This window comes from Panulirus ornatus, chromosome 30 (genome assembly GCF_036320965.1).
Source record: "Panulirus ornatus isolate Po-2019 chromosome 30, ASM3632096v1, whole genome shotgun sequence".
Classification (NCBI taxonomy): domain Eukaryota; kingdom Metazoa; phylum Arthropoda; class Malacostraca; order Decapoda; family Palinuridae; genus Panulirus; species Panulirus ornatus.
The window spans coordinates 23,248,933-23,303,181 of NC_092253.1; the positions used below are offsets into that span (position 1 = coordinate 23,248,933).

Here is a 54,249-nt window from a genome sequence, read left to right on the forward strand (position 1 = left end):
CATCTGAAACCTGAAGGTGTGGCATGCGACTGGCTGCTACTGCCCATAACTTCTGCTCGGGGATCAACTTCAAGAGGAGTAATCGCTATGACAACTCTTCATCTTTCTTCGTATAACCATTATGCTTTCGAGAGTTGGATTAACAAACACCAGAGGAGCTGAACTTCATCCCCTTGTGTTTTTCGCTTTTTTTTTTATGTCAACTCGTTATTTTTACCCTCTGAAGCCCACATATGGCTCTGATTAGGGGTTACTTTCGTCCGGATTCCGTTAGCCAAAGTGAGAAAATAAAGTATACAAAGAGAGAGAGAGAGAGAGAGAGAGAGAGAGAGAGAGAGAGAGAGAGAGAGAGAGAGAGAGAGAGAGAGAGAGAGAGAGAGAGAGAGAGAGAGAGAGAGAGAGAGAGAGCCAACTCCATAGTCGTCCGCCAATCCCGAGTCATCTACAAAAGCCATAAGCTTACTCAAACTCTCAGGCTCTACAGTGGAGTCTCCCAAGGAGCTGTTCTTTAGCCAACCCTGTTCAAACATGACCTCCATCCGCTATCCAGCCCCGGGCAGGTCACGCTGTGAACGTCCTTTAATATGCAGAGGATCTTCAAATGATACAAGCAATACCTACCATGCATAACGCGATTATAATCCACCCTCACCGTCTTAGCCCATGACGGATGTGGATCCAGCCTTCTCCCGCACATTACCATGAATGATCCACCAACCCCACTCAAAAGGACGCCAGTCATACAGGGATTTCATAGGCGACACACAAACGTGCACTCCTCACACTACAAACATCAACATTGAGGCCATACATATCCCGGACGCCCTCAGAACACTCACTGGCACCAATTTAAGACAAGAAAAAGGATGCCTCAGTATCTCATGTAAACACTTTCTCCATTTCACTCACTAGCACTCAGTCTTTCAAAGACAAAACGAAACAAAGCTAAAGTCTAAACAAACCTTCAGCAATCACAAACACTCAACGTCCACACAACAAAGCAAAAAAAATACTTCCCATACAATCACATATCAACAATCCTGGCACACAAGGATATACAATTATGTGATATATACATATTAGCTCGGGTACCCGGACCTATAGGAGAAAAAATGGATTTTATCAGAGGTTTTATATTAATTTCAAAGGTGACCTCTGTTGGCCTCTAAGGCCAGGATCTGGTACCTCTGGATCCTGCCATTGGTCCCGAACTACATCCATTATGACCTTGACGTTGTTAGGTCGCCCATTTCGCAGGGCTGCAATGAACCAAGTGTACCGTAAAAGGATTATGAAAAGCTGCCGTGTGTGGCCTCAGAGCGGCCCTTCAAGATTCTGCAGTACGTACATCCAACACCCGGTGGGGCCTCTAAGTGCTACGGTTCATCCGTGAAAGAGTAACACACAGACGACGCAGACGCTTCAAGGAAACACAAAGACGACGCAGACGCTTCGAGGAAACACACAGACGACGCAGACGCTTCAAGGCCAGTGCGTTGTGACAAAGTTTTTGCCCAGATTCTGAAGTACCTAAATACGTCCAACATTTCGAGCCTGCGCTCGGTCCGGCCATGAAAGAGTAACACACAAACACTAGATACTATGTGCCGGTCACTGGTAGTAAGGTAGGTACAATTCGTGGCTAATTCCTCTCTCCTACAAGTTGGGCAGATGTGAACGTTTTTTTAGTATAAGACTTCGGACCTGCCACACTGGACTGTCTCGGACGCCAGTCCAGTTTTTACGGCGAGTCTCTGACATGGATTTAGATATGAGCATTAAAGACTTAAACTCTGACTTGAACTTAAGAATAATAGCCTTAAGGACTCGAGTCGAGTCCTTGTTAAAGTCTCAGTAAGATTCACGACCTCAGGAGGCGATTGGTTCTCAAGACTACACTTACGAACATTCACCGCATCATCACTGTGTATACACTATGTGCACGACACATCACTACCCATATACACTGTATATACAAGGCCATCACTACAGTGTAGGTATATACCGTATGGACAACACATCACATCGAGAAATGTATCTGATGATCGAGTGATATAAATAAATTGACAAGCCCCCAAAATTTATTCCTTTTGTTTCCATATGCTTTTTTTCTTCACTTAAATACTAACACATTGTACAGCTATTAATACAATCCATATTAGTACTATTACAATGTATAGCAATACTAATACAAGATACAACAGTATCCATAACTTAGATCATTAAGTTAGATATATTAAGGATGAATATGCTTAACTTAGATATATTAAGGATGAATATGCTTAACTTAGATATATTAAGGATGAATATGCTTAACTTAGATATATTAAGGATGAATATGCTTAACTTAGATATATTAAGGATGAATATGCTTAACTTAGATATATTAAGGATGAATATGCTTAACTTAGATATATTAAGGATGAATATGCTTAAATATACTTAACTATTATTTCAATGATAATTATCAAAGGATTATAGGGTTAAGATAATCAGACAAGCCTTAACTATTGTTCTTACATCTTGACCGTGAGCCAACTCCACACATGCGGCGATTACCACAGTGGCTTTATCCTGACTATACGCTGATCCTCCCAGTAAGGACGGATTTATTTATGTATTTCATATTCGGAAATCCTTATTTCCTGTCGAATCCTTCTATGCTCGAATTCTGACTCTGGGTAATGTTTTTTTTTATCTTTTTTTTATTTTTTTTACCTTGGACAAGACTTGTAGCAGTACTAAAGCCTAACTCCTAGTAAGACCTATATATAGAACTCACATCCTGATCATGATCCACCGCAAGGGTTCCACTGAGTCTGGAAGAGCTGACAATAAGAGCCCGGGTTCCGCTGACTCTTGCAGTGCTTACAGTCAGAACCTGACCATTAACTAATGTTGACCTTTTTCAATTCCAATGCGTTCACGTCGTCTTCATTAGCTGATTGAATGCTCTTGCATGGGTTGATACTCTCCTTTAAGCGTTCACTGAAGTAAAGAAATAGACACATCAACTCACTCTGTTGGGCGTTCAACACGCACAGGAAGTAAAGTAAAGGAGCTTCGAAGTGCTCCGTGATGAAGCTATAAGCAGTACTGCAGCCAGCCAGCATTAGCAAACTATAACAGGCCAACGAAAGATAATAACAGGATAAGAAAGGAAGGACAAAGAAACCTTTGAGGAGAATATTGTGGACGTCAGGAGAAAATCCATATATTCATCAGGAATGGATTGTCACTTGCACAGCAGCCGATCAAGCTTAGGGACTCAGAAGGAACAATTGTCAACCATGATGTAAGCACGTTTGAAGAGCTAACTGCGGAGTTCAAAGGGGCTTCCACGCTGGAAAATACTATGGGCCCGACACCAATGAGATGGAAGGGAGAGCAGGTCTCAGATAACACCGAGGTATCTAAAAAAGTATCAACACAAGAGTATTGTGCGGGATGAACGTTGTGGTCATCTGAAGCCACACAGGATGTGTTGTGTGAGGTCAGTGTGTAGAGTGGTGAGGGAGTGGTTAGGTTGGAAGCCATGTTGTGTACGTGAGAATGGGATAATTTGCTCGATTCTCTTGTGGATCAATTTTTCCACAAGTTTTGAACACTGAAGACTGATGTAACATAGAGCAGCAGTAAGAGGAGGAGGAGGAGGAGCTGAGTGGTTTGAAGGGTTTTGGAACTGGTATTACGCTGGCATATTTCCAGGTGTTGGAGATTTTGTTGTGTACCAACTTGGATGAAGATGTCTGCAAGTTCTTGGATTACAACTGGGCCGAAGTGTTTCATGTTTCGAGTTCTTGAAGGTTTCAATTGCATTACTTGTATCAGTGGGAGTAATAGGGTAGACGGGCAGTGGTTCCTGAATGGAACTGATGTAGGTTTTTTGATGATCTTCCTCCTTAGGGACGAGATCGGGTCGTGGCTGGTCTTTGAGTAGTGTCTCACGAGTGGATGCTGTCGGAGTAAGGGCGTCATAGGTTTGGGTGAGGAGTTCGTTGTGTGTGGAGGTGGCTGGACGAGCACGGCGATGCTGGGTCTTCCGGAGCGATGGCTGTGTGTGTGTGTGTATGTGTGTGTGTGTGTGTGTGTGTGTGTGTGTGTGTGTGTGTGTGTGTGTGTGTGTGTGGGTCACAGGTCACACCCTGCTGAACGGACAGGTCACACCACAATGGACAGACAGATCACACCCTGCTGAACGGACAGGTCACACAGTAATGAACGGACAGGTTACATCTTACTAGACGGGCAGGTGGCACGCAACGGGACGGACAGGTCACACCCACCTTTACCAGCACAAGATCAACATCCATAGACCAGTGCATGCTTCTACTGTACACAAGATGGCCACTACCAGTGAGAAGACGGACATATAACTTACCTGGCTCTGTTGGAGGGTTTTACATACACCTCAGGAATGGGGAAACCATTGAATGTCGTCGCAAGGCTGACGGAATAGGCTCCTAAGTCGAACCAGACCAGCCAGTCGCCAATGTTTAAGATGGGTAGCTGTATCTCTGCAATGATTCGGTCTACGTTGCTACAAGACTGACCCCACACTGTGCTAGCTACCTTTCTTGATGTAACACCAGTCGCCTGCAGATGACAATGTTTCTGTATTTCACTGTAATGTCAGACTTGGAGCAAATCATGTATAGTTTTGTATAAAATATATTGTTACGGATCCTTCTACTACGAAGGATCGTTAATTATTATGTTACGCACACTGGATAACGCTATCTTAGCGTTATGTGATGAAAACAAACTTTAGGGCTAAATCTACATATAATACAAGAAATAAAGAGTACAAAATAACAGAAGCACATTAACTGGGCACAATTAATTTACGTTAACACTTAACATTCAATATTCCAGGGAAGATTTCAAACCAAGAGATCTCTTTCCTTTACGACAATTTGACTCTAGAAACATGATTCAAAATACACTTATTCATTGGACACTTCTGTGACAAGCTACAATACTCTATGACACTCGGACCTAAATGACACAGGCAGTGCAACACCGTAGAGTTTGATATGGCGCCACTTTACACAGTGATCATAGGTTACGGGTTTGAGACAGAGGTGAAACCCACTTACCTTCTGGGCCTGCGGGGTAGCTAGGAATCGTGGCCCAGCTGGCATCAGAGGTTTTTGTTATTGAAGACAGACAACGAGCGCATCATAAACTTATTATGTGGACAAGAAAGTGAATTGTTTACAAATTTTATCAACCATATTAAGGTTAAAATTCTTTCTGTATTCAATGATAGAAGATTCAATTATATTTCTCGTGGTACTTGAGTTAGAGTTAACTGTCTTGTACAATCGCATGCTCACCAAATGGCGTCCTCGCTACGTCTTTTCGTTGTATATCAACTGACCGTTATATTTCTCTCGTGTCTCCCCTGATGATTTGATTATTACACGAGTGAACTTGGAAACTTATCGTGTTTCATTTGCCTAGTGGACTCATAGGAATATATATATATATATATATATATATATATATATATATATATATATATATATATATATATATATATATATATATATATATATATATATATATATATATATATCCATTGAGAGCACGTCGACCCCGGTATACCACATCGATCCAATTCACTCTATTCCTTGCCCTCCTTTCACCCTCCTGCATGTTCAGGCCCCGATCACTCAAAATCTTTATCACTCCATCTTTCCACTTCCCCCACTTCTCCTCGTTCCCTCCACCTCCGACACATATATCCTCTTGGTCAATCTTTCCTCACTCATTCTCTCCATGTGCCCAAACCATTTCAAAACACCCTCTTCTGCTCTCTCAACCACGCTCTTTTTATTTCCACACATCTCTCTTACCCTTACATTACTTACTCGATCAAACCACCTCACACCACATATTGTCCTCAAACATCTCATTTCCAGCACATCCACCCTCCTGCGCACAACTCTATCCATAGCTCACGCCTCGCAACCATACAACATTGTTGGAACCACTATTCCTTCAAACATAGCCATTTTTGCTTTCCGAGATAATGTTCTCGACTTCCAAACATTCTTCAAGGCTCCCAGGATTTTCGCCCCCTCCCCCACCCTATGATTCACTTCTGCTTCCATGGTTCCATCTGCTGCCAGATCCACTCCCAGATATCTAAAACACTTAACCTCCTCCAGTTTTTCTCCATTCAAACCTACCTCCCATTTGACTTGACCCTCAATCCTACTGTACCTAATAACCTTGCTCTTATTCACATTTACTCTTAACTTTCTTCTTTCACACACTTTACCAAACTCAGTCACCAGCTTCTGCAGTTTCTCACATGAATCAGCCACAAGCGCTATATATATATATATATATATATATATATATATATATATATATATATATATATATATATATATATATATATATATATATATATATACATATATATATATGTATATATGTATATATATATACATATATATATATACATATATATATATATATATATATATATATATATTTTTTTTTTTTTTTTCTTTTTTCGCTGTCTCCCGCGTTTGCGAGGTAGCGCAAGGAAACAGACGAAAGAAATGGCCCAACCCACCCCCATACGCATGTATATACACACGTCCACACACGCAAATATACATACCTACACAGCTTTCCATGGTTTACCCCAGACGCTTCACATGCCTTGATTCAATCCACTGACAGCACGTCAACCCCGGTATACCACATCGCTCCAATTCACTCTATTCCTTGCCCTCCTTTCACCCTCCTGCATGTTCAGGCCCCGATCACACAAAATCTTTTTCACTCTATCTTTCCACCTCCAATTTGGTCTCCCTCTTCTCCTCGTTCCCTCCACCTCCGACACATATATTCTCTTGGTCAATTTTTCCTCACTCATTCTCTCCATGTGCCCGAACCATTTCAAAACACCCTCTTCTGCTCTCTCAACCACGCTCTTTTTTTTCCACACATCTCTCTTACTCTTACGTTACTTACTCGATCAAACCACCTCACACCACACATTGTCCTCAAACATCTCATTTCCAGCACATCCATCCTCCTGCGCACAACTCTATCCATAGCCCACACCTCGCAACCATACAACATTGTTGGAACCACTATTCCTTCAAACATACCCATTTTTGCTTTCCGAGATAATGTTCTCGACTTCCACACATTCTTCAAGGCTCCCAGAATTTTCGCCCCCTCCCCCACCCTATGATCCACTTCCGCTTCCATGGTTCCATCCGCTGCCAGATCCACTCCCAGATATCTAAAACACTTCACTTCCTCCAGTTTTTCTCCATTCAAACTCACCTCCCAATTGACTTGACCCTCAACCCTACTGTACCTAATAACCTTGCTCTTATTCACATTTACTCTTAACTTTCTTCTTTCACACACTTTACCAAACTCAGTCACCAGCTTCTGCAGTTTCTCACATGAATCAGCCACCAGCGCTGTATCATCAGCGAACAACAACTGATTCACTTCCCATATATATATATATATATATATATATATATATATATATATATATATATATATATATATATATATATATATCCCTCTTAGAAGCAGTGAAAAGTTTTTATCGATGATGTAAGGCATGTGTACGTGTAGGAAGAGAGGAAAGTGATTGGTTCTCAGTGAATGTAGGTTTGCGGCTGGGGTGTGTGATGTCTCCATGGTTGTTTAATTTGTTTATGGATGGGGATGTTAGGGAGGTGAATGCAAGGGGCAAGTATGAAGTCTGTTGTGGATGAGAGAGCTTGGGAAGTGAGTCAGTTGTTGTTCGCTGATGATACAGCGCTGGTGGCTGATTCATGTGAGAAACTGCAGAAGCTGGTGACTGAGTTTGGTAAAGTGTGTGAAAGAAGAAAGTTAAGAGTAAATGTGAATAAGAGCAAGGTTAATAGGTACAGTAGGGTTGAGGGTCAAGTCAATTGAGAGGTAAGTTTGAATGGAGAAAAACTGGAGGAAGTAAAGTGTTTTAGATATCTGGGAGTGGATCTGGCAGCGGATGGAACCATGGAAGCGGAAGTGAATCATAGGGTGGGGGAGGGGGCGAAAATGCTGGGAGCCTTGAAAAGAATGTGTGGAAGTCGAGAACATTATCTCGGAAAGCAAAAATGGCTATGTTTGAAGGAATAGTGCTTCCAACAGTGTTGTATGGTTGCGAGGCGTGGGCTATGGATAGAGTTGTGCGCAGGAGGGTGGATGTGCTGGAAATGAGATGTTTGAGGACAATGTGTGGTGTGAGGTGGTTTGATCGAGTAAGTAATGTAAGGGTAAGAGAGATGTGTGGAAATAAAAAGAGCGTGGTTGAGAGAGCAGAAGAGGGTTTTTTGAAATGGTTTGGGCACATGGAGAGAATGAGTGAGGAAAGATTGACCAAGGTGATATATGTGTCGGAGGTGGAGGGAACGAGGAGAAGTGGGAGACCAAATTGGAGGTGGAAAGATGGAGTGAAAAAGGTTTTGAGTGATCGGGGCCTGAACATGCAGCAGCGTGGAAGGCGGGCAAGGAATAGAGTGAACTGGATCGATGTGGTATACCGGGGTTGACGTGCTGTCAGTGGATTGAATCAGGGCATGTGAAGCGTCTGGGGTAAACCATGGAAAGTTGTGTGGGGCCTGGATGTGGAAAGGGAGCTGTGGTTTCGGGCATTATTGCATGACAGCTAGAGACTGAGTGTGAACGAATGGGGCCTTTGTTGTCTTTTCCTAGCGCTACCTCGCACACATGAGGGGGGAGGGGGATGGTATTCCATGTGTGGCGAGGTGGCGATGGGAATGAATAAAGGCAGACAGTGTAAATTGTGTGCATGGGTATATATGTATGTGTCTGTGTGTGTGTATATATATGTGTACATTGAGATGTATAGGTATGTATATTTGCGCGTGTGGACGTGTATGTATATACATGTGTATGGGGGTGGGTTGGGCCATTTCTTTCGTCTGTTTCCTTGCGCTACCTCGCAAACGCGGGAGACAGCGACAAAGCAAAATAAAAATAAAAAATAATAAAAAAATATCCCTCTTACAAGAAGGATCGTGAACAATCACGAATGCTTGCCGAGGAATGTAGTTAGGAAACTAAAACATAGATGGCGTTGTAGTTTCTCACGTAGGTTCGAAACAGTTTTGAGCAAGAGTGTAAAGGATTTTCGCACGTAACTGGATTTACATATTTCAATTTCTTTAGCATGATTTTTCTTCCAAACGTAATACCGTCCGTTTATTCATAATGACTTAGGTGTTTTATGAATGACCTTGTTCTATAAATCATCGTAATAACATCAAGGAACAGTTCATATGTGTTAGAATAATACTCAGTGGCAGAAACCTTACAACTCTACACAATCAAACAAACATGTTGACAAACGACAAGCACAAAAAATGATCGAACCCCTTACCTTGATTATTACAGGGGGTGTAGGCTCGTCCTCTATGTAAATGAACCCAAATGATGAATACAATCCGTCGTTGGTGTAGTACATGATGGAGCTAAGTTGTCCACAGCTGTCCAAGACTTCCCTCTTGCTTGTGATCTTGGAGGCCAGGGTGAAGGCTGACGCTACCACATACCGACCCGGCTCAGCAATAACCTGTCATAATCACACGTCATTATTATCTAGTGTATATATATATATATATATATATATATATATATATATATATATATATATATATATATATATATATATATATATATATATATATATATGAACAATCAACTGCACACTTTCTGCATCGCCAATTTAGGCAACCTGTCAAACATTAGTTTTCACACATCAGCGCTGCGCACAAGGGTCGTCTTGAGCTTGCTAAACAAAGTTCACCTCTGCTCACATACCCGTTCTGATAACTCTACACCAGGCCGACATACAGCCACCAAAAATACATACACAGACCGTTGAGTAGCAGAGTTGGCCAGCCTTCACACTGTTTGTGGTGTCTTAATGTGTGTGGATGTAACCAAGATGAGAAAAACGGAGAGATAGGTAGTACGTTTAAGGAAAGGAACCTGGTTGTTTTGGCTCTGAGTGAAACGAAGCTCAAGGGACAAGGGGAAGAGTGGTTTGGGAATGTCGGGAGTAAAGTCAGGGGTTAGTGAAAGGACAAGAGCAAGGGAAGGAGTAGCACTACTCCTGAAACAGGAGTGGTGGGAGTATGTGATAGAGTGCAAGAAAGTAAACTGTAGATTGATATGGGTAAAACTGAAAGTTGACGGAGAGAGATGGGTGATTATTGGTGCATATGCACCTGGGCATGAGAAGAAAGATCATGAGAGGCAAGTGTTTTGGGAGCAGCTGAATGGGTGTGTCAGTAGTTTTCATGCACGAGACCGGGTTATAGTGATGGGTGATTTGAATGCAAAGGTGAGTAATATGGCAGTTGAGGGAATAATTGGTGTACATGGGGTGTTCAGTGTTGTAAATGGAAATGGTGAAGAGCTTGTAGATTTATGTACTGAAAAAGGACTGGTGATTGGGAATACCTGTTTTAAAAGGAGAAATATGCGTAAGTATACGTATGTAAGTAGGAGAGATGGCCAGAAAGCGTTATTGGATTACGTGTTAATTGATAGGCGCGCGAAAGAGAGACTTTTACATGATAGTGTGCTGAGAGGTGCAACTGGAGGGATGTCTGATTATTATCTTGTGGAGGCTAAGGTGAAGATTTGTAGAGGTTTTCAGAAAAGAAGAGATAATGTTGGGGTGAAGGGGGTGATGAGAGTAAGTGTGCTTTTGAAGGGGACTTGTGTGAGGAAGTATCAGGAGAGACTGAGTACAGAATGGAAAAAGGTGAGAACAAAGGAGGTAAGGGGAGTGGGGGAGGAATGGGATGTATTTAGGGAAGCAGTGATGGCTTGCGCAAAAGATACTTGTGGTATGAGAAGCGTGGGAGGTGGGCAGATTAGAAAGGGTAGTGAGTGGTGAGAGGAAGAAGTAAGATTATTAGTGAAAGAGAAGAGAGAGGCATTTAGACGATTTATGCAGGGAAAAAATGCAAATGACTGGGAGATGTATAAAAGAAAGAGGCAGGAGGTCAAGAGAAAGGTGCAAGAGGTGAAAAAGAGGGCAAATTAGAGTTGGGGTGAGAGAGTATCATTAAATTGTACGGAGAATAAAAAGATATTTTGGAAGGAGGTAAATAAAGTGCGTAAGACAAGGGAACAAATGGGAACTTCAGTGAAGGGGTCTAATGAGGAGGTGATAACAAGTAGTGGTGATGTGAGAAGGAGATGAAATTAGTATTTTGAAGGTTTGTTGAATGTGTTTGATGATAGAGTGGTAGATATAGGGTGTTTTGGTCGAGGTGGTGTGCAAAGTGAGAGAGTTAGGGAAAATGATTTGGTAAACAGAGAAGAGGTTGTAAAACCTTTGCGGAAGATGAAAGCCGTCAAGGCAGCAGGTTTGGATGGTATTGCAGTGGAATTTATGAAAAAAGGGGGTGACTGTATTGTTGACTGGTTGGTAAGATTATTCAATGCATGTATGACCCATGGTGAGGTGCCTGAGGATTGGCGGAATGCTTGTACAAAGGCAAAAGGGATAAAAGTGAGTGCTCAAATTTCAGAGGTATAAGTTTGTTGAGTATTCCTGGGAAATTATATGGGAGGGTATTGATTGAGATGATGAAGGAATGTACAGAGCATCAAATTGGAGAGGAGCAGTGTGGTTTCAGAAGTGGTAGAGGATGTGTGGATCAGGTGTTTGCTTTGAAGAATGTATGTGAGAAATACTTAGAAAAGCAAATGGATTTGTATGTAGCATTTATGGATCTGGAGAGGGCATAAGATAGAGTTGATAGAGATGCTCTGTGGAAGGTATTAAGAATATATGGTGTGGGGAGTAAGTTGTTAGAAGCAGTGAAAAGTTTTTTTATCGAGGATGTAAGGCATGTGTACGTGTAGGAAGAGAGGAAAGTGATTGGTTCTCAGTGAATGTAGGTTTGCGGCAGGGGTGTGTGATGTCTCCATGGTTGTTTAATTTGTTTACGGATGGGGTTGTTAGGGAGGTAAATGCAAGAGTTTTGGAAAGAGGGGCAAGTATGAAGTCTGTTGTGGATGAGAGAGCTTTGGGAAGTGAGTCAGTTGTTGTTCGCTGATGATACAGCGCTGGTGGCTGATTCGTGTGAGAAACTGCAGAAGCTGGTGACTGAGTTTGGTAAAGTGTGTGAAAGAAGAAAGCTGAGAGTAAATGTGAATAAGAGCATAGTTATTAGTTACAGTAGGGTTGAGGGACAAGTCAATTGGGAGGTAAGTTTGAATGGAGAAAAACCAGAGGAAGTGAAGTGTTTTAGATATCTGGGAGTAGATTTGGCAGCGAATGGAACCATGGAAGCGGAAGTGAATCATAGGGTGGGGGAGGGGGAGAAAGTTCTGGGAGCGTTGAAGAATGAGTGGAAGTCGAGAACATTATCTCGGAAAGCAAAAATGGGTATGTTTGAAGGAATAGTGGTTCCAACAATGTTATATGGTTGCGAGGCGTGGGCTATGGTTAGAGTTGTGCGCAGGAGGATGGATGTGCTGGAAATGAGATGTTTGAGAACAATATGTGGTGTGAGGTGGTTTGATCGAGTAAGTGATAATAGTGTAAGAGAGATGTGTGGAAATAAAAAGAGCGTGGTTGAGAGAGCAGAAAAGGGTGTTTTGAAATAGTTTGGGCACATGGAGAGAATGAGTGAGGAAAGATTGACCAAAAGGATATATGTGTCGGAGGTGGAGGGAACGAGGAGAAGTGGGAGACCAAATTGGAGGTGGAAAGATTGAGTGAAGATTTTGAGTGATCGGGGCTTGAACATGCAGGAGGGTGAAAGGCGTTCAAGGAATAGAGTGAATTGGAAGGATGTGGTATACCGGGGCCGACGTGCTGTCAGTGGATTGAACCGTGTGAAGCGTCTGGGGTAAACCATGGAAAGTTCTGTGGGGCCTGGATGTGGAAAGGGAGCTGTGGTTTCGGTGCATTATTACATGACAGCTAGAGACTGAGCGTGAACGAATGTGGCCTTTGTTGTCTTTTGCTAGCGCTACCTCGCGCACATGAGGGGGAGGGGGTTGTTATTTCATGTGTGGCGGGGTGGCGATGGGAATGAATAAAGGCAGACAGTATGAATTATGTACATGTGTATATATGTATATGTCTGTGTGTGTATATATATATATATATATATATATATATATATATATATATATATATATATATATATATATATACGTTGAGATGTATAGGTATGTATATTTGCGTGTGTGGACTTGTATGGATATACATGTGTATGTGGGTGGGTTGGGCCATTCTTTCGTCTGTTTCCTTGCGCTACCTCGCTAAAGCGGGAGACAGCGACAAAGAAAAATAGATATAAATAAATAAATACTAAGCTCTAAAACGCCACATCCCTAAATCCTACCATCTCTCACCACATCAGGATCACCCACCAAATACTACATATCACAAGGTATACAACCCGAACTGCTACTCACAACAGGTTGAAGGCCTCATAAAACAAAAGACACCAGCTCAGACAAATCCACTCACCGTCAGACGAAATCAGAGATCAAACCCATCACTAACCGAAACACTCAAGGGCAAGCGGCATACTAGCCCTTTCCTCCTCAGCGCAACAAAGCTCTGGCGCACACTGAATGAAATGAGCCAGAAAACCCACAGCAACCAACTCTGGCGCACACTGAACGAGATCCACACCTCCCGTACCAACACACCCTGCACTCATGAAGGACTTCTGATCCTTGTACTGCTTTTTGTATTCTTGTTTCGTGTAGGTGTTTTGTGTGTGTGAATTTACTTCTGGAGGCATTTTCTTCTAGCAGATGTTATGAATTCATCTTGGGTAACGTGGGCGTTTCAATGTATGGGTGGGCTGTGGCGACCCCTGTTGTGCTTGTGGCAAGTCTCAAGCCAATATGATTTGGCCTCTCTATAGGATCTTTGGCTCAAAGCTGCCATTGCCGTATGGCTGCCATACGTATGGTTAAGACAGCTACTCATAGAGTATGACAGTACGATACACATGGGGATTTCAAGAAACAAACCTAAGTTGTGTTCAAGGGTCTGGGTCTCCTGTGAGCAACGATCACATTACTGGCAATGTTTTTCCTTCAGTTGGAAAACATGTAATAAGTATCCTGTCGGTCTGCAATCATCTTATTATCTAAGATCCAGTTGTCGCCGTATGATCGGCTACTGACTCGTCGTATTTAATGGGAGAGTGAAGGTTTGAATGATTGCCACAGAAGTTACGATCACTGTCAAATGTGCTACTTTAAATATCTGCTCGAATTAAGAATACTCTTGACACACAAGAAATGAGATATAGGACTGGCTAAAATATATTGCCGTGGAGGACGACACTGACGATGAATGGAAACATAGGTCGAATGCTATATAAAGGATACATACTTCTTAAGAGAAATATATCCATATTCCATTCCTCGTATGACTGCAACTCACACGACTACCAACACCTACCATCTGGACTAGTGGGACGTGTACCATCTTAAGTTCACTAAGATATGAAGATTGGATTATAACACTCCAATACGAGACTAAATGGTGGTCTCTTTAGCAACCACATCCTCAAGAAACATCAACACCTTGACCCGGTGCTCTATTGACCCAATAGTTCCAAAGGAAATCCTCACCTTGACCAAACCATCATCGGGGAAGTACATTTCGAGGGCAGTGTTGATGACCTGAGCGCACTTCTCCATGAGGACATCGTCATTCCCAGGAAATCCTCCTCCAATGTCCAGCAGCTGCATTTTATAGCCTTCACTTTTAGCTTCGTCAAACACCTGCAATAAATGATACTGTAAGTGGCATGGCATAGCTCGCAATATTCAGACTTTTAAAAAAAAGTCTCTCTCTCTCTCTCTCTCTCTCTCTCTCTCTCTCTCTCTCTCTCTCTCTCTCTCTCTCTCTCTCTCTCTCTCTCTCTCTCTCTCTCCTCTCACGAGGAAAACAAAACACGATAATTTCCCAAGTGCACTTTCGTGTTATGATCACATCGACAGGTAAGATCTTGCACAAGAATGAAGGAGAAGATGTAGAACAGTCATTTGATATACAAGAAAGAGACGAAGCTAAGATGCCAGTGGTCAAGTGTTCTCGGTTGGTGGTGTTCGCGTCTGGCACCATGCCTGTCATAAATTTTCTTACGTGGACAAAAAAGGGAACTCTATAAAAATTTTGCCTACGACGAAGCTATCCAGTTAGCATAAACCTTAACTTATATTCATTTTGCAATTCTTTGTTTATTTGATAATAGAAGATTCAATCATATTTCTCGTGGAAATGAGGTACAGTTAATAACCGATTTAGTGTTACTCCAGTCGATACAAAGGTCATAATCTTTAACATGATTAAACAAAGCATTTGATTCTTCTCCTGTTCTTATATCTATGTTGATTAAGTCTAACAGAGAGCCTTACCAGTCTGCCCAATATATACCATATCACAGCCTTCACAAGGGATTCTGTAAACACAGCCCACAGAATTTTCTGGTGAGTTTTTGATGAAAATATTCTTTATAGTATTGTTTTTGATGAAGGCTACATCTACATAAAATGATTAAGCAATCTGGGAAGTAACGTAAAATCATCACTATAAGGGAGAACTAAACGACTCTTGGTATCAATGGGAGGTTTTGAGTTAACTCTAGAAAATGATTTCTATGGCAACTTATGAGATTTATCAATGAAAGATCTAGGATACTTAAACTTGGATCCAATAGCATATATCTTCTCAAACTCATCATCAATAGATTCCGAAATGCATAAAAGTAAGGCCCTAAGGAACATAGACTGGACTGATGATAGTTTGACTTATGTTGAGCTGAGTCATAATGAATATAAGAACAACCATTGGTGGGTCTCCTGTATATGCTCAACTAAAACATGTTTCCATCCCTATGGATCATGCAGTCTAGAAATGGTAATACACAATCATTTTCCACTTCCACAGCAAGTTTGACAGAAGGTACTTAATTTCTAAATAAAGGGAGAAATGTCTGCAAATTTTCTTTTGTTGGCTAAACACAAAGAACATCATCTACATACCTAAACAAGATTGCCTTAGAGAGTAAGACATCCCTTAGTAATTTTGTTTCCAAGGATTCTATGTAAAGATTACTTAATCGTCAGGCATGGGAAGCGACTCACTCTCACCTGTCGAGCAGAAGCAATGGCCCTGTGAAAAGCCATGGGTTCCCCGCAACCTGACCCAACGTGGAAAGAAACGCCCACCATATTGAGGCCCAGAATACTAGCTGTCTTTAGCATAAGTCTCGTATCCTTCATCTCCACGCCGAACTTGCTACCAAATGATGCCTTCGAGATGAGAGCGTCGGATCGTATCCGAATCACCAATCTGAAAAAGATTTTATGACGACTTACATGTACGGTACAGGGAGGATCGGGGCCCTTGGCAAGCAGCTTGACTACATACAACTCTTGAAACTTTTGTATGACGTCCGCATCTACAGTCTCATCACTCAGTTTATCCCAGTCATTCACTTATACGATCAAAATACTTATGTACGACTTTTCAAACAAGTATCTCGACTAATTTCATGCTATGGCCTTTGGTTGTGTTTTATCTTTGCATCTTTTGAAGAACTACTTACTGCTGATGTCATCAAATGGGTTTAAAAACTTGCCATTTGCGATAGAACTCACTCCTTACTCTTTTCTTTTCCATAGTGGACAACTGTATGACTCCTAAACTCTCACTGTAATTCAACTCTCTTCATCCCTGTACTCCCTATGCTGCTCTCCTCTGAACCTTCTCTATTAGTTTTCTTTGCGCTTCTTTTAGCGTAGTGAACAAACTTGACGCATGTTCTGGTTCTGGCCTAATATAGGATGTGAATAATTGGCCGACTATTTCCTTGCCCATCCCACAACGTTCTCTTTCTCGTATACATTGATAATATTGATACTTGGGTGCATTATACGAGATCAAATTTCGCTGGGATATTAATCTACAACTGAAATTGATCGTCGGAGGCTTCAAATTAAGCTAGATAAACTGATGGATTGGGCTCATATGAGGCAAATGAACTTTGATATAGGTAGGTATAAAGTTTTCCATATCGGCAGTAGGAATGAAAAGGCAAACTACAATATGCACTCTCAGGGAAAGGACTTGGGAGTGATAATCTCGGGTGATCTAAAGCTAAGTATGCAGTGCACAGAAGCGGCAAAAAGGGTGGACCAAAATGATTCATTCCATTGGCAAGATTCTCCAAAATCATTCGTTCCATTGGCAAGATTCTCCGAAATTATTCGTTCCTTTGGCAAGATTCTTAAGTCTGAGTCTAAGGAAATCATCCTCACTTCTTCAAGTTCATGTTTGCATCCAAAGCGTATATGTTGTATTCAGTTTTGGTCACCTTACTTAAAGACACACACACACACACACACACACACACACACACACACACACACACAATGGACGAGTAACAGAGTCGATCGGTTATCAAGATGATTCCCGAGAAACAAATCCTATGAGAGCAGACGAAACTAGTCCAGTCTAGTTCGCTTAGAAAGTAGCAGGTTCATAGGCGATCAAATATAGGTATTCAAAATCATCCAAGGCTTTGATGATTTCGGTCTGATAAGCGACATGAGGGCCTGAGTTGTCAGATGTTACATACTCGCGGTAAGAGACACAAGCCCGCGGACCAACGTTTTACCGCGAAAGAAGGTTCGTTAAGATATGGAATGATTCACTAGCTATAGCAGTTGAAAGCAATACTGTCCATACGGGTAAGAATATACCGGATACAGACTTCGCCTCAACTCCTCGACTAGCATCACTTGCGCCTCATAAGTATTATGAACAGTTTACAGGTATTCCTCTCCAAATCATTGTATGTCTCTCCCATTTTACGACACTAATCTATGAGGCTCAGACATCTTCCATCATCACAAACACCCTTAAAAGGAAAGCCAGTGGTCTGTTATCATTTGAATTCCTCTGTCTACTCTTCCTTAGTCATACTTGTTATATAGATACCAGTCATCCTAGCAATATAGATACTAGTCATCCTAGCAATATAGATACCAGTCATCCTAGCAATATAGATACTAGTCATCCTAGCAATATAGATACCAGTCATCCTAGCAATATAGATACTAGTCATCCTAGCAATATAGATACTAGTCATCCTAGCAATATAGATACTAGTCATCCTAGCAATATAGATACCAGTCATCCTAGCAATATAGATACTAGTCATCCTAGCAATATAGATACCAGTCATCCTAGCAATATAGATACCAGTCATCCTAGCAATATAGATACTAGTCATCCTAGCAATATAGATACTAGTCATCCTAGCAATATAGATACCAGTCATCCTAGCAATATAGATACCAGTCATCCTAGCAATATAGATACTAGTCATCCTAGCAATATAGATACCAGTCATCCTAGCAATATAGATACCAGTCATCCTAGCAATATAGATACTAGTCATCCTAGCAATATAGATACCAGTCATCCTAGCAATATAGATACTAGTCATCCTAGCAATATAGATACTAGTCATCCTAGCAATATAGATACCAGTCATCCTAGCAATATAGATACAGTCATCCTAGCAATATAGATACTAGTCATCCTAGCAATATAGATACCAGTCATCCTAGCAATATAGATACCAGTCATCCTAGCAATATAGATACTAGTCATCCTAGCAATATAGATACCAGTCATCCTAGCAATATAGATACCAGTCATCCTAGCAATATAGATACTAGTCATCCTAGCAATATAGATACCAGTCATCCTAGCAATATAGATACTAGTCATCCTAGCAATATAGATACTAGTCATCCTAGCAATATAGATACCAGTCATCCTAGCAATATAGATACCAGTCATCCTAGCAATATAGATAATAGTCATCCTAGCAATATAGATACAGTCATCCTAGCAATATAGATACAGTCATCCTAGCAATATAGATACAGTCATCCTAGCAATATAGATACAGTCATCCTAGCAATATAGATACTAGTCATCCTAGCAATATAGATAATAGTCATCCTAGCAATATAGATACAGTCATCCTAGCAATATAGATACCAGTCATCTAGCAATATAGATAATAGTCATCCTAGCAATATAGATACAGTCATCCTAGCAATATAGATACAGTCATCCTAGCAATATAGATACTAGTCATCCTAGCAATATAGATAATAGTCATCCTAGCAATATAGATACCAGTCATCCTAGCAATATAGATAATAGTCATCCTAGCAATATAGATACTAGTCATCCTAGCAATATAGATAATAGTCATCCTAGCAATATAGATAATAGTCATCCTAGCAATATAGATAATAGTCATCCTAGCAATATAGATACAGTCATCCTAGCAATATAGATACCAGTCATCTAGCAATATAGATACTAGTCATCCTAGCAATATAGATAATAGTCATCCTAGCAATATAGATAATAGTCATCCTAGCAATATAGATAATAGTCATCCTAGCAATATAGATACAGTCATCCTAGCAATATAGATACAGTCATCCTAGCAATATAGATAATAGTCATCCTAGCAATATAGATAATAGTCATCCTAGCAATATAGATAATAGTCATCCTAGCAATATAGATACCAGTCATCCTAGCAATATAGATAATAGTCATCCTAGCAATATAGATAATAGTCATCCTAGCAATATAGATAATAGTCATCCTAGCAATATAGATAATAGTCATCCTAGCAATATAGATACTAGTCATCCTAGCAATATAGATACAGTCATCCTAGCAATATAGATACCAGTCATCCTAGCTATATAGATACCAGTCATCTAGCAATATAGATACTAGTCATCCTAGCAATATAGATAATAGTCATCCTAGCAATATAGATACTAGTCATCCTAGCAATATAGATACAGTCATCCTAGCAATATAGATAATAGTCATCCTAGCAATATAGATAATAGTCATCCTAGCAATATAGATACCAGTCATCCTAGCAATATAGATACAGTCATCCTAGCAATATAGATACCAGTCATCTAGCAATATAGATAATAGTCATCCTAGCAATATAGATAATAGTCATCCTAGCAATATAGATAATAGTCATCCTAGCAATATAGATACTAGTCATCCTAAGCAATATAGATACCAGTCATCCTAGCAATATAGATAATAGTCATCCTAGCAATATAGATAATAGTCATCCTAGCAATATAGATAATAGTCATCCTAGCAATATAGATACAGTCATCCTAGCAATATAGATACTAGTCATCCTAGCAATATAGATACCAGTCATCCTAGCAATATAGATACCAGTCATCCTAGCAATATAGATAATAGTCATCCTAGCAATATAGATACAGTCATCCTAGCAATATAGATAATAGTCATCCTAGCAATATAGATACTAGTCATCCTAGCAATATAGATAATAGTCATCCTAGCAATATAGATACTAGTCATCCTAGCAATATAGATAATAGTCATCCTAGCAATATAGATACAGTCATCCTAGCAATATAGATACCAGTCATCCTAGCTATATAGATACCAGTCATCCTAGCTATATAGATACCAGTCATCTAGCAATATAGATACCAGTCATCCTAGCAATATAGATACTAGTCATCCTAGCAATATAGATACCAGTCATCCTAGCAATATAGATAATAGTCATCCTAGCAATATAGATACCAGTCATCCTAGCAATATAGATACTAGTCATCCTAGCAATATAGATACCAGTCATCCTAGCTATATAGATACCAGTCATCTAGCAATATAGATAATAGTCATCCTAGCAATATAGATACAGTCATCCTAGCAATATAGATACAGTCATCCTAGCAATATAGATAATAGTCATCCTAGCAATATAGATACCAGTATCCTAGCAATATAGATACTAGTCATCCTAGCAATATAGATAATAGTCATCCTAGCAATATAGATACAGTCATCCTAGCAATATAGATACTAGTCATCCTAAGCAATATAGATACTAGTCATCCTAGCAATATAGATACCAGTATCCTAGCAATATAGATACTAGTCATCCTAGCAATATAGATACAGTCATCCTAGCAATATAGATAATAGTCATCCTAGCAATATAGATACAGTCATCCTAGCAATATAGATACCAGTCATTCCTAGCAATATAGATAATAGTCATCCTAGCAATATAGATACCAGTCATCTAGCAATATAGATACTAGTCATCCTAGCAATATAGATAATAGTCATCCTAGCAATATAGATACAGTCATCCTAGCAATATAGATACCAGTCATCTAGCAATATAGATACAGTCATCCTAGCAATATAGATAATAGTCATCCTAGCAATATAGATACTAGTCATCCTAGCAATATAGATAATAGTCATCCTAGCAATATAGATACTAGTCATCCTAAGCAATATAGATACCAGTCATCCTAGCAATATAGATACTAGTCATCCTAGCAATATAGATACCAGTCATCCTAGCAATATAGATACTAGTCATCCTAGCAATATAGATAATAGTCATCCTAGCAATATAGATACAGTCATCCTAGCAATATAGATACAGTCATCCTAGCAATATAGATACTAGTCATCCTAGCAATATAGATAATAGTCATCCTAGCAATATAGATACCAGTCATCCTAGCTATATAGATACCAGTCATCCTAGCTATATAGATACCAGTCATCCTAGCAATATAGATACAGTCATCCTAGCAATATAGATACCAGTCATCCTAGCAATATAGATACAGTCATCCTAGCAATATAGATAATAGTCATCCTAGCAATATAGATACAGTCATCCTAGCAATATAGATACAGTCATCCTAGCAATATAGATAATAGTCATCCTAGCAATATAGATACCAGTCATCCTAGCTATATAGATACCAGTCATCTAGCAATATAGATACAGTCATCCTAGCAATATAGATACTAGTCATCCTAGCAATATAGATACTAGTCATCCTAGCAATATAGATACCAGTCATCTAGCAATATAGATACTAGTCATCCTAGCAATATAGATACCAGTCATCCTAGCTATATAGATACCAGTCATCCTAGCAATATAGATACTAGTCATCCTAAGCAATATAGATACTAGTCATCCTAGCAATATAGATACCAGTCATCCTAGCAATATAGATACCAGTCATCCTAGCTATATAGATACCAGTCATCCTAGCAATATAGATAATAGTCATCCTAGCAATATAGATACCAGTCATCCTAGCTATATAGATACCAGTCATCCTAGCAATATAGATACTAGTCATCCTAGCAATATAGATAATAGTCATCCTAGCAATATAGATAATAGTCATCCTAGCAATATAGATACCAGTCATCCTAGCAATATAGATACTAGTCATCCTAGCAATATAGATACTAGTCATCCTAGCAATATAGATACCAGTCATCTAGCAATATAGATAATAGTCATCCTAGCAATATAGATACAGTCATCCTAGCAATATAGATACTAGTCATCCTAGCAATATAGATACAGTCATCCTAGCAATATAGATAATAGTCATCCTAGCAATATAGATACAGTCATCCTAGCAATATAGATAATAGTCATCCTAGCAATATAGATACTAGTCATCCTAGCAATATAGATACCAGTCATCCTAGCTATATAGATACCAGTCATCCTAGCAATATAGATACCAGTCATCCTAGCAATATAGATACCAGTATCCTAGCAATATAGATAATAGTCATCCTAGCAATATAGATACTAGTCATCCTAGCAATATAGATACCAGTCATCCTAGCAATATAGATACAGTCATCCTAGCAATATAGATACCAGTCATCCTAGCAATATAGATACCAGTCATCCTAGCTATATAGATACCAGTCATCCTAGCTATATAGATACCAGTCATCCTAGCAATATAGATACCAGTCATCCTAGCAATATAGATAATAGTCATCCTAGCAATATAGATACAGTCATCCTAGCAATATAGATACCAGTCATCCTAGCAATATAGATACCAGTCATCCTAGCAATATAGATAATAGTCATCCTAGCAATATAGATAATAGTCATCCTAGCAATATAGATAATAGTCATCCTAGCAATATAGATACTAGTCATCCTAGCAATATAGATACTAGTCATCCTAGCAATATAGATACCAGTCATCCTAGCAATATAGATACCAGTCATCCTAGCAATATAGATACCAGTCATCCTAGCAATATAGATACCAGTCATCCTAGCAATATAGATACAGTCATCCTAGCAATATAGATACCAGTCATCCTAGCAATATAGATACAGTCATCCTAGCAATATAGATACCAGTCATCTAGCAATATAGATACTAGTCATCCTAGCAATATAGATACTAGTCATCCTAGCAATATAGATACTAGTCATCCTAGCAATATAGATACAGTCATCCTAGCAATATAGATAATAGTCATCCTAGCAATATAGATAATAGTCATCCTAGCAATATAGATAATAGTCATCCTAGCAATATAGATACCAGTCATCTAGCAATATAGATAATAGTCATCCTAGCAATATAGATACCAGTCATCTAGCAATATAGATACAGTCATCCTAGCAATATAGATACCAGTCATCTAGCAATATAGATACTAGTCATCCTAGCAATATAGATAATAGTCATCCTAGCAATATAGATACCAGTCATCCTAGCAATATAGATAATAGTCATCCTAGCAATATAGATACTAGTCATCCTAGCAATATAGATACCAGTCATCCTAGCAATATAGATACCAGTCATCCTAGCAATATAGATACTAGTCATCCTAGCAATATAGATACAGTCATCCTAGCAATATAGATACTAGTCATCCTAGCAATATAGATAATAGTCATCCTAGCAATATAGATAATAGTCATCCTAGCAATATAGATACAGTCATCCTAGCAATATAGATAATAGTCATCCTAGCAATATAGATACTAGTCATCCTAGCAATATAGATACTAGTCATCCTAGCAATATAGATACTAGTCATCCTAGCAATATAGATACAGTCATCCTAGCAATATAGATACCAGTCATCCTAGCAATATAGATACAGTCATCCTAGCAATATAGATACCAGTCATCTAGCAATATAGATACCAGTCATCTAGCAATATAGATACCAGTCATCCTAGCAATATAGATAATAGTCATCCTAGCAATATAGATAATAGTCATCCTAGCAATATAGATAATAGTCATCCTAGCAATATAGATACTAGTCATCCTAGCAATATAGATACCAGTCATCCTAGCTATATAGATACCAGTCATCCTAGCAATATAGATACTAGTCATCCTAGCAATATAGATACTAGTCATCCTAGCAATATAGATACCAGTCATCCTAGCTATATAGATACCAGTCATCCTAGCTATATAGATACCAGTCATCCTAGCAATATAGATACCAGTCATCCTAGCAATATAGATACAGTCATCCTAGCAATATAGATAATAGTCATCCTAGCAATATAGATAATAGTCATCCTAGCAATATAGATACTAGTCATCCTAGCAATATAGATACAGTCATCCTAGCAATATGTTCAGTCGTGATCCTCCCCCCTTGGAACCGAAGGTACCAGTCTGCATCATCCAACGTCCAGCGGTAGCCGTGTGTGACGAAGTCGACGACGTAGCTGCGAGTGCCTCGGAGGCCTGGGAACCGGACGGAGGCGCGAACGGGAAGTGGGAGATCAAACTTACGCATCTATCGGAAGATCAAGGTGTGCAAATGTCCGCCTTGTTGTCAAAACACCCGGAGGTTTTCCGAAACACACCTGGACAGACCTCGCTCGCAACCCATGATGTGGACGTGGAAGCAGCCCGACCGGTTAAATTGGCTCCTTACCGGGTGAGCCCACAACGAGAGGCCATCCTTCACACTGAGGTGAACTATATGCTTGAGCACGACCTGATTGAGCCATGTCAGTCAGAGTGGAGCTCCCCCGTTACTCTCGTATCCAAGTCCGATGGGACCCATCGGTTCTGTATTGACTACCGCCGGGTTAATGAGGTGACAAGAACTAACTGTTACCCCCTGCCGCGAGTGGAAGACTGCATAGATCGCGTCGGCAATGCTCGCTTCCTGTCAAAACTAGACCTCAGGAAAAGGTACTGGCAGATTAGATTGACGGAGAGAGCACAAGATATCAGCACCTTTGTAGTGCTAGGACAAACTTATAAGTGTAAAGTGATGCCTTTTGGCATGAAGAATGCCCCTGCTACATTTCAACGACTTATGGACATCCTCATCAGAGACCTGCCTGATTGTGTCGTCTACCTGGATGATATTGTGATATACAGTCAGAGCTGGGACGAACATCTACAGAGACTTGACAACGTTCTGACGGCCTTGATTAAGGCTAACCTTGTTCTCAGTTGGAACAAATGCGAGTTTGTGAAGGCCAAGGTGCAATATTTGGGTTATGTGATCGGCCAAGGTGAGCTAGCCCCACCGACTGCAAAGGTCCAGTCTTTATCCCAGATGAGTGCCCCCCGATCTCGAAGAGAACTGAGACGTTTTATGGGTATGGTTGGGTACTATAGGATGTTCATTGTAAATTTTGCAACAGTCGCAACCACTCTGACAGATTTATTGAAGAAAGATGTTAAATATGTTTGGAATGAGCAGGGTGAGATAGCCTTTCATCAATTAAAATCCATACTTTGTAATAGTCCTATTTTGCAGGCCCCTGATTTTGATCAACCTTTCAAGTTAGCTGTTGATGCCAGCAATGTGGGAGCCGGTGCTGTCCTCTTGCAGGAGGACGAGAACCATGTTGAGCACCCTGTAAATTATTTTAGTAAGAAATTCAATCAAGCCCAAAGGAATTATTCTACCATTGAGAAGGAACTTTTGTCTTTAATATTAGCATTGCATCACTTTCATGTTTACTTGTGTCCTTCAGGCAATGACATCAAGGTGTTTACTGATCACTACCCATTGAAATATGTTAATAAGTTCCGGGATAAGAATCAAAGGTTAACTAGGTGGGCCTTGTTCCTTCAAGAGTATAATTTAGATATTCACCATATTGCTGGCGCACATAATGTGTTAGCTGATTGTTTATCCCGCTCATAACGTGAGAAAATTCCTCTTCTAGGAATTTTCTCCTTTAAGGAGGGGGGTGTTACGAAGACGTGTGTGTGTGTCCTTGTGTATGCTGTTGTTGCTATTTCTTATCAGGGCGAGGAGTGATGCCTGAGTGATGCCTGAGGCTGGCTCGGAGTTTCTGTCCACCCAGCATTTGGCGGGGTCAGCTGTGGGGGTATTTCACCACCGTATGTCATCGCTGCTGACGTTTGCAAAAAAGACGAGAGTGTGACTACGCCGAGTCTCTGGGACCCTCCAACCAATAAGAATTGTTTATATTTCCATAGCCAATCAAAATGTAAGGTTGTATAGCAGCAAGGGTGAACGCTTGTCTTTACTTGTACCCACTACACCCGCTGAGATTTGATTCCTCTCTCTCTAGCCCAGCGAGGTGGGTGGTGTCCCCTGCTGTAAACCTGTAAGCCTGTAAGCCCTGCTGTGCTATAAGCCCGTTACCCGAGTGCTGTGTTATAAGCCCGTTACCCGAGTGTTGTGCTATAAGCCCGTTACCACTGTATCACGTCAGGTTTAGCTAAATTCTTACTGTGTTACATCAAGTTTAGATAAGTGTAACGATGAAGTTCATTGTGTCACGTCAAGTGTAACTAAGCGTCACAAGAAAGAGATCTCCTGGCTTAAAATCTTATCTGGAAGTTAACTCATGTTCAGTGTTAACCTATGTTCAATGTTACACTGACTTTCTGTGTTAACGTAAATATTTCATGCCTGATTTATGTGCCTATCTTTGTACACTTAAATTCTTTCATTATAGGTAGATTTAATGTAATGCTGGTCTTTAATTCAATTACATAACTTTATAATTGTGTTATCCTGAGTTGTGCAACTTGACAAATATAACGTCCTTGCAAGACGAGGACCAGAATAGTGTTTGTAACATATGTTACTGGCGACCTTGCTCGATTAAGTATTGAGTTCGTAACAATATATATATATATATATATATATATATATATATATATATATATATATATATATATATATATATATATATATATATATATATATATATATATATATATATATGTGAATAAGAGCAAGGTTATTAGGTACAGTAGGGTTGAGGGTCAAGTCAATTGGGAGGTGAGTTTGAATGGTGAAAAACTGGAGGAAGTGAAGTGTTTTAGATATCTGGGAGTGGATCTGTCAGCGGATGGAACCATGGAAGCGGAAGTGGATCATAGGGTGGGGGAGGGGGCGAAAATTTTGGGAGCCTTGAAAAATGTGTGGAAGTCGAGAACATTATCCCGGAAAGCAAAAATGGGTATGTTTGAAGGAATAGTAGTTCCAACAATGTTGTATGGTTGCGAGGCGTGGGCTATGGATAGAGTTGTGCGCAGGAGGATGGATGTGCTGGAAATGAGATGTTTGAGGACAATGTGTGGTGTGAGGTGGTTTGATCGAGTAAGTAACGTAAGGGTAAGAGAGATGTGTGGAAATAAAAAGAGCGTGTTTGAGAGAGCAGAAGAGGGTGTTTTGAAATGGTTTGGGCACATGGAGAGAATGAGTGAGGAAAGATTGACCAAGAGGATATATGTGTCGGAGGTGGAGGGAACGAGGAGAAGAGGGAGACCAAATTGGAGGTGGAAAGATGGAGTGAAAAGGATTTTGTGTGATCGGGGCCTGAACATGCAGGAGGGTGAAAGGAGGGCAAGGAATAGAGTGAATTGGATCGATGTGGTATACAGGGGTTGACGTGCTGTCAGTGGATTGAATCAAGGCATGTGAAGCGTCCGGGGTAAACCATGGAAAGCTGTGTAGGTATGTATATTTGCGTGTGTGGACGTGTGTATGTACATGTGTATGGGGGGGGGGGTTGGGCCATTTCTTTCGTCTGTTTCCTTGCGCTACCTCGCTAACGCGGGAGACAGCGACAAAGTATAAAAAAAAAAAAATATATATATATATATATTCCTATGAGTCCACGGGGAAACGAAACACGGTAAGTTGGCAAGTGCACTTTCGTGTAATAATCACGGAAGGGCACTTGGGAACTTATCGCGCTCCACTCCCCTCGCGGACTCATAGGAATATCCTTGATCGCGTGATCAATTGTGACCCCTTCCAACTTAAATATTTTTTTTTTTTTTGTCGCTGTCTCCCGCGTTTGCGAGGTAGCGCAAGGAAACAGACGAAAGAAATGGCCCAACCCACCCCTATACTCATGTATATACATACGTCCACACACGCAAATATACATACCTACACAGCTTTCCTTGGTTTACCCCAGACGCTTCACATGCCTTGATTCAATCCACTGACAGCACGTCAACCCCGGTATACCACATCGCTCCAATTCACTCTATTTCTTGCCCTCCTTTCACCCTCCTGCATGTTCAGGCCCCGATCACACAAAATCTTTTTCACCCCATCTTTCCACCTCCAATTTGGTCTCCCTCTTCTCGTTCCCTCCACCTCCGACACATATATCCTCTTGGTCAATCTTTCCTCACTCATTCTCTCCATGTGCCCAAACCATTTCAAAACACCCTCTTCTGCTCTCTCAACAACGCTCTTTTTATTTCCACACATCTCTCTTACCCTTACGTTACTTACTCGATCAAACCACCTCACACCACACGTTGTCCTCAAACATCTCATTTCCAGCACATCCACCCTCCTGCTCACAACTCTATCCATAGCCCACGCCTCGCAACCATACAACATTGTTGGAACCACTATTCCTTCAAACATACCCATTTTTGCTTTCCGAGATAATGTTCTCGACTTTCACACATTCTTCAAGGCTCCCAGAATTTTCGCCCCCTCCCCCACCCTATGATCCACTTCCGCTTCCATGGTTCCATCCGCTGCCAGATCCACTCCCAGACTGACTCACCTCCCAATTGACTTGACCCTCAACCCTACTGTACCTAATAACCTTGCTCTTATTCACATTTACCCTTAACTTTCTTCTTTCACACACTTTACCAAACTCAGTCACCAGCTTCTGCAGTTTCTCACATGAATCAGCCACCAGCGCTGTATCATCAGCTAACAACAACTGACTCACTTCCCAAGCTCTTTCATCCCCAACAGACTTCATACTTGCCCCTCTTTCCAAAACTCTTGCATTCACCTCCCTAACAACCCCATCCATAAACAAATTAAACAACCATGGAGACATCACACACCCCTGCCGCAGACTTACATTCACTGAGAACCAATCACTTTCCTCTCTTCCTACACGTACACATGCCTTACATCCTCGATAAAAACTTTTCACTGCTTCTAACAACTTGCCTCCCACACCATATATTCTTAATACCTTCCACAGAGCATCTCTATCAACACTATCATATGCCTTCTGCAGATCCATAAATGCTACATACAAATCCATTTGCTTTTCTAAGTATTTCTCACATACATTCTTCAAAGCAAACACCTGATCCACACATCCTCTACCACTTCTGAAACCACACTGCTCTTCCCCAATCTGATGCTTTGTACATGCCTTCACCCTCTCAATCAATATCCTCCCATATAATTTACCAGGAACACTCAACAAACTTATACCTCTGTAATTTGAGCACTCACTCTTATCCCCTTTGCCTTTGTACAATGGCACTATGCACGCATTCCGCCAATCCTCAGGCACCTCACCATGAGTCATACATACATTAAATAACCTTACCAACCAGTCAACAATACAGTCACCCCCTTTTTTAAGAAATTCCACTGCAATACCATCCAAACCTGCTGCCTTGCCGGCTTTCATCTTCCGCAAAGCTTTTACTACCTCTTCTCTGTTTACCAAATCATTTTCCCTAACCCTCGCACTTTGCACACCACCTCGACCAAAACACCCTATATCTGCCACTCTATCATCAAACACATTCAACAAACCTTCAAAATACTCACTCCATCTCCTTCTCACATCACTACTTGTTATCACCTCCCCATTTGCGCCCTTCACTGAAGTTCCCATTTGCTCCCTTGTCTTACGCACTTTATTTACCTCCTTCCAGAACATCTTTTTATTCTCCCTAAAATTTAATGATACTCTCTCACCCCAACTCTCATTTGCCCTTTTTTTCACCTCTTGCACCTTTCTCTTGACCTCCTGTCTCTTTCTTTTATACGTCTCCCACTCAATTTCATTTTTTCCCTGCAAAAATCGTCCAAATGCCTCTCTCTTCTCTTTCGCTAATATTCTTACTTCTTCATCCCACCTCTCACTACCCTTTCTAATCAACCCACCTCCCACTCTTCTCATGCCACAAGCATCTTTTGCGCAATCCATCACTGATTCCCTAAATACATCCCATTCCTCCCCCACTCCCCTTACTTCCATTGTTCTCACCTTTTTCCATTCTGTACTCAGTCTCTCCTGGTACTTCCTCACACAAGTCTCCTTCCCAAGCTCACTTACTCTCACCACCCTCTTCACCCCAACATTCACTCTTCTTTTCTGGAAACCCATACAAATCTTCACCTTCGCCTCCACAAGATAATGATCAGACATCCCTCCAGTTGCACCTCTCAGCACATTAATGTTAGTTCTACTCCTACCACATTGATCCATAAGTTACCATTCTCTTCCACCATCATGAACTACCTCGTTGTGTCTTCATGATCTGTAGCTGTTTGCATTCATTTGTTTTTATATATTTCGGCGGGAAAAAGTAGCATGTGTAAAACCCAGTTGAAGAAATGCAGCAGATTGCATGACGTGAGCACTAAATAGTGTCCACATTAAAGGGATATGCGCACCAGACAGCTGTCTTACGGGCACGATAAAGATATAAATCAATTGGAACTTTGTAAAAATGTCAGCATGTGTGTGACATATAAATGTGTGCTTCATGTGTATGTAAATGTGCATGACAATGGTAAAGTAATGCATTGTTAGAACGCAGAGAGGAACACAGACTCTCACTGTCAGGGTAACTAGGCTCAACACAATCATGGATCTTCCCTGTGGTGAGGGCACTTCCAAACACACAACACACCCGAGTGTACTTACTTTAGATGCACAGTCGAAGCCAGTGCCCAGGGCGGACAGAGCCTGCAGCACCTTGGGGTGGTTGTTGCACTTCACCGCTGGATATAATGACAAGATCGTTAGCAAGACTCATCGACATATATTATCATAAATAAGGCAGAAATTAGCTTTCAGGACTACCGCAAAGTTGGTTCGACACGTGGTTCTTGAAGGTTAACCCGAGTCCACGTAGGATAATGAGGATGGGACACAGTGAGGGAAGGTTTCATCATTAATATCATCTATCAGGATATAAACATGAGGATTCTACATTGTTCTCAGAATAACACCAACGATCATTTTACCATAAAAGGGGTCCACTCGAGGCATAAGCTTCCGCCAGAAGTCTACCTTCTTTATGATATCGTCGACGTCACACACAAGGAACGCCTCATCCCGACCCTGTTGAGTAAACATTTAAAAGATAAATTGTATTTGACCCTTGGGAATATATATATATATATATATATATATATATATATATATATATATATATATATATATATATATATATATATTTTTGCTTTGTCGCTCTCCCGCGTTTGCGAGGTAGCGCAAGGAAACAGACGAAAGAAATGGCCCAACCCACCCCCATACACATGTATATACATACGTCCACACACGCAAATATACATACCTACACAGCTTTCCATGGTTTACCCCAGACGCTTCACATGCCTTGATTCAATCCACTGACAGCACGTCACCCCCGGTATACTACATTGCTCCAATTCACTCTATTCCTTGCCCTCCTTTCACCCTCCTGCATGTTCAGGCCCCGATCACACAAAATCTTTTTCACTCCATCTTTCCACCTCCAATTTGGTCTCCCTCTTCTCCTCGTTCCCTCCACCTCCGACACATATATCCTCTTGGTCAATCTTTCCTCACTCATTCTCTCCATGTGCCCAAACCATTTCAAAACACCCTCTTCTGCTCTCTCAACCACGCTCTTTTTATTTCCACACATCTCTTACCCTTACGTTACTTACTCGATCAAACCACCTCACACCACACATTGTCCTCACACATCTCATTTCCAGCACATCCATCCTCCTGCGCACAACTCTATCCATAGCCCACGCCTCGCAACCATACAACATTGTTGGAACCACTATTCCTTCAAACATACCCATTTTTGCTTTCCGAGATAATGTTCTCGACTTCTACACATTCTTCAAGACTCCCAGAATTTTCGCCCCCTCCCCCACCCTATGATCCACTTCCGCTTCCATGGTTCCGTCCGCTGCCAGATCCACTCCCAGATATCTAAAACACTTCACTTCCTCCAGTTTTTCTCCATTCAAACTCACCTCCCAATTGACTTGACCCTCAACCCTACTGTACCTAATAACCTTGCTCTGATTCACATTTACTCTTAACTTTCTTCTTTCACACACTTTACCAAACTCAGTCACCAGCTTCTGCAGTTTCTCACATGAATCAGCCACCAGCGCTGTATCATCAGCGAACAACAACTGACTCACTTCCCAAGCTCTCTCATCCCCAACAGACTTCATACTTGCCCCTCTTTCCAAAACTCTTGCATTCACCTCCCTAACAACCCCATCCATAAACAAATTAAACAACCATGGAGACATCACACACCCCTGCCGCAAACCTACATTCACTGAGAACCAATCACTTTCCTCTCTTCCTACACGTGCACATGCCTTACATCCTCGATAAAAACTTTTCACTGCTTCTAACAACTTGCCTCCCACACCATATATTCTTAATACCTTCCACATAGCATCTCTATCAACTCTATCACATGCCTTCTCCAGATCCATAAATGCTACATACAAATCCATTTGCTTTTCTAAGTATTTCTCACATACATTCTTCAAAGCAAACACCTGATCCACACATCCTCTACCACTTCTGAAACCACACTGCTCTTCCCCAATCTGATGCTCTGTACATGCCTTCACCCTCTCAGTCAATACCCTCCCATATAATTTACCAGGAATACTCAACAAACTTATACCTCTGTAATTTGAGCACTCACTCTTATCCCCTTTGCCTTTGTACAATGGCACTATGCACGCATTCCGCCAATCCTCAGGCACCTCGCCATGAGTCATACATACATTAAATAACCTTACCAACCAGTCAACAATACAGTCACAGTTGGAGAGTCAGTTGTTGTTCGCTGATGATACAGCGCTGGTGGTTGATTCATGTGAGAAACTGCAGAAGCTGGTGACTGAGTTTGGTAAAGTGTGTGAAAGAAGAAAGTTAAGAGTAAATGTGAATAAGAGCAAGGTAATTAGGTACAGTAGGGTTGAGGGTCAAGTCAATTGGGAGGTAAGTTTGAATGGAGAAAAACTGGAGGAAGTAAAGTGTTTTAGATATCTGGGAGTGGATCTGGCAGCGGATGGAACCATGGAAGCGGAAGTGGATCATAGGGTGGTGGAGGGGGCGAAAATCCTGGGAGCCTTGAAGAATGTGTGGAAGTCGAGAACATTATCTCGGAAAGCAAAAATGGTTATGTTTGAAGGAATAGTGGTTCCAACAATGTTGTATGGTTGCGAGGCGTGGGCTGTGGATAGAGTTGTGCGCAGGAGGATGGATGTGCTGGAAATGAGATGTTTGAGGACAATGTGTAGTGTGAGGTGGTTTGATCGAGTAAGTAACGTAAGGGTAAGAGAGATGTGTGGAAATAAAAAGAGCGTGGTTGAGAGAGCAGAAGAGGGTGTTTTGAAATGGTTTGGGCACATGGAGAGAATGAGTGAGGAAAGATTGACCAAGAGGATATATGTGTCGGAGGTGGAGGGAACGAGGAAAAGCGGGAGACCAAATTGGAGGTGGAAAGATGGAGTGAAAAAGATTTTGTGTGATCGGGGCCTGAACATGCAGGAGGGTGAAAGGAGGGCAAGGAATAGAGTGAATTGGAACAATGTGGTATACCGGGGTTGACGTGCTGTCAGTGGATTGAATCAGGGCATGTGAAGCGTCTGGTGTAAACCATGGAAAGCTGTTTAGGTATGTATATTTGCGTGTGTGGACGTTTATGTATATACATGTGTATGGGGGTGGGTTGGGCCATTTCTTTCCCAAGGAAGGAAACAGACGAAAGAAATGGCCCAACCCACCCCCATACACATTTTAGAAAGTTAAAAAATACAAGGAGAGGAGGATTTCTGGCCCCCCGCTCCCGTCCCCTCTAGTCGCCTTCTACGACACGCGAGGAATGCGTGGGGAGTATTCTTTCGCCCCTCTCCCCAGGGATAATATATATATATATACATACACATACACACGCACTTATACACACACACACACACATATACATATATATACATATGAAAAAAGTAAGAAATGATTTAGAAAACTGAAACTTCTAGCTTGAAATGAAATGAGAAAATGAATGTCACATAATGGTTCAACCTCTGGCTATGGAGAAAGGAAATGTATAATTTATTTACACAAACGTCAGTAGTAGTTCTCATCAATTTAACCACTGTATCAACAAATATCGGAGATGGACGTTTGGTGGACTTTCGCTTTCCTTTTATTTCTGCTATCGGTCACCTATGGTCAAAATCCCCATAAAAGATTCGAATATAAATACAGCTTCAAGGGGCCGTACCTAGCGCAGAAGGACAATCAGGTTCCCTTCTGGCAGTACAGTGGCAATGCCATTGCTAGTGAGGAAAGTGTTCGTATCACCCCATCTCTGCGCAGTCAGAAGGGTCAAATATGGACCAAAATTCCGACAAACTTCGAGTGGTGGGAAGTAGACTTTGTCTTCCGTGTGACTGGACGAGGGAGAATAGGAGCTGATGGCTTGGCTGTCTGGTTTAATGATAAACCTGCTGGGGAAGGTCCAGTGTTTGGAAGTGAAGACAAATGGAATGGACTTGGAGTCTTTTTTGATTCCTTTGACAATGATAACAAAAGGAACAACCCATACGTCATGGCCATGGTCAATGATGGGACTAAGGTTTATGATCACGAACATGATGGCTTGAGCCAGCAACTTGGTGGTTGCCTTCGAGACTTCCGAAACAAACCTTTCCCAGTTAGAGCGAAGATTGAGTATTACAAGAATGTCCTAACTGTGAGTTACAGATAATTATCATATTTTACAAATTGGTGAATTTTATTTATTGTTTTGTACTCAGACCGTGTTGGAGAACGTACACGTCACATACTGACTCTATGTGATATATATGACTATTTGATGATACACCAAGACATTTGGAAGATGACGCTGACACTAATGATACTGACTGTGATCATTGTTATTCATGAGTGTTCCGTCGCGGGTGTTCATATTTGACAACTACAGTGTGTTGTTTAGATTACGTGAGAGTTATCGTGTCTAGGATAAGGATAGAGTATGATTAAAAAGTGTGATTAAAAAAAAAAACTGTGTTGATTAATAACTGATTTTCTGGATGTGAGTCATGGCATGATGGCCTGGCTCATGACCTGATGGCCTAGAGGTGGAGGGCCGGCGAAAGTCTAACGGAGAAGAACCATCATAATGGAGAACCATCATAATGGAGTTGCATGGACTGTGATCCATGCTGTGGTTGCAAGAATGTTCTTCCGCCCACCAGTGATGCTACTACGTTTGTGAATCAAGAACCATTGCAACACAAACCTCGCCAGGTGGTAGAGTGTCCCGCAGTGTATCGAGACAGACTTCCCCAGAACTTTTTTAAAGGGGAAGTAAATGTTTATAGTTGTGTTACTGGAGTGATAGTTTTCATACATGGTGCTTTGACAAGAAAATAGTGAAATTGGAAAAAAAAATGTAGCTTAGACATTGAAGCTTATTGATATATATATATATATATATATATATATATATATATATATATATATATATATATATATATATATATATATATATATATATATATATATATCTTCCGCAAAGCTTTTACTACCTCTTCTCTGTTTATCAAATCATTTTCCCTAACCCTCGCACTTTGCACACCACCTCGACCAAAACACCCTATATCTGCCACTCTATCATCAAACACATTCAACAAACCTTCAAAATACTCACTCCATCTCCTTCTCACATCACCACTACTTGTTATCACCTCCCCATTTGCGCCCTTCACTGAAGTTCCCATTTGCTCCCTTGTCTTACGCACTTTATTTACCTCCTTCCAGAACATCTTTTTATTCTCCCTAAAATTTAATGATACTCTCTCACCCCAACTCTCATTTGCCCTTTTTTTTCACCTCTTGCACCTTTCTCTTGACCTCCTCTCTCTTTCTTTTATACGTCTCCCACGCAATTTCATTTTTTCCCTGCAAAAATCGTCCAAATGCCTCTCTCTTCTCTTTCACTAATACTCTTACTTCTTCATCCCACCACTCACTACCCTTTCTAATCAACCCACCTCCCACTCTTCTCATGCCACAAGCATCTTTTGCGCAATCCATCACTGATTCCCTAAATACATCCCATTCCTCCCCCACTCCCCTTACTTCCATTGTTCTCACCTTTTTCCATTCTGTACTCAGTCTCTCCAGGTACTTCCTCACACAAGTCTCCTTCCCAAGCTCACTTACTCTCACCACCCTCTTCACCCCAACATTCACTCTTCTTTTCTGGAAACCCATACAAATCTTCACCTTAGCCTCCACAAGAAAATGATCAGACATCCCTCCAGTTGCACCTTTCAGCACATTAACATCCAAAAGTCTCTCTTTCGCGCGCCTGTCAATTAACACGTAATCCAATAACGCTCTCTTGCCATCTCTCATACTTACATAAGTATACTTATGTATATCTCGCTTTTTAAACCAGGTATTCCCAATCATCAGTCCTTTTCCAGCACATAAATCTACAAGCTCTTCACCATTTCCATTTACAACACTGAGCACCCCATGTATACCAATTATTCCCTCAACTGCCACATTACTCACCTTTGCATTCAAATCACCCAACACTATAACCCGGTTTCGTGCATCAAAACCACTAACACACTCATTCAGCTGCTCCCAAAACATTTGCCTCTCATGATGATGAAAGCCGGCAAGGCAGCAGGTTTGGATGGTATTGCAGTGGAATTTATTAAAAAAGGGGGTGACTGTATTGTTGACTGGTTGGTAAGGTTATTTAATGTATGTATGACTCATGGTGAGGTGCCTGAGGATTGGCGGAATGCGTGCATAGTGCCATTGTACAAAGGCAAAGGAGATAAGAGTGAGTACTCAAATTACAGAGGTATAAGTTTGTTGAGCATTCCTGGCAAATTTTATGGGAGGGTATTGATTGAGAGGGTGAAGGCATGTACAGAGCATCAGATTGGGGAAGAGCAGTGTGGTTTCAGAAGTGGTAGAGGATGTGTGGATCAGGTGTTTGCTTTGAAGAATGTATGTGAGAAATACTTAGAAAAGCAAATGGATTTGTATGTAGCATTTATGGATCTGGAGAAGGCATATGATAGAGTTGATAGAGATGCTCTGTGGAAGGTATTAAGAATATATGGTGTGGGAGGCAAGTTGTTAGAAGCAGTGAAAAGTTTTTATCGAGGATGTAAGGCATGTGTACGTGTAGGAAGAGAGGAAAGTGATTGGTTCTCAGTGAATGTAGGTTTGCGGCAGGGGTGTGTGATGTCTCCATGGTTGTTTAATTTGTTTATGGATGGGGTTGTTAGGGAGGTGAATGCAAGAGTTTTGGAAAGAGGGGCAAGGATGAAGTCTGTTGGGGATGAGAGAGCTTGGGAAGTGAGTCAGTTGTTGTTCGCTGATGATGCAGCGCTGGTGGCTGATTCACGTGAGAAACTGCAGAAGCTGGTGACTGAGTTTGGTAAAGTGTGTGAAAGAAGAAAGTTAAGAGTAAATGTGAATAAGAGCAAGGTTATTAGGTACAATAGGGTTGAGGGTCAAGTCAATTGGGAGGTGAGTTTGAATGGAGAAAAACTGGAGGAAGTGAAGTGTTTTAGATATCTGGGAGTGGATCTGGCAGCGGATGGAAACATGGATGCGGAAGTGGATCATAGGGTGGGGGAGGGGGCGAAAATTCTGGGAGCCTTGAAGAATGTGTGGAAGTCGAGAACATTATCTCGGAAAGCAAAAATGGGTATGTTTGAAGGAATAGTGGTTCCAACAATGTTGTATGGTTGCGAGGCGTGGACTATGGATAGAGTTGTGCGCAGGAGGATGGATGTGCTGGAAATGAGATGTTTGAGGACAATGTGTGGTGTGAGGTGGTTTGATCGAGTAAGTAACGTAAGGGTAAGAGAGATGTGTGGAAATAAAAAGAGCGTGGTTCAGAGAGCAGAAGAGGGTGTTTTGAAATAGTTTGGTCACATGGAGAGAATGAGTGAGGAAAGATTGACCAAGAGGATATATGTGTCGGAGGTGGAGGGAACGAGGAGAAGAGGGAGACCAAATTGGAGGTGGAAAGATGGAGTGAAAAAGATTTTGTGTGATCGGGGCCTGAACATGCAGGAGGGTGAAAGGAGGGCAAGGAATAGAGTGAATTGGAGCGATGTGGTATACCGGGGTTGACGTGCTGTCAGTGGATTGAATCAAGGCATGTGAAGCGTCTGGGGTAAACCATGGAAAGCTGAGTAGGTATGTATATTTGCGTGAGTGGACGTATGTATATACATGTGTATGGGGGTGGGTTGGGCCATTTCTTTCGTCTGTTTCCTTGCGCTACCTCGCAAACGCGGGAGACAGCGACAAAGAAAAAAAAAATATATATATATATATATATATATATATATATATATATATATATATATATATATATATATATACATTTATCCCTGGTGATAGGGGAGAAAAAATACTTCCCACGCATTCCTCACGTGTCGTAGAAGAAGTGAGAGACCAAATTGGAGGTGGAAAGATGGAGTGAAAAAGATTTTGAGTGATCGGGGCTTGAACATGCAGGAGGGTGAAAGGCGTGCAAGGAATAGAGTGAATTGGAACGATGTGGTATACCGGGGTCGACGTGCTGTCAATGGATTGAACCAGGACATGTGAAGCGTCTTGGGTAAACCATGGAAAGTTGTGTGGGGCCTGGATGTGGAAAGGGAGCTGTGGTTTCGGTGCATTATTACATGACAGCTAGATACTGAGTGTGAACGAGTGGGGCCTTTGTTGTCTTTTCCTAGCGCTACCTCGCACACATGAGGGGGGAGGGGGTTGTTATTTCATGTGTGGCGGGGTGGCGATGTGAATGAATAAAGGCAGACAGTATGAATTATGCACATGTGTATATATGTATATGTCTGTGTGTGTATATATATGTATACGTTGAGATATATAGATATGTATATTTGCGTGTGTGGACGTGTATGTATATACATGTGTATGTGGGTGGGTTGGGCCATTCTTTCGTCTATTTCCTTGGAAGTCGAGAACATTATCTCGGAAAGCAAAAATGGGCATGTTTGAAGGAATAGTGGTTCCAACAATGTTGTATGGTTGCGAGGCGTGGACTATGGATAGAGTTGTGCGCAGGAGGATGGATGTGCTGGAAATGAGATGTTTGAGGACAATGTGTGGTGTGAGGTGGTTTGATCGAGTAAGTAACGTAAGGGTAAGAGAGATGTGTGGAAATAAAAAGAGCGTGGTTGAGAGAGCAGAAGAGGGTGTTTTGAATTGGTTTGGTCACATGGAGAGAATGAGTGAGGAAAGATTGACCAAGAGGATATATGTGTCGGAGGTGGAGGAAACGAGGAGAAGAGGGAGACCAAATTGGAGGTGGAAAGATGGAGTGAAAAAGATTTTGTGTGATCGGGGCCTGAACATGCAGGAGGGTGAAAGGAGGGCAAGGAATAGAGTGAATTGGAGCGATGTGGTATACCGGGGTTGACGTGCTGTCAGTGGATTGAATCAAGGCATGTGAAGCGTCTGGGGTAAACCATGGAAAGCTGTGTAGCTATGTATATTTGCGTGTGTGTGGACGTATGTATATACATGTGTATGGGGTGGGTTGGGCCATTTCTTTCGTCTGTTTCCTTGCGCTACCTCGCAAACGCGGGAGACAGCGACAAAGCAAAAAAAAAAAAAAAAAAAAATACATTATATATATATATATATATATATATATATATATATATATATATATATATATATATATATATATATATATATATATATGTATATATATATATATATATATATATATATATATATATATATATATATATATATATATATATATATATATATATATATATATATATATATATATATATACATATATATATATATATATATATATATATATATATATATATATATATATATATATATATATATATATATATATATATATATATATATATATATATATATATATATATATATATTATCCCTATGGATAGGGGAGAAAGAATACTTCCCACGTATTCCCTGCGTGTCGTAGAAGGCGACTAAAAGGGGAGGGAGCGGGGGGCTAGAAATCCTCCCCTCTCTTTTTTTTTTAATTTTCCAAAAGAAGGAACAGAGAACGAGGCCAGGTGAGGATATTCCCTCAGAGGCCCAGTCTTTTGTTCTTAAAGCTACCTTGCTAACGCGGGAAATGGCGAATAGTATGAAAGAAAGAAAAAGATATATATATATATATATATATATATATATATATATATATATATATATATATATATATATATATATATATATATATATATATATATATATATATATATATGTATATATATATATATATATATATATATATATATATATATATATATATATATATATATATATATATATATATATATATATATAGTGTATATACACTACTTGACAGGCAGTCTGAAGTCCAATGCATGTCACCACTGTTTACGGAGTGATGATTCTTGTGTCTCTGGTTTTGGGTATGAGGACCAGATCCAGGTAAAAGCTGGAGGGTCGGGAGGGGTAGTGTGCTGAGCGGCTCTTGGTACATGGCGCGTGGTGGGCCGAGGACGACCTTGCATAACTTTTCTCAGCACGTGTCCTGGCGGTCCGTGTTGTGTGGTGGACGGCGATGCCCTGGCAGTCCGTGTTGTGTGGTGGATAGAGCGGTTGTAGCGGCCCATGTTGTATGTTAGACGGGGAAGCCCCTAGCGGCCCATGTTGTGTGTTAGATGGGGAAGCCCCTAGCGGCCCATGTTGTGTGTTAGACGGGGAAGCCCCTAGCGGTCCATGTTGTGTGGTGGCGAGGGAGGATGAGCAAACTGGAGAGTCACTGAGGAGTCTAGAAAGACTGAAGACTGAAAGTTGTGTAGACGTTTGCAACAACAAAAGCCGGTCACTCATGCAGCTGCAGGACTAGACGGTGGTGGTGGTGTTGCCATGATCCATCCAGCTAAGCGCGCCGTCCACAGGAACATCGATAAGCGTGGTGGATTTGGTGTGTATGTGTGTGTGTGTGTGTGTGCGTGAGTGTGCTTACCAATTGTGCATACGAAAGTTTACTATCGCGTGACCCCCTTCACTGAACGCGACACTTGTAAGTATACCCGAGTCTATGCCAGGTTTGGGTGTACGCGTGTGTGTGTATATGGTTGTGTCCTTGTGTTACTACTGTTTGTATTTTACGGGAAGGCAGTCCTACACTCGCGTTGCCTGGTGTCCAATAAATTTATAATCTAACTTATGTATGAAGGCCGTTATCGGACTCTCACTTCGGGCCTGAGCAGAATCTTGATGGGTAGCAATGCCCTGGTTCTGTTGAATACAATCAAAACACAATCTCTCCCCAAAATATCTGTGTCTAATATCGCAAGAGCATGATTCAATCCTGTAATAACATAAACGTGTTGAGCATCACCATGTCTTCCACAATCAACATCACAAAGTCTGCTTGCCAAAAGCTTGAGGTGTTGTATATTTCCTGTAATTATTTGTCTTGTGAGCACATTTCTTATCTACCGAGGGTTTCATTTGCCCAAGTATGGAGTGTTGTTCACATACCTAAGGTGGCTTTTCCTATAACTCTTTAGTAGCGAGAGTGGAATCATATGCCCTCGGTCTCAGTAATCCGTCTAGCATCACCTCTCTCCAACCATCCCTCTCTGTACACTACGGGTATTTTGCTAACCTCTCCCTGTTGAGCAGATATCATTTTGGCTAGTGTTCTCTTATGGTGTTCGCATTTGTCCCTGCTACCATGGTTATGTGACCTGCAGAACGCGTCTGGTTGCTGCTTCCCACAGTGTTTGTGTGGAGACCGTTCACTCGAGGATTGGCCTACTTCTTCCCTCACACAACTGAGTAGTGGAATTCTTTCCTCCTTCCATCTTTCTCTCTCCCAATATCCTTTCTACCTTTAATAGTCGGGGCCACAAACATGTACTCCAAGGAACTCCATCCACTCGATAAACATCATTCAACATCCATGGCATAAAAAACAGGAATATTCAACCTACTCCAAGACCACAACAGAAGCAGCTGTTATCCAAGAAACCCAAAACCCACGCCCACATCAACCCTCCCTCACTTGACTCGCACCCAGATCAACCCTCCCTCACTTTTACTATGCACAACACTAAGATATCACAGAAATAAGGACAAGGACGACTCATGACACTTATACATCACATCAGAGTCACCATCACCAGTCAACACACAACAAAGACCACAGACAACAACCTACATAACACATACTACGACATAATCAACACCTTCATACCCAGCTCACCATCTAGCCTTCTAGATACATATACGAGCTATGGAACCTGACCAACACACCTGGTTCCAGTGCCTACCATCCACTTTGGCTTAACACCCATCCCCATCCAACTACTCCTCACAGCTAATCTCACCTGATATTACAATCTCGACATCTCGGACCAATCCTGTGACACAGCAAAATCGCAGATTTGTGGATGCGTTCCATCATAGTGCCGATCCTGAAACCTCCTAAACCCCCAGACCTTCCTTTCTCATCCTATCCCACGTCATTGCTTCCATCAATGTCCAAGTTCCTCAAAATATCAATACAAAAGAAAACTCAACCCAACAACCCACTTCCATTCACACATCACTGGTTCGGAAACAATCACTCCGCTACCCTACTGCACACACACCTCACACAACACGTTGAAGAGCTTCACCCTGCCAACACCACCCTCCCTCACCGTACTCAAGGCATCAAACTTCAACAAGGCATGTAGCAGTGCCCTCTGGCCTCTGGCATACTTTCACACAAAAGATGCTACTATCACCCGAAAACAAGACAACAACAGCAAAAATGACAAATATGACACAAAAGTGGCCAGTTCATTTCATAACTGGCTACCAAACCAGAATCATCCAAAAAAAGATTTGCCTCCAGAAAATTTCAAGCTCTACAGTGGAGTCCCTATGGAGCAGTTCTTCCTCCAGCACTTTTCAGCATTCGTATACGACCTCCCTATACCCCTAGAACCCTTAATATATATATATATATATATATATATATATATATATATATATATATATATATATATATATATATATATATATATATATATATATATATATATATATATATATATATATATATGTGTGTGTGTGTGTGTGTGTGTGTGTGTGTGTGTGTGTGTGTGTGTGTGTGTGGCGGGGTGGCGATGGGGGTGAGCAGGGGCAGACAGTGTGAAGTGTGTGCATGTGTGTATATGTGTGTGTCTGTGTGTGTATATATGTGTGTACGTTGGGATGTGTGGGTGTGTATGTTTACGTGTGTGGACGTGTGTGTGTGTGTGTGCATGTGTGTGGGGGTGGGTTGGGCCATTTCTTTCGTCTGTTTCCTTGCGCTACCTCGCAGGAAGGGAGACAGCGACAAAGCAAAATAAAATAAAATATATATATATATATATATATATATATATATATATATATATATATATATATATATATATATATATATATATATATATTTTTTTTTTTTTTTTTTTTTTTTTTATACTTTGTCGCTGTCTCCCGCGTTTGCGAGGTAGCGCAAGGAAACAGACGAAAGAAATGGCCCAACCCCCCCCATACACATGTACATACACACGTCCACACACGCAAATATACATACCTACACAGCTTTCCATGGTTTACCCCAGACGCTTCACATGCCTTGATTCAATCCACTGACAGCACGTCAACCCCTGTATACCACATCGCTCCAATTCACTCTATTCCTTGCCCTCCTTTCACCCTCCTGCATGTTCAGGCCCCGATCACACAAAATCTTTTTCACTCCATCTTTCCACCTCCAATTTGGTCTCCCTCTTCTCCTCGTTCCCTCCATCTCCGACACATATATCCTCTTGGTCAATCTTTCCTCACTCATTCTCTCCATGTGCCCAAACCATTTCAAAACACCCTCTTCTGCTCTCTCAACCACGCTCTTTTTATTTCCACACATCTCTCTTACCCTTACGTTACTTACTCGATCAAACCACCTCACACCACACATTGTCCTCAAACATCTCATTTCCAGCACATCCATCCTCCTACGCACAACTCTATCCATAGCCCACGCCTCGCAACCATACAACATTGTTGGAACTACTATTCCTTCAAACATACCCATTTTTGCTTTCCGGGATAATGTTCTCGACTTCCACACATTTTTCAAGGCTCCCAAAATTTTCGCCCCCTCCCCCACCCTATGATCCACTTCCGCTTCCATGGTTCCATCCGCTGACAGATCCACTCCCAGATATCTAAAACACTTCACTTCCTCCAGCCTCTCACCATTCAAACTCACCTCCCAATTGACTTGACCCTCAACCCTACTGTACCTAATAACCTTGCTCTTATTGACATTTACTCTTAACTTTCTTCTTCCACACACTTTACCAAACTCCGTCACCAGCTTCTGCAGTTTCTCACATGAATCCGCCACCAGCGCTGTATCATCAGCGAACAACAACTGACTCACTTCCCAAGCTCTCTCATCCCCAACAGACTTCATACTTGCCCCTCTTTCCAAAACTCTTGCATTTACCTCCCTAACAACCCCATCCATAAACAAATTAAACAACCATGGAGACATCACACACCCCTGCCGCAAACCTACATTCACTGAGAACCAATCACTTTCCTCTCTTCCTACACGTACACATGCCTTACATCCTCGATAAAAACTTTTCACTGCTTCTAACAACTTGCCTCCCACACCATATATTCTTAATACCTTCCACAGAGCATCTCTATCAACTCTATCATATGCCTTCTCCAGATCCATAAATGCTACATACAAATCCATTTGCTTTTCTAAGTATTTCTCACATACATTCTTCAAAGCAAACACCTGATCCACACATCCTCTACCACTTCTGAAACCACACTGCTCTTCCCCAATCTGATGCTCTGTACATGCCTTCACCCTCTCAATCAATACCCTCCCATATAATTTACCAGGAATACTCAACAAACTTATACCTCTGTAATTTGAGCACTCACTCTTATCCCCTTTGCCTTTGTACAATGGCACTATGCAAGCATTCCGCCAATCCTCAGGCACCTCACCATGAGTCATACATACATTAAATAACCTTACCAACCAGTCAACAATACAGTCACCCCCTTTTTTAATAAATTCCACTGCAATACCATCCAAACCTGCTGCCTTGCCGGCTTTCATCTTCCGCAAAGCTTTTACTACCTCTTCTCTGTTTACCAAATCATTTTCCCTAACCCTCTCACTTTGCACACCACCTCGACCCAAACACCCTATATCTGCCACTCTGTCATCAGACACATTCAACAAACCTTCAAAATACTCATTCCATCTCCTTCTCACATCACCACTACTTGTTATCACCTCCCCATTTACGCCCTTCACTGAAGTTCCCATTTGCTCCCTTGTCTTACGCACCCTATTTACCTCCTTCCAGAACATCTTTTTATTTTCCCTAAAATTTACTGATAGTCTCTCACCCCAACTCTCATTTGCCCTTTTTTTCACCTCTTGCACCTTTCTCTTGACCTCCTGTCTCTTTCTTTTATACTTCTCCCACTCAATTGCATTTTTTCCCTGCAAAAATCGTCCAAATGCCTCTCTCTTCTCTTTCACTAATACTCTTACTTCTTCATCCCACCACTCACTACCCTTTCTAAACAGCCCACCTCCCACTCTTCTCATGCCACAAGCATCTTTTGCGCAATCCATCACTGATTCCCTAAATACATCCCATTCCTCCCCCACTCCCCTTACTTCCATTGTTCTCACCTTTTTCCATTCTGTACATATATATATATATTATCCCTGGGGATAGGGGTTTAAGAATACTTCCCACGTATTCCCTGCGTGTCGTAGAAGGCGACTAAAAGGGGAGGGAGCGGGGGGCTGGAATTCCTCCCCTCTCGTTTTTTTTTTAAATTTTCCAAAAGAAGGAACAGAGGGGGCCAGGTGAGGATATTCCAAAAAAGGCCCAGTCCTATGTTCTTAGCGCTACCTCGCTAATGCGGGAAATGGCGAATAGTTTAAAAAAAAAAAAAAAAATATATATATATATATATATATATATATATATATATATATATATATATATATATATATATATATATATATATATATATATATATATACACACACAATTTGTAGCTAGACAGTTGAACAAACAGTGTGGTGGTTAGATGAGTTGATAGGGAGAATACAAACAAGAATTCATGGAAAAGTAACACTTGTATCCCAGTGACTAATATCAGTGCTATCAATAATATTTTTGCTACTGTTTTCATCACCAGGAAATACAAACTAAACTCCTACCCAACTCACAGGCTCAGCAATGATGTCCCGGACGACCTCCATCACTGAACTGGGACCGTCGAGGATCCTTTCTTCATGTTGCTGGCTCATGTCTGTGTCTTAGGTTGGATGAGGGCACGGAGTGTGACACACTGTATGACGTCGGAGATCACAAGACGTGTCGGAAGTTTAGCTGTATAGAAATGAAAACAGATCACTTATCATTAAAAACAATGGAGGTGTGGGTGGTACATACAGCAGAAAGTGTGTATCTGATTCATACTCTACAGTAGTCTGTTCTGTATAATTCTCTTCGGTAGGCCCTTACCTAATGCACGACCTAATCATTATATACATACCCAGAAAGGTCGTTCATTTCGTACGCCATCTTCCCCTGTCCACCTTATTCCAAGCAACATCCGACCCCTTCCTGACTCATGGCCCCAATTTTCCAACCTCTTCCTTACTCCTGACCCACTTCTGTCTACCCGTGGTTCCCCCACCCTGTCATCGCTGGTGCTGACCCCTCCTCTATCTCTAAGCCCCTGTCGCATTCCTAACGGAAAATACTCCATCACAGTCACCCATCTCACTTATAGAATTATCTGTTTCATCTCAATCATATGTCGAGTTTTCTTGTGAACGATTCTGTAAACAATATCGTGACACCGATGCCAATGAGAGGAAAGGCTCCAATCGTGGGTCAATGGCCCCTCACACGACCCCTGCAAATCTAAGATACACTCTTATGACCGGACTAGACCCAGCTGCTCATGGATGTGAGACAGAGTATTCGATTACTTTTAATCGTTTCAGATTACCACGCAAAAGTCCTGGGTTCGAGTCATAACTGTTGGAGGGTACTATGTGTTCTATGTAAGTGTATGTTCATATGCACTAGACTATCTATGAAAGTGTGTGTTCATATGCACTAGACTATCTATGAAAGTGTGTGTTCATATGCACTAGACTGTCTATGAAAGTGTGTGTTCATATGCACTAGACTATCTATGAAAGTGTGTGTTCATATGCACTAGACTATCTATGAAAGTGTGTGTTCATATGCACTAGACTGTCTATGAAAGTGTGTGTTCATATGCACTAGACTATCTATGAAAGTGTGTGTTCATATGCACTAGACTATCTATGAAAGTGTGTGTTCATATGCACTAGACTCGTGCTCATGTACTTCAACGTTTGTTCAGTAAGGTTCTGTATTATGATAGCTGCAGGTAATGTGAGCTAAGTAGGATTTGACCGGTCTACATCCCGTTGTTCATGGATGCGAGACGAAGGGTATTCGATCACTTGTCACTGAATAGTCGTTTCCCTATTAGGGGCGACCACAGCCAAGCGAATAGCGTTTTCAGACTACCACACAAAGTTCCTGGGTCCGAGTCCTGGCTGTTGAAGTGTATCATATATATATATATATATATATATATATATATATATATATATATATATATATATATATATATATATATATATATATATCTTTCTTTTCTTTCAAACTATTCGCCATCTCCCGCATCAGCAAGGTAGCGTTAAGAACAGAGGACCGGGCCTCTGAGGGAATATCCTCACCTGGCCCCCTTCTCTGTTCCTTCTTTTGGAAAATTAAAAAAAAAAACAAGAGGGGAGGATTTCCAGCCCCCCCCCGCTCCCTCCCCTTTTAGTCGTCTTCTACGACACGCAGGGAATACGTGGGAAGTATTCTTTGTCCCCTATCCCTAGGGATAATATATATATATATATATATATATATATATATAATATATATATATATATATATATATATATATATATTTTTTTTTTTTTTTAATTTTCCAAAAGAAGGAACAGAGAAGAGGTCCAGGTGAGGATATTCCCTCAAAGGCCCAGTCCTCTGTTCTTAACGCTACCTCGCTATCGCGGGAAATAGCGAATAGTATGAAAAAAAAAAAAAAAAAAAAAAATATATATATATATATATATATATATATATATATATATATATATATATATATATATATAGGGGATAGGGGAGAAAGAATACTTCCCACGTATTCCCTGCGTGTCGTAGAAGGCGACTAAAAGGGGAGGGAGCGGGGGGCTGGAAATCTTCCCCTCTCGTTTTTTTTTTTTTTTTTTTTTTTTTTTTTCCAAAACAAGGAACAGAGAAGGGGGCCAGGTGAGGATATTCCCTCCAAGGCCCAGTCCTCTGTTCTTAACGCTACCTCGCTAATGCGGGAAATGGCGAATAGTTTGAAAAAAAAAAAAAATATATATATATATATATATATATATATATATATATATATATATATATATATATATATTAGTGAGAGGACAAGAGCCAGGGAAGGAGTAGCAATACTCCTGAAACAGGAGTTGTGGGAGTATGTGATAGAGTGTAAGAAAGTAAATTCTCGATTAATATGGGTAAAACTGAAAGTTGATGGAGAGAGGTGGGTGATTATTGGTGCATATGCACCTGGGCATGAGAAGAAAGATCAAGAGAGGCAAGTGTTTTGGGAGCAGCTGAATGAGTGTGTTAGTGGTTTTGATGCACGAGACCAGGTTATAGTGATGGGTGATTTGAATGCAAAGGTGAGTAATGTGGCAGTTGAGGGAATAATTGGTATACATGGGGTGTTCAGTGTTGTAAATGGAAATCGTGAAGAGCTTGTAGATTTATGTGCTGAAAAAGGACTGATGATTGGGAATACCTGGTTTAAAAAGCGAGATATACATAAGTATACGTATGTAAGTAGGAGAGATGGCCAGAGAGCGTTATTGGATTACGTGTTAATTGACAGGCGTGCGAAAGAGAGACTTTTGGATGCTAATGTGCTGAGAGGTGCAACTGGAGGGATGTCTGATCATTATCTTGTGGAGGCTAAGGTGAAGATTTGTATGGGTTTTCAGAAAAGAAGAGTGAATGTTGGGGTGAAGAGGGTGGTGAGAGTAAGTGAGCTTGAGAAGGAGACCTGTGTGAGGAAGTACCAGGAGAGACTGAGTACAGAATGGAAAAAGGTGAGAACAATGGAAGTAAGGGGAGTGGGGGAGGAATGGGATGTATTTAGGGAATCAGTGATGGATTGCGCAAAAGATGCTTGTGGCATGAGAAGAGTGGGAGGTGGGTTGATTAGAAAGGGTAGTGAGTGGTGGGATGAAGAAGTAAGAGTATTAGTGAAAGAGAAGAGAGAGGCATTTGGACGATTTTTGCAGGGAAAAAATGCAATTGAATGGGAGATGTATAAAAGAAAGAGACAGGAGGTCAAGAGAAAGGTGCAAGAGGTGAAAAAAAGGGCAAATGAGAGTTGGGGTGAGAGAGTATCATTAAATTTTAGGGAGAATAAAAAGATGTTCTGGAAGGAGGTAAATAAAGTGCGTAAGACAAGGGAGCAAATGGGAACTTCAGTAAAGGGCGCAAATGGGGAGGTGATAACAAGTAGTGGTGATGTGAGAAGGAGATGGAGTGAGTATTTTGAAGGTTTGTTGAATGTGTTTGATGATAGAGTGGCAGATATAGGGTGTTTTGGTCGAGGTGGTGTGCAAAGTGAGAGGGTTAGGGAAAATGATTTGGTAAACAGAGAAGAGGTAGTGAAAGCTTTGCGGAAGATGAAAGCCGGCAAGGCAGCAGGTTTGGATGGTATTGCAGTGGAATTTATTAAAAAAGGGGGTGACTGTATTGTTGACTGGTTGGTAAGGTTATTTAATGTATGTATGACTCATGGTGAGGTGCCTGAGGATTGGCGGAATGCGTGCATAGTGCCATTGTACAAAGGCAAAGGGGATAGGAGTGAGTGCTCAAATTACAGAGGTATAAGTTTGTTGAGTATTCCTGGTAAATTATATGGGAGGGTATTGATTGAGAGGGTGAAGGCATGTACAGAGCATCAGATTGGGGAAGAGCAGTGTGGTTTCAGAAGTGGTAGAGGTTGTGTGGATCAGGTGTTTGCTTTGAAGAATGTATGTGAGAAATACTTAGAAAAGCAAATGGATTTGTATGTAGCATTTATGGATCTGGAGAAGGCATATGATAGAGTTGATAGAGATGCTCTGTGGAAGGTATTAAGAATATATGATGTGGGTGGAAAGTTGTTAGAAGCAGTGAAAAGTTTTTATCGAGGATGTAAGGCATGTGTACGTGTAGGAAGAGAGGAAAGTGATTGGTTCTCAGTGAATGTAGGTTTGCGGCAGGGGTGTGTGATGTCTCAATGGTTGTTTAATTTGTTTATGGATGGGGTTGTTAGGGAGGTAAATGCAAGAGTTTTGGAAAGAGGGGCAAGTATGAAGTCTGTTGGGGATGAGAGAGCTTGGGAAGTGAGTCAGTTGTTGTTCGCTGATGATACAGCGCTGGTGGCTGATTCTTTTTATTCCCACACATCTCTCTTACCCTTACGTTACTCACTCGATCAAACCACCTCACACCACACATTGTCCTCAAACATCTCATTTCCAGCACATCCATCCTCCTGCGCACAACTCTATCCATAGCCCACGCCTCGCAACCATACAACATTGTTGGAACCACTATTCCTTCAAACATACCCATTTTTGCTTTCCGAGATAATGTTCTCGACTTCCACACATTCTTCAAGGCCCCCAGAATTTTCGCCCCCTCCCCCACCCTATGATCCACTTCCGCTTCCATGGTTCCATCCGCTGCCAGATCCACTCCCAGATATCTAAAACACTTCACTTCCTCCAGTTTTTCTCCATTCAAACTCACCTCCCAATTGACTTGACCCTCAACCCTACTGTACCTAATAACCTTGCTCTTATTCACATTTACTCTTAACTTTCTTCTTCCACACACTTTGCCAAACTCAGTCACCAGCTTCTGCAGTTTCTCACATGAATCAGCCACCAGCGCTGTATCATCAGCGAACAACAACTGACTCACTTCCCAAGCTCTCTCATCCCAGCAGACTTCATACTTGCCCCTCTTTCCAAAACTCTTGCATTTACCTCCCTAACAACCCCATCCATAAACAAATTAAACAACCATGGAGACATCACACACCCCTGCCGCAAACCTACATTCACTGAGAACCAATCACTTTCCTCTCTTCCTACACGTACACATGCCTTACATCCTCGATAAAAACTTTTCACTGCTTCTAACAATACTTAGAAAAGCAAATGGATTTGTATGTAGCATTTATGGATCTGGAGAAGGCATATGATAGAGTTGATAGAGATGCTCTGTGGAAGGTATTACGAATATATGGTGTGGGAGGAAAGTTGTTAGAAGCAGTGAAAAGTTTTTATCGAGGATGTAAGGCATGTGTACGTGTAGGAAGAGAGGAAAGTGATATATATATATATATATATATTTATATATATATATATATATATATATATATATATATATATATATATATATATATATATATATATATATATATATATATATATATATATATATGTTCATTTATTATACTTAACGAGGTAGCGCAAGGAAACAGACGAAAGAACGGCCCAACCCACCCACATACACATGTATATACATAAACACCCACATGCGCACGTATACATACCTATACATTTCAACGTACTTGCTGCCTTCATCCATTCTCGTCGCCACCCCACCACACATGAAAAACGCATTCCCCGTGTGTCGTAGAAGGCGACAAAGGGGACGGGAGCGGGGGGCTAAAAACCCTCCCCTCCTTGTATTTTAACTTTCTAAAAGGGAAAACAGAAGGAGTCACGCGGGGAGTGCTCATCCTCCTCGAAGGCTCAGATTGGGGTGTCTAAATGTGTGTGGATGTAACCAAGATGAGAAAAGAGGAGAGATAGGTGGTATGTTTGAGGAAAGGAACCTGGATGTTTTGGCTCTGAGCGAAACGAAGCTCAAGGGTAAAGGGGAAGAGTGGTTTGGGAACGTTTTTGGGAGTAAAGTCAGGGGTTTGTGAGAGGAAGGAGTATCACTACTCCTGAAACAGGAGTTGTGGGAGCATGTGATAGAGTGTAAGAAAGTAAAATCTAGATTGATATGGGTAAAACTGTGTGCAGAATGGATAAAGGTGAGAGCAAATGACGTAAGGGGAGTGGGAGAGGAGTGGGATATATTTAGGGAAGCAGTGTTAGCTTGCGCAAAAGATGCTTGTGGCATGAGAAGCGTGGGAGGTGGGCAGATTAGAAAGGGTAGTGAGTGGTAGGATGAAGAAGTAAGATTATTAGTGAAAGAGAAGTGAGAGGTATTTGGATGATTTTTTGCGTGGAAATAGTGCAAATGACTACTGAAACATGAGTTATGGGAGTATATGACAGAGTGTAAGAAAGTAAACTCTAGCTTGATATGGGTAAAACTGAGTGCAAAATGGAAAAATGTGAGAGCAAATGAGGTGGTTTGATCGAGTAAGTCATGAAAGGGTAAGAGAGATGTGTGATAAAAAAAAAAGTGTGGTTGAGAGAGCAGAAGAGGGTGTAGTGAAATGGTTTGGTCACATGGCGAGAATGAGTGAGGAAAGATTGACCAAGAGGATATATGTGACAGAGGTGGAGGGAACGAGGAGAAGTGGGAGACCAAATTGGAGGTTAAAAGATGGAGTGAAAAAGATTTTGAGTGATCGGGGCCTGAACATGCAGGGGGGTGAAAGGCAGGCAAGGAATAGAGTGAATTGGATCGATGTGGTATACCGGGGTTGACGTGCTGTCAGTGGATTGAATCAGGGCATGTGAAGCGTCTGGGGTAAACCATGGAAAGTTCTGTGGGGCCTGGATGTGGAAAGGGAGCTGTTGTTGTTGTTGTTGTTGTTGTTGTTAAGATCGCCGGACCTGTTGGTCCGACACGGGCCTTTGCCTGTTGGTGGCCCGCTCCCTGGTTTCTAGTCTTGATTTATTCTCACTTGGGAGGTGGGAATTCCCTCATGGTCTGTAGTAGGTGTCCCATATGGTTTCTTTGAATCCTCTGAAATAGTGAGATCGCTGGTAGTACGTTGCCTTCCTCACTGAAATCAGGGACTCTTTCACGGAGACTTTGTGTCACTTGACAGTCCAGCATGTAGTGTTCCAGTGGGTGCGTTGACGGCTCCTGGCAGTAGACGCAGTCCTTGATGACGCCGTCAGTTCGTTGACAGCTACACTGCTACCCCAGTCGTAGACGGTGCAGATTGACCAGGGTATTCCTGTCATGTCTCTGTCGTTATATGGTGGCTCCAATGACGTGGCCACCATGTACCACTTGACTGACATGGATCCTGCATTGTAGGCGTCCAGGAGATTCTTCTAGATCCAGAGCCTTGCTGCTTTCTGTAGTTGGTGCTTCATTTGTTGCAGGCTTACTGGAACCTGCATATGAATGTTGTTGAAACGTGCACGTTCGTAGTGTCTGTGATAGGGAATTTGTATGCTTATATGAGCCGCATAAGACCTTGAAGGTCACAATGGATTTCTCGACCAGACCACGTGTACAGTGATCTC

At 41.2% G+C, this 54,249-nt stretch overlaps 2 protein-coding genes across 2 annotated transcripts; one reads left to right on the top strand and one right to left on the bottom strand.

Annotated features, from left to right (window-relative positions):
- Positions 1–2,063: 2,063 nt before the first annotated feature.
- Positions 2,064–47,044, bottom strand: LOC139758538 (ornithine decarboxylase-like). The gene is made up of 8 exons (XM_071680060.1): positions 46,861–47,044; positions 31,484–31,580; positions 31,157–31,237; positions 16,192–16,538; positions 14,668–14,820; positions 9,419–9,610; positions 4,382–4,596; positions 2,064–2,988 (listed from the first exon to the last, which is right to left on the bottom strand). Exons 1-8 carry the CDS (start codon positions 46,939–46,941, stop codon positions 2,889–2,891), a joined length of 1,266 nt encoding a protein of 421 aa, XP_071536161.1. The 5' UTR covers positions 46,942–47,044; the 3' UTR covers positions 2,064–2,888.
- On the top strand, positions 34,656–35,259 carry LOC139758248 (protein ERGIC-53-like). Its single transcript, XM_071679457.1, has one exon. It carries the CDS (start codon positions 34,666–34,668, stop codon positions 35,257–35,259), a length of 594 nt encoding a protein of 197 aa, XP_071535558.1. The 5' UTR covers positions 34,656–34,665.
- Positions 47,045–54,249: the final 7,205 nt, after the last annotated feature.

What these genes read in the sequence shown, in the direction of transcription:
- LOC139758248 (XM_071679457.1), top strand. Translation starts at nt 34,666, where the DNA reads ATGGACGTTTGGTGGACTTTCGCTTTCCTTTTATTTCTGCTATCGGTC.
- LOC139758538 (XM_071680060.1), bottom strand. Translation starts at nt 46,941, where the DNA reads ATGAGCCAGCAACATGAAGAAAGGATCCTCGACGGTCCCAGTTCAGTG. An exon ending in TCGAGTGGACCCCTTTTATG is followed by an intron (nt 31,238 to 31,483) that starts GTAAAATGATCG and finishes CATTATATCCAG; the next exon opens with CGGTGAAGTGCAACAACCAC. An exon ending in CGACTGTGCATCTAAAGTAA is followed by an intron (nt 16,539 to 31,156) that starts GTACACTCGGGT and finishes TGATCGTATAAG; the next exon opens with TGAATGACTGGGATAAACTG.